This window comes from Artemia sp. Qi Xiang Cuo, chromosome 1 (assembly GCF_049724085.1).
Source record: "Artemia sp. Qi Xiang Cuo chromosome 1, ASM4972408v1, whole genome shotgun sequence".
Classification (NCBI taxonomy): Eukaryota; Metazoa; Arthropoda; class Branchiopoda; order Anostraca; family Artemiidae; genus Artemia; species Artemia sp. Qi Xiang Cuo.
This window is the reverse complement of record NC_142794.1, coordinates 17,857,595-17,915,899: the sequence shown is the minus strand read 5'-3', so window position 1 is coordinate 17,915,899 and position 58,305 is coordinate 17,857,595. Positions and strand designations below refer to the sequence as shown.

Genomic DNA, 58,305 nt, shown 5'->3' with positions numbered 1-58,305 from the left:
AGTGCGGGAATCAGGTTTCTTAGTAATTTGAAATGTGACAGCGCAGAGATGCCAATAACAAAGGAACACGCTGAAATTACGTTTAGGGGTTATTTGGGCGAAACCGTTTTAGACATTTAATGGAATTATTTCGGCGAAACAGTTAGAGACATTTTAAAAGAGATTTTAGAAGAGGATTTGAGGGTGAAACTCTGTGGTCATTATAATACACAAGTTCCATTTGAACAGTGTTGTGAGGTCCTCTACCCCAACCCCAAAGGCCCCCGGTCCCCCTAATGCCCCTCGAGCCCCCAAAGACCCCCGGCACCCCTCCCCATCCCCATTTTTTTTAAATAATTTTTGAATTTTTTAACATGGCATTTTTTTTTAACTTTTTTACGTATCTTAAAATGACATGAATTATGCTTACGGCTCTATCAATCGTTCTTTATGCTTGTTCATAGACACGACGCGGCTTTCACATTGGTACTCTATGGCAAGTGATATATTGACACTACCCAGTTTATTGCGTGCATTAAATCAGTATGTTTTACGCAGTGGTAGGATAAGCACACAATTCATATCTGTAAAAAAAGTGAAAATGAATTATTCGATGAAAGTATGTGCACATGATAAAATCATCGTCGTGTTGAATGCTGACAAGGAGAAATACCTGAACTATGAAACGAGTGCAAGTGGTAACACTATTGGAAATGTATGCATGCCTTGTCATGACAGCGAGAAGTTAGATTTCTTTGGAGTACCCAAGAATTTCAATCGTGTAAACGGTGGATATGCGAGAGTAACATTACCAGAGAAATTAGTGCTCAAAGAGAATGCAAACTTAAAAATAATTGTCGATGATCGGAGACAACTTCTTGCTAGTGCTTCCGGTAACATGCTACCTGTTGATACATCCTATCATTAGCTTTCCGGTATTAGCATTTTAAAGAGAACAAGAAGAAGACAAGCATACCCCTACACTAATGTCATTAATCATATCTTGTCAATGTGCCAAAACTGTTATCTATGTAAAAATAATCTGACAATAGACAGTGAAATCGCAGGCAGAATAAAAAGGGCATTAGCAGACAATATCATCAATGAATATAAAGATGAATTGACGGAAAGTGAAGCGCAAGTGTACTAATAATGTATAATAATGTATTTAACATATTTTTATATTAATATTCTACATGTCGTTATTTCATTAAAAATATCTTATGCATTATTTTGTTAAGTGTTCATTATTTTTAGGATATGCTAGAACGTCAAACGTTCAGAATATCAATTAAAAAGGTCAGAGATGTAAGAAAAAGAATTTTAGAGATAAAACTACTACTAGCAGGCTCAATTTTTCATAGAATGGGCATTTCACAACAAGTTCTTTTCTTAATGTCCTTCCTAAACCCCATTTTACAAGTTGAAGTATCCATCCTTTTCATCCACAACTTTACTTTACAGCTTTTTGAATGCTCCAATACCAAGCAATACTTTTCAAAAGACATTTCACAACAAGTTCTTTTCATAATGTCATTCCTAACCCATTTTACAAGTTGAAGCATCCATCCTTTTCACCACAACTTTACTTTACAGCTTTTGAATGCCCCAACACCAAGCAATACTTTTCAAAAGGCATTTCAGAACAAGTTCCTTTCTTAATACCCTTCCTAAACCCATTTTACCAATTGAAGTACCCATACTTTTCATCCAAAACTTTACTTTACAGCTTTTTTGAATGCCTCATCACCAAGCAATACCTTTCAAAAGGCATTTCACAACAAGTTCTTTTCTTAATGTCCTTCCTAAACTCTTTTTACAAGTTGAAGCATCCATCCTTTTCATCCAAAACTTTACTTTACAGCTTTTGAATGCCCCAACACCAAGCAATACTTTTCAAAAGGCATTTCAGAACAAGTTCTTTTCTTAATGTCATTCCTAAACCCATTTTACAAATTGAAGTACCCGTCCTTTTCACCCACAACTTTACTATACTGCCTTTTTTGAATGCCTCATCACCAAGCAATACCTTTCAAAAGGCATTTCACAACACGTTCCTTTCTTAATGTCCTTCCTAAACTCATTTTACATATTGAAGTACCCATCCTTTTCATCCAAAACTTTACTTTACAGCTTTTTTGAATGCTCCAACACCAAGCAATACTTTTCAAAAGACATTTCAGAACAAGTTCTTTTCTTAATGTCCTTCCTAAAACCATTTTACAAGGGAAGTACCCTTCCTTTTCACCCACAACTGTACTTTACAGCTTTTTTGAATGCCTCATCACCAAGCAATACCTTTCAAAAGGCATTTCACAACAAGTTCTTTTCTTAATTTCCTTCCTAAACCCTTTTACAAGTTGAAGTACCCATCCTTTTCATCCAAAACTTTACAGCTTTTTTGAATGCTCCAACACCAAGTAATACTTTTCAAAGGACATTTCAGAACAATTTCTTTTCTTAATGTCCTTCCTAAACCCATTTTCCAACTTGAAGTAGCCATCCTTTTCATCCACAACTTTACTTTACAGCTTTTTGAATGCTCCAACACCAAAGCAATACTTTTCTAAGGGCATTTCACAACAAGTTCTTTTCTTAATGTCCTTCCTAAACCCATTTTACAAATTGAAGTATACATCCTTTTCAAACACAACTTTACTATACTGCCTTTTTGAATGCCTCAACACCAAGCAATACTTTTCAAAGGGCATTTCATAACAAGTTCTTTTCATAATGTCCTTCCTAAACCCATTTTACAAGTTGAAGTACCCATCTATTTCACCCACAACTTTACTTTACAGCTTTTTTGAATGCTCCAACACCAAGCAATACTTTTCAAAAGGAATTTCAAAACAATTTATTTTCTTAATTTCCTTCCTAAACCCATTTTACAAGTTGAAGTACTCATCCTTTTCACCCACAACTTTACTATACTGCCTTTTTTGAATGCTCCAACACCAAGCAATACTTTTCTAAGGGCATTTCACAACAAGTTCTTTTCTTAATATCCTTCCTAAACCCATTTTACAGTATTTTTTTACATATCTTAAAATGGCATGAAATATGCTTACGGCTCTACCAATCGTACTCTGTGCTTGTTCATAGACACGACGCGGCTTTCCCACTGGTACTCCATGGAAGGTTATCGACACTACCTAGTTTATTGCGTGCATTAGATCAGTATTTTTTACGCAGTGGTAGGATAAACACACAATTCATATCTGTAAAAAGTTAAGATAAATTATTCGACGAAAGTATGTGCACATGATAAAATCATCGTCGTGTTGAATGCTGACAAGGAGAAATACCTGAACTATGAAACGAGTGCAAGTGGTAACACTATTGGAAATGTATGCATGCGTTGTCACGACAGCGAGAAGTTAGATTTCTTTAGAGTACCCAAGAATTTCAATCGTGTAAACGGTGGATATGCGAGAGTAACATTACCAGAGAAATTAGTACTCAAAGAGAATGCAAACTTAAAAATAATTGTCGATGATCGGGGACAACTTCTAGCTAATGGTTCTGGTAGCATGTTAGCCGTTGATAGATCGTACCGCTATCTTTCCGGTGTTAGCATTCGAATGAAAGCAAAAGGAAAAAGAAGACATGCATACAGCTGCACCAACATCATAAATCAGATCTTGTCAATGTGCCAAAACTGCTATCTATGTAAAAATAATGTGACAATAGACAGTGAAATCGCAGGCAGAATAAAAAGGACATTAGCAGACAATATCATCAATGAATATAAAGATGAATTGATGGAAAGTGAAGCGCAAGTGTACTAATAATGAATAATGGTGTATTTAACATATTTTTATATTAATATTCTACATGTCGTTATGTCATTAAAAATATCTTATGCATTATTTTGTTAAGTGTTCATTATTTTTAGCGTATGCTAGAACGTCAAACGTTCAGAGTATCTATTAAAAAGGTCAGGGATGTAAGAAAAAGAATTTTAGAGATAAAGATACTACTAGCAGGCTCAATTTTTCATAGAAGATAGAAAAGTTCAAGTTCTCTTCTGAATTTTACCAAAGAACACAATTCAATTCTAATTTCACCAGAGAAAATAAAAAGCTTCCACTTCAGTTTTAAGTTCACACAGACATAAAAAATTTAAAGTTCACTTCTAAATTTTTCCATAGAAGATAGGAAAAGTTATACTATGATTGTGATTATTTTCTATGAAGATAAAAAGTTTCGCTTTAATTCTAAATTTTCTTAAATTCACTTCCGACTTTTCTCAAAGAGATGAAAAAATTTAAAGTTCTGTTCCAAATATTTTTCCGAAAGAAGAAAAGTTCAACTTCGATTCTGAATTTTTCTCAATGAAAATGAAATAAGTTATTGATCAATTCTATTTCCCTAAAATAATATAAAAAGTTTCCACTTCAGTTCAGATTTTTCTCTCAGAGATGAAAAAATTTTAAATACTGTTCCAAATTTTTCATAGAAGATAGAAAAGTTCAAGTTCTCTTCTGAATTTTAACAAAGAACACAATTCAATTTTAATTTCTCCAGAGAAAATAAAAATCTTCCACTTCAGTTCTCTATTTCAAAAAGACATAAAGAAATTTAAAGTTCAATTCTAAATTTTTCGGTGGAACATAGAAAAAGTAATACCATACTTGTGAATATTTTCACGGAAGATAAAAAGTTCTAGTTCAATTTTTAATTTTCTCAACGAAGTGAAGAAAAGTTCAAGTTCTCTTCTGAATTTTCTCTATGAAAAAGAAATAAGTTATTGATAATTTCTATTTTTCCAAATAATATAAAAATTTTCCACTTCAGTTCAGATCTGTCTCGAATGGATGAAAAAATTTAAAATACTGTTCCAAATTTTTCACAGAATATAAAAAAGTTCAAGTTCTCTTCTGAATTTTACCAAAGAACACAGTTCAATTCTAATTTCTCCAGAGAAAATAAAAATCTTACAGTTCAGTTCTTTATTTCACAAAGACATAAAGAAATTTAAAGTTCAATTCTAATTTTTCGATGGAGGATAGAAAAAGTAATACTATACTTGTGAATATTTTCCCGGAAGATAAAAAGTTCTAGTTCAATTTAAAATTTTCTCAACGAAGTGAAGAAAAAATCAAGTTCTCTTCTGAATTTTACCAAAGAACACAGTTCAATTCTAATTTCTCCAGAGAAAATAAAAATCTTCCACTTCAGTTCTTTATTTCACAAAGACATAATGAAATTTAAAGTTCAATTCTAAATTTTTCGATGGAAGATAGATAAAGTAATACCATACTTGTGAATATTTTCACGGAAGATAAAAAGTTCTATTTCAATTTAAAATTTTCTCAATGAAATGAAGAAAAGTTCAAGTTCTCTTCTGAATTTCAACAAAGAACACAATTCAATTCTAATTTCTCCAGAGAAAATAAAAAGCTTCCAAGTCCGTTTTAAGTTCCCCAAAGAAATAAAGAAATTTAAAGTTCTATTCTAAATTTTTAGATGGAAGATAAAAAAAGTAATACTATGATTGTGACTATTTTCCATGAAGATCAAAAGTTTCACTTTATTTATAATTTTTATTAAATTCAGTTCTGATTTTTCTCAAAGAGATGAAAAATTTAAAATTCTGTTCAAAATTTTTCATAGAAGATAGAAAAAGTTATACATTGATTGTGAATATTCGACATGAAGATAAGGAACTCCACTTTAACTCTGAGTTTTCTCGAAGAAGTGCAAAATGTTCAAGTTCTCTTCTGAATTTTCTTAACGAAGAGAAAAAAGTTAGCTCAATTCTGAATTTTACCAAAGAAAATGAAAAAACATTCCACTTCAGTTTTTAATTTCTCAAAGACATAAAAAATTTAAAGTTCAGTTCTAAATTTTTTTATAGCAGATAGGAAAAGTTATACTATAAGTGCGATTATTTTCCAGTGAAGATAAAAAGTTTCACTTTAATTCTAATTTTCTTAAATTCAGTTCCGATTTTTTGCAAAGAGATGAAAAATTTAAAGTTCTGTTCCAAATTTTCATAGAAGATAGAAAAAGTAATACATTGATTGTGAATATTCGACATGAAGATAAGGAGCACCACTTACAGATATGAATTGTGTGTTTATCCTTCCACTGCGTAAAAAATACTGATTTAATGCATGCAATAAACTAGGTAGTGTCGATAACCTGCCATAGAGTACCAGTGGGAAAGCCGCATCGTGTCTATGAACAAGCACAGAGTACGATTGGTAGAGCCGTAAGCATATTTCATGCCATTTTAAGATATGTAAAAAAATACTGTAAAATGGGTTTAGGAATGACATTAAGAAAAGATCTTGTTCTGAAATGTCCTTAGAAAAGTATTGCTTGGTGTTGGAGCATTCAAAAAGGCAGTATAGTAAATTTGTGGGTGAAAAGGACGAGTACTTCAACTTGTAAAATGGGTTTAGGAAGGACACTAAGAAAAGAAATTGTTCTGAAATGCCTTTTGAAATGTATTGCTTGGTGTTGGAGCATTCAAAAAAGCTGTAAAGTAAAGTTGTGGGCGAAATAGATGGGTACTTCAACTTGTAAAATGGGTTTAGGAAGGACATTATGAAAAGAACTTGTTATGAAATGCCCTTTGAAAAGTATTGCTTGGTGTTGAGGCATTCAAAAAGGCAGTATAGTAAAGTTGTGTTTGAAAAGGATGTATACTTCAATTTGTAAAATGGGTTTAGGAAGGACATTAAGAAAAGAACTTGTTGTGAAATGCCCTTAGAAAAGTATTGCTTTGGTGTTGGAGCATTCAAAAAGCTGTAAAGTAAAGTTGTGGGTGAAAAGGATGGCTACTTCAAGTTGGAAAATGGGTTTAGGAAGGACATTAAGAAAAGAAATTGTTCTGAAATGTCCTTTGAAAAGTATTACTTGGTGTTGGAGCATTCAAAAAAGCTGTAAAGTAAAGTTTTGGATGAAAAGGATGGGTACTTCAACTTGTAAAAGGGTTTAGGAAGGACATTAAGAAAAGAACTTGTTGTGAAATGCCTTTTGAAAGGTATTGCTTGGTGATGAGGCATTCAAAAAAGCTCTAAAGTAAAGTTGTGGGTGAAAAGGATGGGTACTTCACTTGTAAAATGGTTTTAGGAAGGACATTAAGAAAAGAACTTGTTCTGAAAGGTCTTTTGAAAAGTATTGCTTGGTGTTGGAGCATTCAAAAAAGCTGAAAAGTAAAGTTTTGGATGAAAAGGATGGGTACTTCAACATGTAAAATGAGTTTAGGAAGGACATTAAGAAAGGAACGTGTTGTGAAATGCCTTTTGAAAGGTATTGCTTGGTGATGAGGCATTCAAAAAAGGCAGTATAGTAAAGTTGTGGGTGAAAAGGACGGGTACTTCAATTTGTAAAATGGGTTTAGGAAGGACATTAAGAAAAGAACTTGTTCTGAAATGCCTTTTGAAAAGTATTGCTTGGTGTTGGGGCATTCAAAAGCTGTAAAGTAAAGTTTTGGATGAAAAGGATGGATGCTTCAACTTGTAAAAAGGGTTTAGGAAGGACATTAAGAAAAGAACTTGTTGTGAAATGCCTTTTGAAAGGTATTGCTTGGTGATGAGGCATTCAAAAAAGCTGTAAAGTAAAGTTTTGGATGAAAAGTATGGGTACTTCAATTGGTAAAATGGGTTTAGGAAGGGTATTAAGAAAGGAACTTGTTCTGAAATGCCTTTTGAAAAGTATTGCTTGGTGTTGGGGCATTCAAAAGCTGTAAAGTAAAGTTGTGGTGAAAAGGATGGATGCTTCAACTTGTAAAATGGGTTAGGAAGGACATTATGAAAAGAACTTGTTGTGAAATGTCTTTTGAAAAGTATTGCTTGGTATTGGAGCATTAAAAAAGCTGTACATTAAAATTGTGGATGAAAATGATGGATACTTCAAATTGTAAAATGGGTTTAGGAAGGACATTAAGAAAAGAAATTGTTGTGAAATGCCCATTCTATGAAAAATTGAGCCTGCTAGTAGTATATTTATCTCTAAAATTCTTTTTCTTACATCTCTGACCTTTTTAATTGATATTCTGAACTTTTGACGTTCTAGCATACCCTAAAAATAATGAACACTTAACAAAATAATGCATAAGATATTTTTAATGAAATAACGACATGTAGAATATTAATATAAAAATATGTTAAATACATTATTATACATTATTAGTACACTTGCGCTTCACTTTCCGTCAATTCATCTTTATATTCATTGATGATATTGTCTGCTAATGTCCTTTTTATTCTGCCTGCGATTTCACTGTCTATTATCACATTATTTTTACACAGACAGCAGTTTTGGCACATTGACGAGATATGATTTATGACATTAGTGCAGGAGTATGCTTGTCTTCTTCTTGTTCTCTTTAAAATGCTAATACCGGAAAGATGATGATAGGATGTATCAACAGGTAGCATGCTACCGGAAGCACTAGCAAGGAGTTGTCCCCGATCATCGACAATTATTTTTAAGTTTGCATTCTCTTTGAGCACTAATTTCTCTGGTAATGTTACTCTCGCATATCCACCGTTTACACGATTGAAATTCTTGGGTACTCCAAAGAAATCTAACTTCTCGCTGTCATGACAAGGCATGCATACATTTCCAATAGTGTTACCACTTGCACTCGTTTCATAGTTCAGGTATTTCTCCTTGTCAGCATTCATCACGACGATGATTTTATCATGTGCACATACTTTCATCGAATAATTCATCTTCACTTTTTTTACAGATATGAATTGTGTGCTTATCCTTCCACTGTGTAAAACATACTGATTTAATGCATGCAATAAACTAGGTAGTGTCAATAACCTGTCATAGAGTACCAATGTGAAAGCCGTGTCGTGTCTATGAACAAGCATAGAGAATGATTGATAGAGCCGTAAGCATATTTCATGTCATTTTAAGATACGTAAAAAAGAAAAAAAAAATACCATGTTAAAAAAATTCAAAAATTATTAAAAAAAAATGGGGATGGGGAGGGGTTCCGGGGGTCTTTGGGGGCTCGAGGGGCATTAGGGGGACCGGGGGCCTTTGGGGTTGGGGTAAAGGACCTCACAACACTGTTCAAATGGAACTTGTGTATTATAATGACCACAGAGTTTCACCCTCAAATCCTCTTCTAAAATCTCTTTTAAAATGTCTCTAACTGTTTCACCGAAATAATTCCATGAAATGTCTAAAACGGTTTCGCCCAAATAACCCCTAAACGTAATTTCAGCGTGTTCCTTTGTTATTGGCATCTCTGTGCTGTCACATTTCAAATTACTAAGAAACCTGATTCCCGCACTAAAACAATTCATCTCTAAGATGTTTCTTGGAGAATTGTTTCCATGGCGTTTGGTTATTAATATCTTTGGAGTTCGACCAGTAGAATTGTTTCCAGGGCAAGGAACATTAGTGACTTGGATCTATTCCTGGAGAAATGTTGACAGTACCTGTCAGACAATATTAAACTTTGCCCGGAAACAATTTGATTAATGACTGACAGCACAGGTGTTCCAAATTCCCAATCGCTTTAATTAACCACGTGTTCTCCCTAATGACTCTATGCACATGACCAAAACAACAACAACAGCAAATAAATCTACCTTGGAAATTTAGGTCATTGACCCCATTAACCACGTGTTCTCCCTAATGACTCTATGCCCAAATAAGGAGCCCTGTCACGACCTTTACCCCCCTTTCTACTCATTTTGTTCAATATAGTAGAAAGTTCTGGAAATTAGGTCTTTGAGAATGACAACCCTCCCCCCCCCCACAGGGCAAGGGTTTTAAGTTGTCCTACGGTCATATAAGGTTGTTTTTGAAAGCGCTGTCGTAGAAACTTCAATATGGCTCATTTGATTGAAAATTGAAAGGGCTAGTGCTTTTTTTAACAGTTGAAAGTGATTAGAGAGGGACTAACGCCCCTCTCACGCTCACCATTTCCCCAAAGACATCCAATCAAAATTTTGAGATAGCCATTTTGTTTAACGTAGTTGAAAGTTCTGGAAATTAGGTCTTAAAGGATGAAAACCACCCTAACAGCCCTTAGGGTAAGGGTTGTAATTTATGTCCTGGGGGTATATAAGGTGTTTTTAAAAAGCGTTGTCGTAGAAACTCAAAAAGGTCTCATTCGATTGGAAATCGAAAGGCCTAGTGTCCTTTTTAATAGTCGAAAGTGATTGGAAGACTTGAGATTTTTATAGTAAAGATCGATGTGGATAGAATTTACTATTTTTTTTGTTGTTGTTTAGACCGCGCCCCCCTCCCTCTAGTCCCCCTCCCACGCCCACCCTGCCATTTTCCCATTATGTTTAAAAACTAAATGTTGCCTTAAGATTAAACCAAAATTGCCTGTGTTAATGCTAATTCCCAACAAGGGATCTCAGCAGTATCCCAAGAACGACTGAGGGTATTATGTACAAACTTTTTGGGCTACTTCTACTCTTAAAATTAAACCAAATCAAAATATTGTAAGTGTATTGCAGCTATCAAAGAAAGTAAACAATTTTTTTGCGAATGGTATCAAGTTTTCCATTTCAGGTCATCTAGAGGAGGTATTTAAACATTAATATTTGTGTCCAAATTTTTAAAAGGGTGTATGTTGTTAAAAATTGCTGAAAATTTTTCTCCAACATACAAATAGCAGGCCAAACTATAAAATCTTAAAAAAAACGAACAGATTTAAGGTATTATTTTCTTTTTCCCTGAAAAGACTATCTCAAAACAAAACGAACAGAAATTGATTACAAAAACTTTTCCACAAAATACGTTTTTCAAAGAAAAGTAAAGAACTCCATTAAACAAAAAATAAGCAAAATAAAACAAAATAATCTACGAAACGTAAAACTAGTACAAATCAGCATCGATAAATAAAATAAACCAAAAACGAACAGAAATTACAATAAAAAACCGAGTCAAACTCAAAACAAGCAGAAATTAACATAAGTTTGGTTCAAAACTACTATCCCTTCCCAAGGCCAGAATATAGTTTGTACCTTACTGAAAAATACAAATGAATGTGCATTGTCAGTTTAATATACATACTGATATTTATTTGGCTCCTGTGTTATTTATTGAGATCTGATGAAACTTTTCTATAGCCTCGTCAATTTTTACCTCTGTTTTGACTAGTATTATAGCCTGCTCTAAATTTTCATGTTTTCGCGATAATATTAGTCTTAATAACTTTTTTGGTAGCCCTTGGGTGAAAGTATGTAGTTGTACTTTCTGTACTGTCTTGTCATTTCCGCCTTTCTCTAATTGTAAGCATACAGATCTACAAATTTTGTCGGCATATTCCCTGATACTAGTTGAGGTATTGAATGTCACTACCTCTGTTCTTAGCCTCTCGGAGATGCTTGTCTCAATAAATCTTGTTTTAAAAGATTCATTTAGAGTACTGATGTCCTTGGGCTCTTTTTCCTTAATTGCCTCAAAATGTTTAAAGGCGCTTCCCTTTAATCTGGCTGCAACGCATTGCTCTTTGACCTTATCCTGAAACGATTCAGTTAGTTCGTCGAAAATTTTCAATTTTTCGATAAACTCATCTACATCTGAAGTCCCTGCCTATTCGGTTATAATTTTTGCAATTTAAAGTGCCACTGATAGGGAAGTCATTTTTTCCTCTGGTAAAGCCATTTTATTTCAGTTAACTATTTTTATCTAGCCCTCTCACCCCAGTTTTTCCAACGGCCACCAGTTGTGGTAATGTGGTTCTTACTGTATTTAAGTGGTGTAGTAGTAGATGCCTTTATTCTCCCTTTATAAGGGAAATTAACTATGGCCCTAAGGTAATTAAACTTTGGTAGCGTGCTTTAGGCTATGACCGAACTAGTGAGGGGTACCAACTGGGTATATTCGAGGGACTAAATGTAGATTGTAGAGAGGTTGGCTCTAATACAATACTTTTATTTAGTTAACATATTATAATGCCAGATATATCTTTTCTACTGGGACTGGCTGTCCCAAGTAGACGACAAGTCTCGAAAAACTACAATAATATATAATAAGATACTTAGACACTTGCAATGATCCGACAAGATTCCAAGGTATTTCTAAAAACAACGGACCAGAGGTGGGCCCGGCATAAAGTTTGTGTCCGTCTCTCCCTTCCGATAAAATGTATTGTTTATATATTTTTATCATCCACACCTTCCTTTACCCAACCGACGCAATAGCTAGGAAGTGGTGATTTCTCAATTTCCCGTGAAGCAGAAACTTGGCAGGATATATTCCTTATCGTAATAAAAAGTGGTATTTCTAAACTTTGTATTTGCGCCTTAATATGTTTTTACTAAATTCCAAATTGACTAAATTAGAAGCTTTACCACAACTGCTATTACTACTGCTACTTCTACTATTACTACCTTTACTTCTACTGCTGCTTCTACTGCTACTTTTGAGCTAAATTAAAAGAGTCTAAGTGCATTCTGGTTGTCAAAATGGCACAGATGCAATATCTCAGGAATAGAATAGGGTATAAAGTTGAAACTTTTAGGGTAATTTGATGGGAATGTAAAACTAAATCAAAATAAAGTAAGTGCTTTTAGATTGTCAAAGGGATGCTCTACGATATCCCATGGACAACTAGGGATATTACATTGGACCTTCGGAATATGCTGTTGAGGATGTTAAACTAAATCAAAACACACTGTGTGCATCCAGTGTCGTCGATAGGACATATCAGTAGAAAGGCATCAATTGATCCGGACCCCACCACGTGGTTTATGGTTTTCTCACTGAGAATGAAAAAACAGGAATTTTCTCACTTGGAAAAACAGAAATTTTCTCACATTTATGTCTGTTTTCATGGATGGTTATGTGTGTTGGTCGATTTATTTGATGTTTTTCATGGATGGTTATGGATGATTTATGGTTTTTGTCAGGGAGAATTTGAATAACAGGAACTTTCTCACATTTATGTCTGTTTTTATGGTTTTTGTCAGTGAGAATGGAAAAACAGGAATTTTCTTACATTTATGGATGTCAACAGCAATTTATGTTCATGTTTTATGTCTGTTCGTTGTCAGTGAGAATGAACATGCTCGACGCGAATGTTAAGATATTGTTTGGCTAACCTAACCTGAGAACTTGATTTACATAATCGGCGGGAAAATTATTGATTCACGAGGGGGAATTAAGAAACATTATGGTTTCTTTGATCTTTAGGCGAACCTAACCTGAGAACTTGATTTACATAATCGGCGGGAAAATTATTGATTCACGAAGGGGGAATTAAGAAACATTATGGTTTCTTTGATCTTTAGGCGAACCTAACCTGAGAACTTGATTTACATAATCGGCGGGGAAATTATTGATTCACGAAGGGGAATTAAGAAACATTATGGTTTCTTTGATCTTTAGGCGAACCTAACCTGAGAACTTGATTTACATAATCGGCGGGGAAATTATTGATTCATGAAGGGGGAATTAAGAAACATTATGGTTTCTTTAATCTTAGGTCTGAGGGATAAACGTTCTTTAGGTCAGAGAGAAAAATTAATATTCTATTTTTAAATAGGGCTTCATTGATCTTTACTGTCAGGAGTTAGAAATGACATCACTTGTTATCATGGAATTATGCGGGAGGCTAAAGAGATAGAAATTCTATTTTAAATACGGCTTCACTGAGCTTTAAGTCGGAGAGATAAATTAATATTCTAACGAAACCTTAATAGTGTAGCTAGGAAAATTTATGAGATGAAGAGATTAACTTAGGAAAAGGGTTCCTAGAAATTTGAAATGTGAATGCACAGAGATGCCGAAAACAAAAGGAACACGCTGAGATTACTTTTAAGGGATTATTTGGGTGAAAAGGTTTTAGACATTTTAGGGAATTATTTCGGCGAAACAGTTAGAGACATTTTAAAAGATGATTTTAGAAAAGGTTTTAGAAGAGGTTTTGAGTGTGGCCGTTATAGTAAACAAGTTCTATTTGAAGAGTGTCGTGAGGTCCTCTTCCCCAACCCCAAAGGGCCCCGATCGCCCTACCCCGATCCAAAGGGTTCCAATCCCCAAACCCCAATCCAGATGGAGCCCCCCCGTCCCCAAAGGTTCCCAGGGCTCCCACCCGGCCCCCCAGACCCCCAAAGGCCCTCCCCGGGCCCCGTCTTTCGGTGATGTATGTATTCTGAAACCGATGATTTGGGGTGTATGGGTTGCTATTTTTGACTTTTCTGAGTTGGATTTCTTAGTCTTTCATACGTATGTGTTGTCTGAAACCTATGATTTGGGATGGGTGGTTTGCTATTTTTGACTTTTCTGAGCTGGATTTAATAGCCTTTCATAGGTGTGTGTTGTCAGAAAATTATGATTTGGGAAGTGTAGTTTGATATTTGGACTTTTCAGAGCTAGAATTCTTAGTCTCTCATAGGTGTTTGTTGTCTGAAACTTCTAGTTTGGGATGAGTAGTTTGCTATTTCGGACTCTTATGAGCTAGGCTTTCCTAGTATATTGTAGGTGAATGTTGTCAGAAAATTATGATTTGGGATATGTAAATTACTATTTAGGGCTTTTCTGAGCTAGATTTCTTAGTCCCTCATAGGTGTTTGTTGTCTGAAACTTCTAGTTTGGGATGAGTAGTTTGCTATTTCAGACTTTTCTGAGCTAGGTTTCTTAGCCTTTCATAGGTGTGTGTTGTCAGAAACTTATGATTTGGGATATGTAAATTACTATTTCGGGCTTTTCTGAGCTAGATTTCTTAGTCCCTCATAGGTGTTTGTTGTCTGAAACCTATAGTTTGGGATGAGTAGTTTACTATTTTTGACTTTTCTGAGCTAGGTTTCTTAGCCTTTCATAGGTGTGTGTTGTCAGAAACTTATGATTTGGGATATGTAAATTACTATTTTTGAGGTTTCTGAGCTAGATTTCTTAGCCTTTCATATGTGTTTGTTGTCTGAAACCTATAGGTTGGGATGAATAGTTTGCTTTTGGAATTTTCAGAGCTGGATTTCTTAACATTTCGTGGGTGTGTGTTGACTGAAACTTATGATTTGTGATATGTAAATTACTATTTCTGGCTTTTATAAGCTAGATTTCTTATTCTTTCGTTGGTGTGTGTTGTCTGAAACCTATGATTTGGGATTTGTAGTTTGCTTTTTGGACTTTTCTGAGCTAAGGTTTCCTAGTATTTCGTAGGTGTGTGTTGTCTGAAACTTATAGTTTGAGGTGTGTAATTTGCTATTTCAGACTTTTCTGAGCTAAGGTTTCATAGTATTTCATAGGTGTGTGTTGTCTGAAACTTATGATTTGAGGTGTCTAATTTGCTATTTCAGGCTTTTCTGAGCTAAGGTTTCATAGTATTTCGTAGGTGAATGTTGTCTGAAACTTATGATTTGGGATATGTAAATTACCATTTCGGGCTTTTCTAAGTTAGATTTCTTAGTCTTTTGTTGGTGTGTGTTGACTGAAACCTATGATTTGGGATATAAGATTCTTAGTCTTTCGTTGGTGTGTGTTGTCTGAAACCTATGATTTGGGATTTGTAGTTTGCTTTTTGGACTTTTCAGAGCTAGGATTCATAGTCCCTCATAGATGTTTGTTGTCTGAAACCTATAGTTTGGGATGAGTAGATTGCTATTTCAGGCTTTTCTGAGCTAAGGTTTCCTAGTATTTCATAGGTGTGTGTTGTCTGAAACTTATGATTTGAGGTGTGTAATTTGCTATTTTAGGCTTTTCTGAGCTAAGGTTTCATAGTATTTCGTAGGTGAATGTTGTCTGAAACTTATGATTTGTGATATGTAAATTACTATTTCGGGCTTTTCTAAGCTAGATTTCTTAGTCTTTTGTTGATGTGTGTTGTCTGAAACCAATGATTTGGGATAGATGGGTTGCTATTTTTGACTTTTCTGAGCTGGATTTCTTAGCCTTTCATAGGTATGTGTTGTCTGAAACCTATGATTTGGGATGGTTAATTTGCTATTTTTGACTTTTCTGAGCTAGGTTTCTTAGCCTTTCATAGGTGTGTGCTGTCAGAAAATTATGACTTGGGATTTGTAGTTTGCTTTTTAGACTTTTCAGAGCTAGGATTCTTAGTCCCTCACAGGTGTTTGTTGTCTGAAACCTATAGTTTGGGATGAATAGTTTGCTATTTCAAATACCATACTTGTGAATATTTTCCTGGAAGATAAAAAGTTCTAGTTCAATTTAAAATTTTCTCAACGAAGTGAAGAAAAATTCAAGTTCTCTTCTGAATTTTACCAAAGAACACAATTCAATTCTAATTTCACCGGAGAAAATCAAAATCTTCCACTTAAGTTCTTCCACTTAGGCTAGATTAAGGAAGGTTAAGTTAGGTTAGGCTAGGTTAGCCTACGTACGCGCGCGTACGTAGGCTAACCTAGCCTAACCTAACTTAACCTAACCTATCTTAATATAACATAACCTAATAAAACACATAAATGTTTGCCTGTCTCTCACCTAACCTAAGCTAACCTAAGTGAAGCGTACGCAGGCTAACCTAACCTAACTTAACCTAACCTAATCTAACCTAACTTAATCTAGCCTAAACTAACCTAACCATACTCACCAGAAAAGGTTAGGTTAACTTATCATGATTGCTCATGATAAGATAACATAAAATAAAATACATTAAAAATTTATAAAAGTTTCTATTTATTTATTGATATTTATTTATAAATAAACTAACCAAGTGTTTTGGAGGTTAGATGAAAGAGTTTGAACGATTGTCTTTAATAATAGAACGAGTCACTAATTTTTTAATTTTAAAATTTGAGGGGTAAATCCATAAGACAAAGTAGCTAAAATTTAATTTAAAATTAGGATAGAACTTTAAATTTTTCATCTCTTTGAGAAAAAACCTGAACTGAAGTGGAACCTTTTTATTTTCTTGGAAAAATTAGAAGAGAACTTTGAATTTTTTATTTCTTTGAGAAATTCAGAACTGAAGTGGTAACTTTTTTTATTTTTATTGGTAAAATTCAGAATTGAGCTGACTTTTTTATCTTCTTTAAGAAAAGTCAGAAGAGAACTTGAACATTGTGCACTTCTTCGAGAAAACTCAGAATTAAAGTGATGCACCTTATCTTCATCTCGAAGATTCAAAATCAATGTATAACTTTTTCTATCTTCTATGAAAAATTTGGAACAGAACTTTAAATTTTTCATCTCGTTGCAAAAAATCGGAACAGAATTTAAGAAAATTAGAATTAAAGTGAAACTTTTTATCTTCACTGGAAAATAATCACAATCATAGTATAACTTTTCCTATCATTTACAGAAAAACTTAGAACTGAACTTTAAATTTCTTATGACTTTGAGAAATTATGAACTGAAGTGGAAGGTTTTTTCATTTTCATTGGTAAAATTCAGAATTGAGCTAACTATTTTCTCTTCTTTAAGAAAATTCAGAAGAGAACTTGAACATTTTGCTCTTCTTCGAGAAAGCTCTGAATTAAAGTGGAGTTCCTTATCATCATGTTGAATATTCACAATCAATGTATAACTTTTTCTATCTTCTATGAAAAATTTGGAACAGAACTTTAAATTTTTCATCTCTTTGAGAAAAATCAGAACTGAATTTAAGAAAAATTATAAATAACGTGAAACTTTTGATCTTCATGGAAAATAATCACAATCATAGTATTACTTTTTCTATCTTTCATCTAAAAATTTAGAATAGAACTTTAAATTTCTTTATTTCATTGTGGAACTTAAAACTGAAGTGGATGATTTTTATTTTCTCTGGAGAAATTAGAATTGAAGTGTGTTCTTTGGCAAAGTTTAGAAGAGAACTTGAACTTTTCTTCACTTCGTTGAGAAAATTTTAAATTGAACTAGAACTTTTTATCTTCCGTGAAAATATTCACAAGTATGGTATTACTTTTTCTATCTTCCACCGAAAAATTCAGAATTGAACTTTAAATTTCTTTATGTCCTTGTGAAATAAAGAACTGAAGTGGAAGATTTTTATTTTCTCTGGTGAAATTAGAATTGAATTGTGTTCTTTAGTAAAATTCAGAAGAGAACTTGAACTCTTCTTCACTTCGTTGAGAAAATTGTAAATTGAACTAGAACTTTTTTTCTTCCGGGAAAATATTCACAAGTATAGTATTTCTTTTTCTATCTTCCACCGACAAATTTAGAATTAAACTTTAAATTTCTTTATGTCCTTGTGTAATAAAGAACTTAAGTGGAAGATTTTTATTTTCTCTGGAGAAATTAGAATTGAATTGTGTTCTTTGGTAAAATTCCGAAGAGAACTTGAACTTTTTTATCATCTGTGAAAAATTTGGAACAGTATTTTAAATTTTTCATCTCTTCGAGAAAAGATTCACAGGTATGGTATTACTTTTTCTATCTTCCACTGAAAAATTTAGAATTGAACTTTAAATTTCTTTATGTCTTTGTGAAATATAGAACTGAAGTGGAAGATTTTTATTTTCTCTGGTGAAATTAGAATTGAATTGTGTTCTCTGGTAAAATTCAGAAGAGAACTTGAATTTTTCTTCACTTCGTTGAGAAAAATTTAAATTGAACTAGAACTTCTTCGCATCCGGGAAAATATTCACAAGTATGGTATTACTTTTTCTTTGTTCCACCGAAAAATTTTGAATTGAACTTTAAATGTCTTTATGTCTTTATGAAATAAATAACTTAAGCGTTAATTTTGATTTTCTCTGGTGAAATTAGAATTGAATTGTGTTCTTTGGTAAAATTCAGACGAGAACTTGAATTTTTCTTCACTTCGTTGAGAAAATTTTAAATTGAACTAGAACTTTTTATCTTCCGGGAAAATATTCACAAGTATGGTATTACTTTTTCTATCTTCCATCGAAAAATTTAGAATTGAACTCAAAATTTCTTTATGTCTTTGTGAAATAAAGAACTGAAGTGTAAGATTTTGGTTTTTTCTGGAGAAATTAGAATTGAATTGTGTTCTTTGGTAAAATTCCGAAGAGAACTTCAACTTTTTTATCTTCTGTGAAAAACTTGGAACAGTATTTAAAATTTTTATCTCTTCGAGAAAATATTCACAAGTATGGTATTACTTTTTATATCTTCCACCTAAAAATTTAGAATTGAACTTTAAATTTCTTTGTCTTTGTGAAATAAAGAACTTAAGTGGAAGATTTTTATTTTCTCTAGTGAAATTAGAATTTAATTGTGTTCTTTGGTAAAATTCAGAAGAGAACTTGAATTCTTCTTCACTTCGTTGAGAAAATTTTGAATTGAACTTGAACTTTTTATCTTCCGGGAAAATATTCACAAGTATGGTATTACTTTTTCTATCTTCCATCGAAAAATTTAGAATTGAACTCTAAATTTCTTTATGTCTTTGTAAAATAAAGAACTTAAGTGGAAGATTTTTGTTTTCTCTGGAGAAATTAGAATTGAATTGTTTTCTTTGGTAAAATTCAGTAGAGAACTTGAACTTTTCTTCACTTCGTTGAGAAAATTTTAAATTGAACTAGAACTTTTTATCTTCCGTGAAAATATTCACAAGTGTGGTATTACTTTTTCTATCTTCAACCGAAAAATTTAGAATTGATCTTTAAATTTCTTTATGTCTTTGTGAAATAAAGCACTGAAGTGGAAGATTTTTATTTTCTCTGGTGAAATTGGGATTGAATTGTGTTCTTTGGTAAAATTCAGAAAAGAACTTGAATTCTTCTTCACTTCGTTGAGAAAGTTTTAAATTGAACTAGAACTTTTTATCTTCCGGGAAAATATTCACAAGTATGGTATTACTTTTTCTATCTTCCACAGAAAAATTTATAATTGAACTTTAAATTTCTTTATGTGTTTGTGAAAGAAAGAAGTTATGTGTAAGATTTTTATCTTCTCTGTATAAATTAGAATTGAATAGTGTTCTTTGAAAAAATTCAGTAGAAAACTTAAACTATTCTTCACCTCTTCGAGAAAATTTAAAATTGAAATGGAACCTTTTATCTTCCGTGAAAATATTCAAAAGTATATTATTACTTTTTCTATCTTCCACCGAAAAATTTAGAATTGAACTCTAAATTTCTTTATGTGTTTGTGAAATAAAGAACTGAAGTGGAAGATTTTTGTTTTCTCTGGAGAAATTAGAATTGAATTGTGTTCTTTGGTAAAATTCCGAAGAGAACTTGAACTTTTTTATCTTCTGTGAAAAATTTGGAACAGTATTTTAAATTTTTCATCTCTTCGAGACAGATCTGAACTAAAGTGGAAAATTTTTATATTATTTGGAAAAATAGAAATGATCAATGACTAATTTCTTTTTCATTGAGAAAATTCAGATGAGAACTTGAACTCCCTTGACTTCGTTGTGAATATTTTAAATTGAAGTTTAAATTTTTTCATCTCTTTGAGAAAAGTCGGAACTGAATTTAAGAAAATTTAGAATTAAAGTGAAACTTTCTATCTTCATAGAAAAGAATCACAATCATAGTATAACTTTTCCTATCTTCTATGGAAAAATTAGAACTGAACTTTAAATTTTTTATGTCTTGGTGAACTTAAAACTGACGTGGAAGCTTCACCTACGAAATACTAAGAAACCTTAGCTCAAAAAACCCTGAAATATCCAACTACTCATCCCAAACTAGAAGTTTCAGACAACAAACACCTATGAGGGACTAAGAATCCTAGCTCTGAAAAGTCCAAAATGCAAACTACACCTCCCAAATCATAATTTTCTGAATGCAAACACCTATGAAATGCTAAGAAATCTAGCTCAGAAAAGTCAAAAATAGCAAACCACTCATTCCCAAATCATAGGTTTCAGTCAACACACCTACGAAAGACTATGAAATCCAGCTCAGAAAAGTAAAAAAATAGCAACCCACACATCCCAAATCATAGGTTTCAGACACCACATACCTACGAAAGACTAAGAAATCTGGTTATGAAAAGTCGGAAATATCAAATTGCATACCTCAAATCATAAGTTTCAGCCAACACACACCTATGAAATACTAAGAAACCATAGCTCAGAAAAGCTTGAAATAGCAAACTATTCATCCCAAACCATAGGTTTCAGACAACAAACACCCATGAGGGACTAAGAATCCTAGCTCTGAAAAGTCTAAAAAGCAAACTACAAATCCCAAGTCATAATTTTCTGACAGCACACACCTATGAAAGGCTAAAAACCTAGCTCAGAAAATTCAAAAATAGCAAATTAACCATCCCAAATTATAGGTTTCAGACAACACATAACTATGAAAGGTTAAGAAATCCAGCTCAGAAAAGTCAAAAATAGCAACCCACCCATCCCAAATCATTGGTTTCAGACAACACACATCAACAAAAGACTAAGAAATCTAGCTTAGAAAAGCCCGAAATAGGAATTTACATATCCCAAACCATTAGTTTCAGAAAACATTCAAATAATAAATAATATTAAAACTTAGCTCAGAAAATACTTAAATATCAAATTACACAACTTAAAAAAGAATTTTCAGACAACACACACCTACGAAATACTAGGAAACATTAGCTCAGAAAAGCCTGAAATAGTAATCTACTCATCCCAAACTATAGGTTTCAGACAACAAACACCTATGAGGGACTATGAATCCTAGCTCCGAAAAGTCCAAAAAGCAAACTAGAAATCCCAAATAATAGGTTTCAGACAACACACACCAACCAAAGTCTAAGAACCTTATATCCCAAATCATAGGTTTCAGTCAACACACACACATAAAAGACTAATAAATCTAGCTTAGAACAGCCCGAAATAGTAATTTACATATCCCAAATCATAAGTTTCAGTCAACATTCACCTACAAAATACTATGAAACCTTAGCTCAGAAAAGCCGCAAATAGCAAATTACACACCTCAAATCATAAGTTTCAGACAACACACACCTACGAAATACTAGGAAACCTTAGCTCAGAAAAGCCTGAAATAGCAAACTACTCATCCCAAACTATAGGTTTCAGACAACAAACACCTATGAGGGACTATGAATCCTAGCTCTGAAAAGTCCAAAAAGCAAACTACAAATCCCAAATCATAGGTTTGAGACAACACACACCAACGAAAGAATAAGAAATCTAGCTTAGAAAAGCCTGAAACAGTAATTTAGATATCCCAAATCATAAGTTTCACTCAACACACATCAACGAAAGGCTAAGAAATCCAGCTCTGAAAAGTCCAAAAGCAAACTACTCATCCCAACCTATAGGTTTCAGACAACAAACACCTATGAAAGGCTAAGAAATCTAGCTCAGAAAAGTCAAAAATAGTAATTTACATATCCCAAATCATAAGTTTCTGACAGCACACACCTATGAAAGGCTAAGAAACCTAGCTCAGAAAAGTCAAAAATAGCAAACTACTCATCCCAAACTATAGCTTTCAGACAACAAACACTTATGAGGGACTAAGAAATCTAGCTCAGAAAAGCCCGAAATAGTAATTTACATATCCCAAATCATAAGTTTCTGACAACCCACACCTATGAAAGGCTAAGAAACCTAGCTCAGAAAAGTCTGAAATAGCAAACTACTCATCCCAAACTAGAAGTTTCAGACAACAAACACCTATGAGAGACTAAGAAATCTAGCTCAGAAAAGCCCGAAATAGTAATTTACATATCTCAAATCATAATTTTCTGACAACATTCACCTACGATATACTAGGAAAGCCTAGCTCATAAAAGTCTGAAATAGCAAACTACTCATCCCAAACTAGAAGTTTCAGACAACAAACACCTATGAGAGACTAAGAATCCTAGCTCTGAAAAGTCCAAATATCAAACTACACATCCCAAATCATAATCTTCTGACAACACACACCTATGAAAGGCTATGAAATCCAGCTCAGAAAAGTCAAAATAGCAAACCACCCATCCCAAATCATAGGTTTCAGACAACACATACCTATGAAAGACTAACAAAGCCAACTCAGAAAAGAAAAAAATACAAACCAATCCCCCCAGACTCATAGTTTTCAGAAAACATACATCACCCAACGCGGGGGCCGGGGGCGGGCTTTGGGGGTTGGGGGGGGCGGGGGGGGAGCCCGGGGAACCTTTGGGGACCGGGGGGTTCCTTCTGGATTGGGGTATGGGGATTGGAACCCTTTGGATCGGGGTAGGGTGATCGGGGCCCTTTGGGGTTGGGGAAGAGGACCTCACGACACTGTTCAAATAGAACTTGTTTACTATAACGGCCACACTCAAAACCTCTTCTAAAACCTATTCTAAAATCATCTTTTAAAATGTCTCTAACTGTTTCGCCGAAATAATTCCCTAAAATGTCTAAAACCGTTTCACCCAAATAATCCCCTAAAAGTAATCTCAGCGTGTTCCTTTTGTTTTTGGCATCTCTGTGCATTCACATTTCAAATTTCTAGGAAACCTTTTCCTAAGTTAATCTCTTCATCTCATAAATTTTCCTAGCTACACTATTAAGGTTTCGTTAGAATATCAATTTATCTCTCCGACTTAAAGCTCAGTGAAGCCGTATTTAAAATAGAATTTCTATCTCTTTAGCCTCCCGCATAATTCCATGATAACAAGTGATGTCATTTCTAACTCCTGACAGTAAAGATCAATGAAGCCCTATTTAAAAATAGAATATTAATTTTTCTCCCTGACCTAAAGAACGTTTATCCCTCAGACCTAAGATTAAAGAAACCATAATGTTTCTTAATTCCCCCTTCGTGAATCAATAATTTCCCCGCCGATTATGTAAATCAAGTTCTCAGGTTAGGTTCGCCTAAAGATCAAAGAAACCATAATGTTTCTTAATTCCCCTTCGTGAATCAATAATTTCCCCACCGATTATGTAAATCAAGTTCTCAGGTTAGGTTCACCTCAAGATTAATGAAACCAAAATGTTTATTAATTCCCCCTTCGTGAATCAATAATTTCCCCGCCGTTTATGTAAATCAAGTTCACAGGTTAGGTTAACCTAAATATCAAAGAGAACAAAAAGTTTATTAATTCCCCCTTCGTGTATAAATAATTTCCCCGCCGATTATGTTAATCAAGTTCTCAGGTTAGGTTAGCCAAACAATCTCATAACATTCGTGTCGAGCATGTACATTCTCACTGACAACGAACAGACATAAAACATGAACATAAATTGCTGTTGACATCCATAAATGTGAGAAAGTTCCTGTTTTTCCATTCTCACTGACAAAAACCATAAAAACAGACATAAATGTGAGAAAGTTCCTGTTATTCAAATTCTCCCTGACAAAAACCATAAATCATCCATAACCATCCATGAAAAACATCAAATAAATCGACCAACACACATAACCATCCATGAAAACAGACATAAATGTGAGAAAATTCGTGTTTTTCCAAGTGAGAAAATTTCTGTTTTTTCATTCTCAGTTAGAAAACCATAAACCACGTGTTGGGGTCCGGATCAATTGAGGCCTTTCTACTCATATCTGCAATGTCTCAGGAGGATATGGGGACTGTTCTGTTTTACTGAAGAAACAGAAAAAAATAAACAGGGCTTGAATAAAACAGAACAGAAACAGAACAGCTCAACAAACAAACAGAAGACCTGTTTCTGTTTCTGTTCTGTTTTTGGTAAAAACAGCTGTTTTTGGTAAAACAGCTGTTTTTGTTCAAAAGACAGCTGTTTAAACAGCTTTTTTTGAAAACTTAAAGGTTAAGGAAAAAAAAAATTGTAAATGATAAGTTTTGGCTTATTATCAGAAAGTTAATTATAGCATCAGTTGTTCAAGCCTTAAAGCTTATCATTAAAAATAGTGCTTTCCCCTTGTTTGGACATAGTCCGGGCATGCTGCTTTTGGACGAAATAATCAGATCAAAAATGCCTGTTCGATCAACATTAGTAGTAGTATGCTAAGATGCCTTAGAGCGGTTTCTGGCAGCTCCGAAAAGATCTCCTCGTTTTTAGTCACGAAAATGAATGGGTTTCCAATATAAGACTTTAACTTTTTAATATCTCATTAACTTCTCGTCAGGATTGCCACTTGTCACGGGAAGTGCTTTTCTATGGCAGTAACACTTCTGAGAAAACCCAGTAGCTTTTTTTTCCCACAAAATAGTGCAGTGTATCAAATAAAAGGGCAAAAAATTGTCTGTGCACACAAATATTTCCCGTCCCTTTTTTTCCAATTATGTTCTTTTATGTTATACAGCATCTTCTCGAACTTCCCGGATATTTCCGGACATTTCGAAAATAAAACAAGTTTCGGCATGAAATTATGCAGTCAGCTCAAAGTCATTAGTGTTTAAGAATAGCCCATAGTTGATTTGGGAGGGGGTGGTTTCTCCCTCCAGACCATGCTTTCCGCTCCTAACATCCTGTTGTTTGGACTTCGGAAGCCATCTTAAACAAAAGTACGGTATGAAAGAAGAAAGAAGGTTAATTATTTATTAGCCAATGTCTGTGAAAATTTTTCAAAGGGAAAATTAATGGTTCAAGGGTACTTTGCATATTTTTACGGCACTTCGCGCTAGAAAATTTTGTTCTAAACCCTCCACCAGATTCAGTCTTAAGTAAGTAAATAAAGTGAAATTTCTCAAATTCAAAGAAACTTAGACTCTTTGCTACATAATACTTTAAGTATTCTCTTCTCTTAAATAGGTTTTCAAAGGGACGCAAATATAAGAACAATTGCACTTTTTGATAATTTATTTCGAAAATTTCTGTGACTTCGCGGCAGAAAATACTTTCTCAGACGCATACACTTGCTCTATCGTATAAATTGACAATACGCTCCAAAACATCACTTGTGTATTATATAGTACACTATCATCCCATCTCCTCCAAATCGCAAATCCCCCCCCCCCCGTTCAAATGTACTACTTCAAACTTTTATTTTAAGAATAGGAGCGGGCATGCTTTTGAGTACGTAGGTACGTTTTCGTAGCCCATTCCAAAAGGAAAAGGGGCAGTGACACCTTCGACTATAATTATCTATAATTACACAATCCAAGAATACTAATTTTATTTCTTAGCCGACCCCCCCCCCTCCCCCGCCTCCAGAATTTTCGGATCTGCCAATATTTCAAAGGTATAGTATAAGAAAAAATGCACTTTTTGCTCCCCTCCTCCGGATTTATATAAATTCCTACCACTGTATTTACGAAAATTAATATAAAAAGAAAAAGCTTACCGGAAAGCTCTGCGTCACTCTGATAGATAGACTACCAGTTTCTCCTCAAAAGATTTTTAAGGCATTTACGGCAGAGTTGCTAACGCTGCAGGAGTGTCTTATGATTTTGAAACCTTTCAAACAGTTCGTAGTAACGAACTGTAAGTAAGGAGCGACCCGGCTCAATGGTAACCGAAACTCTAAAAAACGTAATTTTGATACCAATAGACACATCAAAAGAATCAAATCTTAATTCTGATTTCAAATATATAACTTTCATCAAGTTTCATCTTACCCATCAAAAGTTACGCGTCTGAGAAAATCTGGCTGATTTTCACAAAAAGGGGGAAAGACCCCCAAAAGTTATAGAACCTTAATGAAAATCGCACCATTATATTCACCGTATCATAGAACCCAATTGTAGAGATTTCAAGCTCCTATCTACAAAAATGTGGAATTTTCCATTTTTTGCCAGAAGAAAGATTACGGATGCGTGTTTATTGTTTTTTTTTTTTCTTTTTCCCAGGGGTGATCGTATCGACCCAGTTGTCCTAGAATATCGTGAGAGGGCTCATTGGAACGGAAATTAAAAGTTCTAGTGCGCTTTTTAAGTGACCAAAAAAAATGGAGGGCAACTAGGCCCCCTCCCAGGCTCATTTTTTTCCCAAAGTCACCCAATAAAAATTTTGAGATAGCCATTTTGTTCAGCCTGGTCGAAAATATTGTAATTATGTCTTTAAGGATGACTTAATCGCTCAAAGCCTCCAGGGGAAGGGCTGAAAGTTATGAACTTTACCCAATGTTAACATATAGTATTGGTTATTGGGAAGTATACAGACGTTTTCAGGGGGAATTTTTTCTGGTAGTGGGGGCGGGGGTGGGTCGGGGTTTATATGGGAGGATCTTTTCATGAAGGAAGTTTTCATGTAGGAAGGGACATTGCTATGAAGAGGGCACCGGATTTCCCATTTTTATTAAAAAAAAAAATCAGAAATTAAATATTAAAAAAAACAAGTTTTTCAATTGAAAGTAAGGAGCAACATCAAAACTTAAAACGAACAAAAAAATATTAGCCATATGATTGGGTTCACCTTCTAGTCAATGCCTCGCTCTCTAAGCCAAAGATTTTTTAGTACTTTCATAAGACATATTTATTCTAATTAACGGCCTGTGGGATTAAGCGGTCATTTTTAAAGAATTGGAACAAAATTTGAACTTTAGCATAAAGAGCGAGGTATTGACTAGGAGGCAAACCCACTAATATAGGTATTAAAAATATATGCATATAGAAGTTCGTTAGGCTACGTAAGTTAATTCGTAAGTTACGTATATTTATTACTAATAAAAAAGTTCGTAAATAAAATTCAGCGAGTTTCGAAAAAGCCATTTAACCAAATAAAAGTAAAATTAATATGCAAATTTCGTTTTAATTATTCATGCACGGTGAGCCAAAATCAAAACCTGCATTAATTCAAAAACGTTCACAAATGAAATACAAAAAAAAACAAGTTTTTTTTAATTGAAAGTAAGGAAAGACGTTAACACTTAAAACGAACAGAAATTATTCCGTATATGAAAAGGGCTGTCCCCTCCTCAACGCCTCGCTCTTTACGCTCAAGTTTGACTTTCTCACAACTCAATTTTTTTCAAACAATAAAATTTTGTTTTAATTGCGATTTTTTTTAATTAACTGTAACGAAAATCCCACCATCAGATTCAGCTTATCAAAGAACACTATTAAAGAAGTTTCAAACTCCTATCTGCAAAAATGTGGAGTTTTGCATTTTTAATTAACTTTAACGAAAATTACACCATCTTATTCCGTTTATCAGAAAATGCTATTTAAGAAGTTTCCCGCTCTTGCCTGCAAAAATTGAGAAATTTGCATTTTTTGCTCGAAGAAGCATGACGATGCTTGTTTTTTTAAAAGGTGATCGTTTCGACCCAGTGGTCATAGAATATTGTGAGAGGGCTCATTCAAACGGAACTTAAAAGTTCTAGTGCCCTTTTTAAGTGACCTTAGAAATCAGAAATTATATATAAAATAAACAAGTTTTCAACTGAAAGTAAGGAGCAAATCAAAACTTAAAACGACAGAAATCATTACGTATATGAGTGGGTTCACCCCCTAGTCAATACCTCGCTCTTTAAGCCAAAGATTATCTAGTACTTTCATAAGAGCTATTTATTCTAATTAACGGCATTTGTGATTAAGGGGTAATTTTTCAAGAATTGGAACAAAATTCGAACTTTAGCTTAAATAGCAAGGTATTGACTAGGGGGAGGGAAAATTAGTCCCCCTCCACACGCCCACCCTCCCATTTGCCCATTCTGTTTAGAAACTAAATGTTGCCTTAAGATTAAATCAAAATGCACTGTGTTAATGGTAATTTTCAATAAGGCATCTCAGCAGTATCCCAAATTCAACTGAGGTTATTATGATCAAACTTTTGGGGCTACTTCTGCTCTTAAAGGTTAACCAAATCAAAATAATGTAAGTGTATCCAAGCTATCAAAGAAAGTAAACAGATTTTTTCGCCAATGGTATCAAGTTTTCTATTTCAGGCCAACTAAAGGAGGTATGAAACTAAATAAAACACTACTATTTGTGTCCAGATTTTTAAAAGGGTCTATGTTGTTAAAAAGTATCGTAATGAAATTTTTCCTCCAGGATACAAATAGCAGGCCAAACTATAAAGTCTTTTAAAAACAAAAAGATTTTAAAGTATTATTTTCTTTTTACCTGAAAAGACTATGTCAATATAAAACGAACAGAAATTAAATAAAAAAACTTTTTCCAAAAAATAAGTTTTTCAAAGAAAAGTAAAGAACTCAATTAAACCAAAAATGAACAAAAATAGAATCAAATAATGTACCAAGCGTAAAACTACCACAAATCAGCATCGATAAATAAATGAAACCCGAAACGGACAGAAATTACCATAAATAACCGGGTCAAACTCAAAACGAGCAGAAATTAACATGAGCAGGGCTCAAAACCCCTGTGACTTCCCAAGGCCAGAACTTTCCACCTGAAAACTTTTCAACATCAAAACTTTAAACGAACAGAAACTATTATGTACATGATTGGGTTCACCCCCTAGTCAATATCACGTTCTTTACGCTAAAGTTAATGTAAAATATGCGTATTTTAAAATATACGAATATAGAAGTTCCTTACGTAAGTTAATTCGTAAGCTACTTATATTTATTATTAGTATAAACGTTCGTAAAATAAAATTAAAATAAAACTTTCGAGTTAGCCATTTAGCCAAAAAAAGTAAAATTAATATGAAAATTTTCTTTGAATTATTTATGTACAGTGAGCCAAAATCATAACCTGCATTAATTCAAAAACTGTTCAGAAACTAAATAAAAAAAAACTAGTTTTTTTTATCTGAAGGTAAGAAGCAACATTAAAACTTAAAACGAACAGAAATTATTCCGTATATGAAAGGGGCTTTCTCTTCCCCAACGCCTTGCTCTTTACGCTAAAGTTTGATTCTGTCTCACAACTTTATTTTTTAAAACAATAAGAAACTTTAGCGTAAAGAGCGAGGCGTTTAAAAGGGGACAGCCCCTTTCATATACGGAACAATTTGTGTTCGTTTAAAGTTTTAATGTCACTCCTTACTTTCAGCTAAAAAACCTTGTTTTTTTATTTAATTGCAGATAGAACCTTGAAACTTCTACAGTCGGATTTTCTCATATGCTGAATCTGTTAGCCATAGAATCATTTAAAGAATCATTATGATTCTATTTATTTTAGGGGGTGTTTTCCCCTTTTTCGAAAATTGGGCAAATTTTCCCTGGCTCTTAGTTTTTGATGGGTAAGACTAAACATAATGAAACTTTTGAATTTGAAATCAGTATAATAAGCAAATTCTTTTGATATATCTATTGATATTCCGTGTTTTAGAGTTTCGGTTACTATTGAGCTGGGTCGTTACCACGTATAAACATTCGTTTCCACGGATTGTATGATAGCCTATTTAAAATCAATGGTGATAATACACATCATATTTTGACATAGAGTAATTTCGATTATATTTGAAATGACTTAATTCGATGGATTGATTTCAAAACACGTCTCTTTACTTCTTTCTGGTTTTTAGATATTAGGTGAGTTCAAGGCTGATGAATCAAATTCCACCTAGAAACCTCTATGACCTCTCAGGACTCTATACCTCTCTGCATGGAGACCTCTAAGAACTCGCCACTTGATATACAGGGGCGGTAGTAATATAATGCACACAAACATCATAACTTTCATAAATATATATAAAGTGTCTTGATTTTGAATTTGATGGTGCTGCTTTTGAAAATTCCACATTTACATGCAGAACAATTATTAGAAAGTCTTAGAAAGAATTGCAAATGCTGGAAATAAAGCCTTGGTGTAATACGAGATGATTCTTTTGATGTTTATTTGAAAAAATTTAAATGTATGACTGCATAATGAGCAAAAACTAAGGACATGATTTGACTTCCATTTCTTTTAGAGAGTAAATCCGAACAAAAGAAAATTATCTTTTTCTTCATGAAAAAATCTTTGCATCTTTTGATGGGAATCTATTACTTTTTTGTTTAAATATACTGATATTTGCTAGGACTGAAGTTGAATAAATTAACTTTGGAGACAAATCATAGGTGGAAATGTCTTCTTTTTCTAATAATTTTCGACAATTATCTGCTGCTCAAAATGTGACATTTTCCTGGAATCAAGTTTCTATAGGAATTTATTTTATTATTTCTTATCGTTTTTCTTGTTATGTATCTACGGGAGATACAGAATTATGTTAATAGAATAGATGAGTTACGGCTTCATTTCATAGAGAACTTACTCTTGACAAAACATCAATTCAGTCCATTATTGTGGTCTCCAGCGTGTAGTCAACTTGTCACCAAGTGTGGGTTTATCCGATTGTGAATCCTTGGGGAAGTTGATGAGCTATTCAAAATAAAAGCATCTATGGGTGAGACAAAAATCAAATTAAACCGAGCCGTCCAATTTTAGGCTAAGGTAATAAGATAAGATAAGTTTTATTCTTCATTAAATACACAGACAATATTACATGTTATTATTCCCCCAAAGGCTCATTGGCCTGTACAAAGAGGGAAGACATATGAATTGCTTACTCAGAGATAAAAAACAAAAGAAAATTTAAAATGACCACTTCCTCACATATGAAGGAGAAGAAAAGAAAATATATATATAAAATGGAAACTATAGAAAAAATAGAATAAATAAACTAAGACTCAAAAAGAAAAATATAATTATTACTATAAGCGATTTCCTATCGTCGAAACAGAATTGTATGTGTATTGTCAGGTAGAACCAACATCATAATAGCTGTTACGATGTTGTTCATAACTCTTATCCAAGATATTAAGAATATCATAACTTAAGGCTAATCGTCTTTATTAGTGGCTAATGCTATTTTCCCTATGCTAGGAAATCGGGAATAACTGCTGCGATATAAGTGATTTTGCGCTGATTTTTTTTTTTGACGACTCCCGAGTTAAAAAGTAAAATAATGTAGGTTTCACTTTTTCTATATATTTGTTTACTTTTGTCGAAAAAAAGAAAACAAGTTATTTTAGTTTGTTGAATAAAAATTTAGTAGCTGGGAAATGAAAGTAGATATTTTTGCAGTTGATTCTACTGGTATTTAAAAAAAAAATGTTGGTTACAGAATTATTAATTTTTATTTTTTTTTGGTGCAAAAAATTATTTTTAGTTTTCATTATTTTCTTTCTATAAGGCATGAAATCTGCTCCAAAGACTAGAATTTTGGACAGTATGCAGATTTTATAATCTACAATGATTACAGAAAGTGTCTGATGTCTATCACAATTTAAAATAAATACAAAAGCAAAAAAATTCAAATAAAAAAATTGCTCGAGTTTTACTTTATTTTCCCACTGTTTCCCGCTTGGTAGCGTTATTTCGTCAGCCAATAGGAAGAAAGCCCGCAATTTTGATTGGACTCTGTTCTGTATATCATTGACCTTTGAGCCATGAGGAAGAAAAATATAAACAGAAGGTGGCTGAATTTAAAATACCGGTAAGTAAATATTACATATACTATGTTCATTCCATCCAGTCCAGAAGCTTTTAAAATTACTTCCGTTGGGTTCTGGTTTTACATCCCCTTCAATCTAAAATCTATGGAAAAAAACTTTTTTTTATATGTACAATGGTTAGGAGACAAGTTCACATTAGGCTTCCCAGACACGTACAATGTAATTTTCTGGAGGAGGATGCAGAAAAATCTTACCAGCTCTATACAAACAATAAAAATTTCTGTTTCAGGTGAAAGGATGTTTTATGATTTGGAGGAAGATTAACTACTTGCCTCCAGGATATCCAATAGAGGAAGCAAACTTGCTTGAAAGTTTTTTAGCTTTGTTTTTTGGGCGAGGAAGGGGAGTAGGGGGCCTTTCTAGCACCTGGTTTCCAGCTATCAGACTTGTGAAGCTATGAAGAAGACATCCCAGGGCCTTGACACTGGAGTTCTGGTATATAATGATATGCAATAAGCTTTACTTCGGCTTTTTTTTTATAGTAGTTTCTAAAGGGAAAAAACATTAATCTATCCCTGAGCTATTCCTGAGATTTGTAAAGTTATGTCTATCCTTATGAGCTGTATAAAACAGAGCACTTCCAATGGATCATATGAAAATAAAAATGTAATGAAAGTGGAGAAAGCATAAAATATGAACTCAGGAGGTGTGAAGTGGAGACCTTGGCTAAAATTGCGAGGATCTGGAAGATGCAGCTAGACGGCATGATAATAAAATGTTGTATTGACATGTTAATAAATTAAGAGGGAGTAGTCAATCCGGATTTGTCCCAGTGTGGTCCAATCCCCCTTTCTAAGACTATAATGAGAGAAAGTTTGAGATGGCTAGGGCACGTTCTGCGGATGAGAGATGACAGACTGCTGAAGATTTTTTCTTTTCGGCCAACCACCTAGGGCTAAACGGAAAGCAGGTCGTCTGTGGTTGGAGCGGAATGATGTCATAAAGAAAGATTCAAGGGAAATGGGAACTTCCAAGGAGGGTGTAAAAAGGGGGCTTTGAATATAATAAGATGGGTTGGGGGCGTGTGTAGCTGTGTTGGCCTCAGGTGACTTAGTGCTGCGGTGAGTTGTTAGTAGTAGTAGTGTTTCCAATACATCAATAATTACTTCCCTTATGTGTATATATGTTGTGAATGATGGGTTTATCAACCAGCATTCCTTTTTATGTTTCATTTTTTATTTTTAGAAAGGTACAGCTTGGAGAACAAAAAGATGATTTTTCAGCCTCATCTGAAATTACAGAAGAACTTTCAGTAAATCCTAAACTAAACGAAGCACAGAATTTGGGAAGCGGTGGAGGTTCTTCTGGTATAGATGGGTCAATCAACATTTACCGATATTGACTTATCTGGAATTTCAGATGGAAATTGCATTGTAAATCTAAGACATTTCCTCAGTGAAGTAGCTTCTGTATTCACACACAAGATTAGTTGTAGACTATCATATGAAAATTTGATAATAAAACAATTAGAAAAGACAGGCCTGCAAACTGAACTGAAAGTTAAATGTAAAAAGTGTAACTGGGAAAAGAGGATTAAAAATGAACCAGAATGTCCAGTAACAAGTGTAAAATAATGTCTTTCAAGCTTTACTACAGAAAGTAAACAGGTTACTTTCTCAAAAAAAGACTCAATTTTAAAAAGTTGCTTGAATTTGAAGGCCGTTTGGGGAGCCATGGGCACTGGAGGTGGATATTCTACACCGTGTGAGCTCTTCGGAGTGCTTGGAGTGAAGCCAATGTCGCAAATAGTTTATTCCCGTATTGAAAGACAGCTGGGTAGTGCTTGGATGAATAGTTTGTCGGAAATTTTGCGAGAAAATGGACGAGAGGCCTTACAATTAGCCATTCATGAAGATAGGTATAAAGAGGACTCATACTGGACAAACGTGATATGTGATGGAGTGTGGAATAAGCGTAGCAAAGGGCATGATTATTCAGCCAAAGGATGTGTTGCAGTTATCATAGATGCATTTACGAAAAAACTGTTATATGTTGGCATAAAAAATATATACTGTTATATATGTTTTTCTTCTGCAAACTCTAAAGTAAGTCCTAAAGACCATTTCTGTTTTCTGAACTATAACGGAAATTCGAAGAGTATGGAAACAGACATTCTAGTTGAAGGCTTTCGTTCCAGTGAAGAGATGCATGGATTACAGTTTTTAGAGTTTATTGGTGACGGTGATTCAAGTGTTTTTTATAAGCTAAAACAGTGTGTCTCTTACGGTTCAAACATACGGAAAGATGAATGTGCCAATCACGTCACAAAGAACTATACAACGCATCTATATAACTTGTGCAAAATAAGAAAGGTTTGTAGACCAAATTTCTTCCCAGAGGAATTATCCTACAACTGACAAAAAATTTAAGGGGTTCGATCAAAATGAATTTCAAAAATAATGGAACAGCGCAAGAATTAAAGAACCTGTTAAAAAGAGGTTCGTATGCCTACAATGTTTTTGGAAACCACAAAAAATGCGATTCCGGTTGCCCTAAATTCATTAATGACAAAATAGAAAGTCGGTGGAATACTCTGCCCATGCACGTGTTTGAGGATGTTATGACAGGGGTAGAGGTTGTGTGTCGAAAATCAGAGCAGCTCCGAAATGACGTAACTACAAACTTAGCTGAAAGCTACATGTCAGTTGTTGCAAAGTTCATCGGGGGAAAGCAAATAAGCCGGTCTAAGGGAGGTTCATACCATGCAAGAGTAAATGGAGCCAAGCCTTGCTTATAATTCAGGTCCAAAATGGCATCAATTAGCTTGGAAAAATATTTTTAGGTCCAGTCCTTCTTGCTTGACGAAAAAGTATTGCAAAAAAACAGCAGAACATCGCTTAAGATCTAAACGTAATTTGACCAGTTATTATAGTTCTCTTGGAGGAAAACATTTTGCTAAGTTAAAAAACAGAAATAACAACTTTGGCGATCGGGAATATGGACCAAACTGCAATAAGCCAGATATGACTTCTGATGAAATAAGCTCAGCCAGACAAATATATACTAAGCAAAATTTAAAATTGGATATTGCCAGTATTAGCCGTTTGTTTATAATACCAAGGGGCAATAAAAAAATGAGAACTGGGTTGAAGAGAGATCTAGAAAAATAACAAGCAGTTATTTTCATAAAATTGCAACGAGAAAAAATAGCATTAGAACTGCTCCAATTGTTAAGCACATTCGAAATTTGGGACCTAGATGCTGCTCTGCCCTTACGAAAAAGGGTTTGGATTTAGAAGTAGTTGCTCTAGAAGAGTATGAAAAGAAATTCAACTTAAATGTCATAAAGGGAGATGAAATAGGACTTAGTGTGCATCCACAGCATCAATATCTTGGTGCATCTGTAGATGGATTGCTCTCTGATGGCACACCTATAGAGATAAAAACTGTACATAATATACCAGAATTCAAAACCATTTATGATGCTGCTCAGTCCAAAAATCTAGTCAAAGGATTTTTTATTGAATTATCCAGTGAAGGTCTTCAGTTAAAAAAAAAATCGTGGGTATTTTTCCCAGATACAAGGCCAACTCGAGATACTAGATAGAAAGATATGCCATTTAATAGTTTTTAACTCCATTGATGACTGGGAAATAGTTACAGTTCACCTGTCAAAAGAATACTGGGCGAAAGTATTTTCAAAGTTTGAAACTTTCTAGAATGAATCCTTCTACCTGAAATCTTAGACTAGAGGTTGGTAAGGAATATGGAAATCAGAGAGCCTATGGTCTCAGAGAATATGAACATCAGAGAGCCAAGCTCGTCTCAAGAAACCAAAAGAGGGAAGAAAAGAAGGTCAAGTCTGGTTGACGTGGACAACAAGAAAAATACACAGAAGGAATCGGGAGACAACGAAGAATCCACCAGTCATTCAGCGCATGAAAACAGCGGTTTTGAAGAAATATTTTGGTCTGATTTGGAATAAATGAATCTTTGTGTTTGATGTATTTTATGTGATGCATTTTGATGTACTTGTATTTTGGATGTGATGTGACAGTGATGTGATTATTACGGTTCTTTAATTTTAATTAGTAAGTGTATAATGTACAATCCCAGCTTGCTGTGATGATCAAAGTCGCGTCCTTTTACCAGGCTTGTCCCATATCCACCGTGCTTGACATAGTTCCAACACTCTTGGTATAGCTCTCCCAGGTCCGCCGTTCTTTGCACACTCCCACCACGCTTGGTAAGCACTGCCTGGTGTACATGATTTCAGAGAGTGGAAAGCCACTTGATATTCCATCTTTTTCTTCCCACCATTTTCATCGTCACTTGTCTCATATCCGATGCTGTTGCTACAGTGAAGCAGGAGGTTGATTTACATCATCCTTGACTTTTTGCATGTGTTTAACAATTTTTTATTTGTGATGTGATAAACAGGCTTTTATATATATCGATTTTCATTGTCACTTGTCTCGTATCCATGGCTGTTGCTCCATTGAAGCAGCAAGCTGATTTACATTATCCTGGACATTTTCATGTAACCCTTGGCATAGTTTTTTGTCTCTCGCAATATTTCTTCCAATATCTCCACTGTTACATATCTTTTAGCCACATATTTCTTTGTTCTTCACTTTAATTTTTGATTCGTCCTGATTTCCATTGTAGTGTGTCTTGTAACCGCATTTTTTGTACTTCTCTTTTTTCCCTTGCTGTAAGTCTCGCTGCCGCTTATCTTTTAAACTCATATGTCTTTGTTCTTCAATTTCGTTCATCATTACTTTAGAATTTTTTTTCAGTGACCGCATCGCTTTCGCTATTGACTCGTTTCAATTAGCCCTGCTGCTTATCTTTTAACCATGCATTTCTGTATATTTCAGTTTCGTTTTTTAGAGAGTGTTAATTTAGATGCCGGTTAACTATGCGTAAGGTCTACGATGGTTCGACTTTGTCAGCAATGAGAAGTTGCTGCAGCTCACCAAGCAGTCTCGGTTTTCGACCCAAGCAGCCGAGCGAACACTACGATGGTTCGGACACCTACTTCGAATGCCTCCACATATACCTGCGAAAACGATCCATGACTTCGACCCTGTCAAAGCCGGTTGGAAGCGACCTCGCGGCCGACCGAAGAAACGATGGTCTGACAGCCTGTCCAAGTTCCTGGCGATGGCAAATATCAGGTTGAGCGATGTGCAAACGCTTGCCATGGACCGAAGTGGATGGAGGAGGCAGACGTCACTCTCTACGCCGAGCAGCGCCCGGCAGGAGACATAAGTAAGTAAAGTAAGCATTTTCTTTATCATCAGATATTTTTTTCAATACCCTTTGCCTTAGCTGCTTGGATTAGTCATGTCACATTTGATGGTCTAGAATGTTCATTTTCACAGATTGCGGATTTACGTTTTTGAATGTCGTCCTCTTGATCTTGTCTCATTTGATGCTCTAGTTTGTTCATTTTGAGCAATAGTTAATTTATGTTTATGTCCTTGAGATATTATCAAACTGCTGGAAATATCTTTTGTAAATAGAATCATTACATTTGATATTTTATGCTTAGCCATGTTTTTGTGTATTTTTACATGCGCCATAGATACTAAAAATGAAAGAACAGCTTCTGGCGCGGAAATGACGTATTTGTGCTTTTGAAATATGTTCATAGATATGACGTTACTCATATGAATTCTTTTTGAAATTAGGGCTCTTAAAAAATTTATCAAAATTGTGACCCAACTAGATCTTTTTTTTTTTCAGTCAAAATATCCCAGGGTGACAATTTTAAAATAAAAACATGGAGCCGTTGTGGGGGAAAAATTTTAAAATACATACATGCATAAACAAATAAATAAATGAATATTTATTTTTTTACTTAATTTCTGATCATTTTTTAAATAATGCCAGAAAATCTGGCTAAATCTACACGGAAAAATCCCCTCCCCACAAAAATATCCTATAGATAATTAAATCCCAGTGAAAATTTAACCAGGACAATTACCCTCAACATCTCCGTGGGTAAAATTGAGTCGGTAAAGCTAAAACAAGACATACAAAAATAATTTCGTACATGATTTACGGGAAAGTCCCCCATGATAAAATTTCCCCTTTAAAGTTCACCCCCCCCCCCCCGAACTTCCTTCCACATGGAAAATTCTACCCTTGGAAAGTTATCCCAGCAAAAAATTCTCCCCTCCCCCATCCTAAAAATGTAGGCACAATTCCCAGAAACAAATACTATACATAAAAAATGGGCAAAATTTATAACTCAAAGACCTTTCCCCAGGGGCTGCGGGGGTTATGTTAACTGCAAAGGATATTTATTGGGCCTTTCAACTATGCTGAACAAAATGGCGCTCTCAAATATTGAATTGCCGGTTTTAGAAGAAAAGGGGCATGGGAGGGGTCTTGTTGCTCTCCAATCTTCTTGGTAACTTAAAAAGGGCACTAGAACTTTTAATTTCTGTTCGAGTGACCTCTCTCCCGACATTCTAGAATCACTGGGTAGATACGATCACCCCTGGAAAAAAAAACAACAGGCATCTGTGATCATTCTTCTGGTAAAAAAATACGGAATTCCACATTTTTTCAGACAGGAGTTTGAAACGGAAAGGCGTAATAACATCCAACCGTCAGGACATCCAACGCCATAACATCCACAAAATCCATCATAACATCGACAAAATAATCCGTCAGAACCACCAACCGTCACAACATCCAAAATTTAAAACTATACTTTTTGGGGGTTTAAGGGGGAAAAGGTACCTAGGTTAGGTTAGGTTAAGTATTTAATATATGCTATGCTTTATCCTTACCCCCCTGATGTGAAAATATATATACGAATTTTGCTTATAAACTGATATATACTTATTGCTCTGATATACTTACTGTTTTTTTGTCATGTTGTTACTGTTGGTGGTTCTGACGGATTTTGCTTTTGGATGTTATGACTTTTGATGCTTATGACGGTTATTCGAAGTGGTAACACCCTGCCTGAAACCTTTACAGTAGGATCCTCTAATACGCTGAATCTGGTGATGTGATTTTTAATAGAGTTCTTTAACTTTTAGGGGGTATTTTCCCTCTTTTCCAAAAATCAGGCAATTTTTCTCAGGCTTGTAACCTTTGGTAGGTAACACAAAACTTAATAAAACTTTATATTTGTAATCAGCATAATAAGCCGATTCTTTTGATATCAAACGGTTCGTGGTAACAAACTGTAAGTAAGGAGCGACCTGGTTCAATAGTAACTAAAACTCTAAAAACCGGAGTTTTGATGCCCATAGATGCATCAACAGAATCAAATTTTTATGCTGATTTCAAATATATAAGTTTTATTAAGTTTAGTTATATTCATCAAAAGTTACGCGCCTGAGAAAATTTGCCTTATTTTCGAAAAAAGAGGGGAAAACCCCCAAAAAGTCATTGAACTTTAATAAAAATCACATCATCGGATTCAGCGTATCAGAAAACCCTTTTGCGGAAGTTTCAAGCTCCTATCTGCAAAAATGCGGAATTTTGTATTTTTGTCAGAAGAAAGATCACGGATGAGTGTTTATTTGTTTTTTTTTCTTTTTTTTTTTATTTCCCCAGGGATAATCGTATTGATCAAGTATACCTAAAATAAGGTAAGAGAACTCATCCGAATAGAAACTAAAAGTTCTAATAACCTTTTTAAGTGACCAAAAAATTGGAGGGAAACTAGGCCCCCACCCACGCTCAATCTTTTCCCGAAGTCACCCTATTGAAATTTTGAGATAGCAATTTTGTTTAGCATAGTCAAAAATCTAATAAATATTTCTTTTAGGATGACTTAATCCCCCACAGTTCCCGTGGGAAGGGCTGGAAGTTATGAACTTTACCCATTGTCAGACAGTTCGTGGTAACGAACTGTAAATAAGGAGTGACCCGGCTCAATAGTAATCGAAACTCTAAAAAACAGAGTTTTTATACCAATAGATGCCTCAGAAGAATCAGATTTTTATGCTGATTTCAAATATATATCATAAGTTACGCGTCTGATAAAATATGACTTATTTTAGAAAAAAGGGGGAAAAACCCTTATAAGTCATAGAACTCTAATGAAAATCACATAATCAGATGCAGCGTATTAGAAAAACCTAATAATGAGGTTTCAAGGTCCTAGCTAAAAAAATGTGAACTTTTGTAGTTTTTTTTTCAGAAGAGAGATCACCACGGATGGGTGTTTTTTTGTTTTTGTTTTTTTCCAGGTGAGATCATACCTATACAGTGTTCCTATAATATCGTGATAGGGCTCATTCGAGCGGAAATTAAAAGTTCTAGTGCTCTTTTTAAGTGACCAAAAAATTGAAGGGCAACTTGGCCCCCTCCCACGCTCATTTTTTCCCAAAGTCACCCAATCAAGATTAATTTCATATGCAAAAAAATACAATTTTTAGTTCAGAAGTGGTTATATTTTCTTCTACATATCCTAACCTGCTCATCTACTTTGATCTTCATAGAATCTAACGTGCTTTTACTTTTGTTTTTTTCTCCTGCGTTAAACTGGATTAACAAAAAAGAACCCAGGTGTCGAAGACTAATTATGTTTCTGTTAATAGTCTCATACAGGGTTTGCTATCGACGAGATACCAGCAGTGGCGTTACCAAGATCTGTAAGATCAGTTTTGAAAATTGAGCGGGAACAATAAAGACAATTACCCTTAAGGGACAATTACCCTTAAGACAATGATGTCAAGGATGATGTAAATCAACCTCCTGCTTCACTGTAGCAACGGCATCGGATATGAGACAAGTGACGATGAAAATGGTGGAAAGAAAACAATGGAAAATCGAGTGGCTTTCCACTCTCTGAAATCATGTACACCAGGCAGTGCTTACCAAGCGTGGTGGGAGTGTGCAAAGAACGGCGGACCTCTGAGAGCTATACCAAGAGTGTTGGAACTATGCCAAGCATGGTGGATATGGGACAAGCCTGGTAAAAGGACGCGACTTTGATCATCACAGCTAGCTGGGAATGTACATTACACACTTACTAATTAAAATTAAAGAGCCGTAATAATCACATCACTGTCACATCACATCAAAAATACAAGTACATCAAAATGCATCACATAAAATACATCAAACACAAAGATTCATTTATTCCAAATCAGACCAAAATATTTCTTCAAAACCGCTGTTTTCATGCGCTGAATGACTGGTGGATTCTTCGTATTCTCCCGATCCCTTCTGTGTATTTTTCTTGTTGTCCACGTCAACCAGACTTGACCTTCTTTTCTTCCCTCTTTTGGTTTCTTGAGACGAGCTTGGCCCTCTGATGTTCATATCCTCTGAGACCATAGGCTCTCTGATTTCCATATTCCTTACCAACCTCGATTCTTAAATTTCAGGTAGTAAGGATTCATTCCAGAAAGCTACAAGCTTTGGAAATATTTTCTCCCAGTATTCTTTTGACCGGTGAACTGTAATTGTTTCCCAGTCATCAATGGAGTTAAAAACTATTAAGTGGAATATATTCCTATCTAGTAACTCGAATTGGCCTTGTATCTGGGCAAAATACCTATGATTTTTTTTTTAACTGAAGACCTTCACTGGATAATTCAATAAAAAATCCTTTGACTAGATTTTTGGACTGAGCAGCATCAAAAATGGTTTTGAATTCTGGTATGTTATGTAGAGTTTTTATCTCTATAGGTGTGCCATCAGGGAGCTATCCATCTACAGATGCACCAAGATATTGATGCTGTGGATGCACATTAAGTCCTATTTTATCTTCCTTTATAACATTTAAGTTGAATTTCTTTTCATATGCTTCTAGAGCAACTACTTCTAAATCCAAACCCTTTTTCATAAGGGCAGAGCAGAATTTAGGTCCCTAATTTCGAATTTGCTTAACAATTGGAACTCTAATGCTATTTTTTCTAGTTGCAATTTTATGAAAATAACTGCTCGTTATTCTCCTAGATCTCTCTTCAACCCAGTTCTCATTTTTTGATTGCCCCTTGGTATTATAAAACAAACGGCTAATACTGGCACTATCCAATTTTAAATGTTGCTTAGTATATTTTCGTCTGGCTGAGCTTATTTAATCAGAAGTCATATCTGGCTTATTGCAGTTTGGTCCATATTCCCGATCGCCAAAGTTGTTATTTCTGTTTTTTAACTTAGCAAAATGTTTTCCTCCAAGAGAACTATAATAACTGGTCAAATTACGTTTAGATCTTAAGCGATGTTCTGCTGTTTTTTTGCAATACTTTTTCGTCAAGCAAGAAGGAGTGGACCTAAAAATATTTTTCCAAGCTAATTGATGCCATTTTGGACCTGAATTATAAGCAAGGCTGGCTCCATTTACTCTTGCATGGTATGAACCTCCCTTAGACCGGCTTATTCGCTTTCCCCCGATGAACTTTGCAACAACTGACATGTAGCTTTCAGCTAAGTTTTTAGTTACGTCATTTCGGAGCTGCTCTGATTTTCGACACACAACCTCTACCCCTGTCATAACATCCTCAAACACGTGCATGGGCAGAGTATTCCACCGACTTTTACGGACCTCTTTTTAACAGGTTCTTCAATTCTTCCGCTGTTCCATTATTTTCGGAATTTATTTTGATCGAACCCCTTAAATTTTTGGTCAATTGCTGGATAATTCCTCTGGGAAGAAATTTGGTGCACAAAGCTTTCTTATTTTGCACAAGTTATACAGATGCGTTGTATAGTTCTTTGTGACGTGATTTGCACATTCATCTTTCCGTATGTTTGAACTGTAAGAGACACACTGTTTTAGCTTATAAAAAACGCTTGAATCACCGTCACCAATAAACTCTAAAAACTGTAATCCATGCATCTCTTCACTGGAACGAAAGCCTTCAGCTAGAATGTTTGTTTCCATACTCTTCGAATTTCCGTTATAGTTCAGAAAACAGAAATGGTCTTTAGGACTTACTTTAGAGTTTGCAGAAGAAAAACACATATAACAGTATTTATTTTTTATGCCAACATATAACAGTTTTTTCGTAAATGCATCTATGATAACTGCAACACATCCTTTGGCTGAATAATCATGCCCTTTGCTACGCTTATTCCACCCTCCATCACATATCACTTTCGTCCAGTATGAGTCCTCTTTATACCTGTCTTCATGAATGGCTAATTGTAAGGCCTCTCGTCCATTTTCTCGCAAAATCTCCGACAAACTATTCATCCAAGCACTACCCATCTGTCTCTCAATACGTGAATAAACTATTTGCGACATTGACTTCACTTCAAGCACTCCGAAGAGTTCCCACAATGTAGAATATCCACCTCCAGTCCTCATGGCTCCCCACATGGCCTTCAAATTCAAGCACCCTTTTAAAATTGAGTCTTTTTTGAGAAAGTAACTTGTTTACTTTCTGTAGTAAAGCTTGAAAGATATTCTTTTACACTTGTTACTGGACATTCTGGTTCATTTTTAATCCTCTTTTCCCAGTTACACTTTTTACATTTAACTTTCAGTTCAGTTTGCAGGCCTTTCTTTTCTAATTGTTTTATTATCAAATTTTCATATGATAGTCTACAACTAATCTTGTGTGTGAATACAGAAGCTCATTCACTGAGGAAACATCTTCGATTTACAATGCAGTTTCCATCTGGAATTCCAGATAAGTCAATATCGGTAAATGTTGCCGATCTATCGAAACCAGAAGAACCTCCACCGCTTCCCAAATGCTTTACTTCGTTTAGTTTAGGATTTACTGAAAGTTCTTCTGTAATTTCAGATGAGGTTGAAAAATACTCTTTTTGTTCTCCAAGGTGTTTCTTCCTAAAAATAAAAAATGAAACATAAAAAGGAATGCTGGTTGATAAACCCATCATTCACAACATATATACACACAAGGGAAGTAATTATTGATGTATTGGAAACACTACTACTGCTAACAACTCACCGCAGCACTAAGTCACCTGAGGCCAAAACAGCTACACACGCCCCCAACCCAGCTTACTATATTCAAAGCCCCCTTTTTACACCCTCCTTGGAAGTTCCCCGTTCCCTTGAATCTTTCTGTATGACATCATTCCGCTCCAACCACAGACGACCTGGTTTCCGTTTAGCCCTAGGTGGTTGGCCGAAAAGAAAAAATCTTCAGCAGTCTGTCATCTCTCATCCGCAGAACGTGCCCTAGCCATCTCAAACTTTCTCTCATTATAGTCTTAGAAAGGGGGATTGGACCACACTGGGACAAATCCGGATTGACTACTCCCTCTTAATTTATTAACATGTCAATACAACATTTTATTATCATGCCGTCTAGCTGCATCTTCCAGATCCTCGGCAATTTCAGCCAAGGTCTCCACTTCACACCTCCTGAGTTAATATTTTTTGCTTTCTCCACTTTCATTACATTTTTATTTTCATATGATCCATTGGAAGTGCTCTGTTTTATACAGCTCATAAGGATAGACATAACTTTACAAATCTCAGGAATAGCTCAGGGATAGATTATTGTTTTTTCCCTTTAGAAACTACTATAAAAAAAAAGCCGAAGTAAAGCTTATTGCATATCATTATATACCAGAACTCCAGTGTCAAGGCCCTGGGATGTCTTCTTCATAGCTTCACAAGTCTGATAGCTGGAAACCAGGGGCTAAAAAGGCCCCCTACTCCCCTTCCTCGCCCAAAAAACAAAGCTAAAAAACTTTCAAGCAAGTTTGCTTCCTCTATTGGATATCCTGGAGGCAAGTAGTTAATCTTCCTCCAAATCATAAAACATCCTTTCACCTGAAACAGAAATTTTTATTGTGTGTTTAGAGCTGGTAAGATTTTTCTGCATCCTCCTCCAGAAAATTACATTGTACGTGTCTGGGAAGCCTAATGTGAATTTTTCTCCTAACCATTGTACATATAAAAAAAGTTTTTTTCCATAAATTTTAGATTGAAGGGGATGTAAACCCAGAACCCATCGGAAGCAATTTTAAAAGCTTCTGGACTGGATGGAATGAACATTAGTATATGTAATATTTACTTACCGGTATTTTAAATTCAGCCACCTTCTGTTTATATTTTTCTTCCTCATGGCTCAAAGGTCAATGATATACAGAACAGAGTCCAATCAAAATTGCGGGCTTTCTTCCTATTGGCTGACGAAATAACGCTACCAAGCGGGAAACAGTGGGAAAATAAAGTAAAAATCGAGCAATTTTTTTATTTGTATTTTTTTGCTTTTGTATTTAATTTAAATTGTGGTAGACATCAGACACTTTCTGTAATCATTGTAGATTATAAAATCTGCATACTGTCCAAAATTCTAGCCTTTGGAGCAGATTTCATGCCTTATAGCAAGAAAATAATGAAAACTAAAAATAATTTTTTGCACCAAAAAAAAATAAAAATTATTAATTCTGTAACCAACATTTTTTTTTTAAATACCAGTAGAATAAACCGAAAAACTATATACTTTCATTTCCCATCTACTAAATTTTTATTCAACAAACTAAAATAAATTGTTTACTTTTTTTCGACAAAAGTAAACAAATATATAGAACAAGTGAATCCAACATTATTTTACTTTCTAACTCGGGAGTCGTCAAAAAAAAAATCAGCGCAAAATCACTTATATCGCAGCAGTTATTCCCGATTTCCTAGCATAGGGAAAATAGCATTAGCCACTAATAAAGACGATTAGCCTTAAGCCATGTACAGCCCTTTTAAACATGTATTTAAAGCTATATAAATCCCAATTCAATCAGCTCTGCTTACTTCTTAGGCTAGGTAGAAAAATTGACACTTATGGGTTATTTCAGTCGTAAGGCTTATAGTTATTGGACTATAATAAAATGGTACGAAAGCAATAAAATTTAACCCTTCTTCATGGATGCTACTCATTAGTGAACTATACAAAATTCAGCAATAAATATTGATAGTCATACCTGAGGCCTGGGAGTCATAGCGCAGAGAAGATCACCATAAAACAGAACTAAACCTTCAGGGGACATTAACACAACAAAAAAAAAAAAAAAAAATTATTCTGTTTGATTCTTAACTAAATGGTCCTTAAGAATCCTCTTGAAAGTGCCAAACGAGTGGCATTTATTTAATGAATAAGGCAGGGAGTTCCAAACCTGATAACAAGCGATGAGGGGATTGAAATCTGACCGCATAGTGGGAGTAGGAGGAATGCAGATATTATGTGACGAACGAAGGTTATATGGAGCTGAATCAAAAATAAACTGAGGAGTTTTTTGAAGAGATTTTGAAGATTGCCATGAAGCTGATTAAAAACAAAAGAAGCACAAGAAAGATTGTTGATAGACTGTAGATTTAGATGGGTTCTTGGTGAAGAAGGGTTGGTGTCAATAACCGGACGCGTTTTTTTATAATACATTAAATAAAGCGACCGCAGTGTAGAAGGAAAAGTAGACATCCATACTATGGGGCAATTAGAGACATGTGACTGGACAAAGGCAGAAAAAAAGAAGCTTCAGAATAGATCCAGGAAAGGTGTGTTTGAGTTTTTAAATGACACCCAAAATCCGTGACACCTTAACCCTAATCATATCTATATTGTGTCTAAACGAAAGGTTTTCATCAAGCAGGGTACCTGGATACCAGACCAACCAATTATCCGGTCTACATAAGGATCCTTGTGACCCATGAAGCTGTGTCAGTTGAGGGACAGATATGCCAATTCAATAAAAAATTAGAAAATGTGACTTGGTAAAATTCAAGGCGAAGTAATTTACCTTAAACTGTGAAATTCCTTTCGCAAATATTGCCACCAGATTAGACCAGACATCACATTCCGTCTTCCCTAGAGTCCCAAAAGTGCTGTCGTCAGCAAAAGCAACGAGGCAATCTTCATTAGAAGTAGCATTGGGACACGAAGGAACATCCGGATGACACAGATTGAAGCATACCAGAGGACTGGTGTTCTTGACTGCTGAAATCAGATCATTGAAATAAATCAGAAATAAAACGGGGCCAAGAACAGATCCCTGGGGGACACCATATTCTACTTCAGAAGGGCTCCGGAAAAGCGGATCAATTGAAATAAGTCTACCAGAAAGATATGATTCAAACCAAGAGAAAACAATGTTTCTTATACCAATATGCGATAGTTTCCAAAGAAGAATCTGATGAGTCAAAGAATCAAAAGCTTTACGAACATCCAAAAATAAAGCTGCCGGGATAAGACCAAAATCTATTGCCGAATGACTGAAATTCAAGAGAGATGCGCAAGCATGCTCTGTAGAGTGATTTGCTCGGAATCCAAACTGGAAATCATGAAAAAAAAATTTTGACATCCAGAAAACTAAGAAGCCTGGATAGCATAGCCTTCTCAAAAATTTTGCTGAAAACAGATAGAAGAGAAATTGGCCTATAATTAGCAGGATCACTCCGGGACCCACCTTTATACAGCACTATAAACTTAGCTCGCTTGAGTGATTCAGGGAAAATTCATTTCACGAAAGACAGATTGACAAGCTTAGTCAATGGTGACAGAATAGCAGGAAGAACGGCACGGATAACCCTTGTAGGAATTCTGTCTGGCCCTGAAGACGATGAACCTTTAAGTGCATTTACGATCCGAGCTACCTCAAACTCAGAAACAGGGTTCAAGACCACTGAATGTAAACATGGGGGTCCAAGATAGGCTCTGAAGTTGCAAAGAGGAGTACTAGAGCTCACAGATGTAGCAGTCACGTTTCATATATTATCAAAATAATCCCACAAATCGTATTTTACACAAATGCATCTGATAAAGATTTTGAGATAGCCATTTGTTAAAAAAATAGTCCAAAGATCACATAACAAGTCTTTTAAGGTTGACACAACCCCCCAGAGTCTGAGGACAAGGGTTTCAAGCTGTGCCCTGGGAGAATACGGTTTTTATGAAAGAAGTGGTCGTGCGAGCTTTAGAGGAGGTTTATTTAATTGGATCTATATAGTTCTAGTTTTCTTTTAGAAGTCAAAAGTGATGGACGGCAACTAGCCGCCTCCCCCTCCCTGATGTCCTCTTTTCCCCAAATGCATCCGATAAAAATTGAAAGATAGCCATTTTGTTTACAAGAGTCCAAAGAGCATACAACAATGTCTGCAGGGTGGACACAATCCCCTACAGCCTAGGGGCAAGGGTTTTAAGTTTTGCTCCGGGGCACACAAGGTTCTTATGGAACGGATGGTCGCATAAACTTCGGTTTGGAGGGGCCTTATTTGAATGGAAGTCCGAGGTTCTAATACCCTTGTACAGAGACAGAAGTAAATGGAGGGCAACCATTATCCCCAAGCTAACCATTCCCCAGAACACATTCAATCAAAACTTAAGAGAGCTATTTTGTTCGGAATTGGTAAAAGATCCAGTAGTTATGTCTTTGGGTATGTCAACCTCGCCACAGTGCTCAGGGCAGTTCGTTCGTTGTTTACGTATAGCATATGCTATTAAGAAAGGTATGTATTGGGAGCTTTTCGAAAAGACGAAAGGCATTAAGGTGAATCATTCAGAGAATGTTAAGTAGAGTGTTGAGCTAAATCAAAACACGTTATGTGCATACGGATTTTCCAGAAAGCGTAACTCAGGAATGACAAAGTATAGGAATTTGGAACTCTCACGAATGATAAGGGAGATAATCAAAAAGGCAATATTTGCAAGCTATCACTACTACAACAACTACCACCACTAATACTGCTACCACTACTACTTCATTTCTAATGCTAAGGGAAATTTGAACTAAATCAAAAGACGCTATGTGCATGTACATTTCCAAAAGAGTGTATTAAATTGATTTGGGATTTCAGTTGGAACTTTCACAGAATGCTTAAAAGGGAAGATCATCTTACCAAAAGGCAATATGTGCACGCTACTACTAATGCTACTATCACTGCTACATTTAGTACTAATATTACTACTACTACTACTGATACTGCTTCAATTTATATTTCTCTTGCAACTACTTGTGAGCTTAAGAGCATTGAGAATGAACATGCAAGTTAATCAAAAGGAATGTTAGCAATGTCCTAGCAATGGATAATGGTTAAGTTAAAGCTTCCAGGACTTGATGAGAGGGATGTTCAACTGACGAAAAGGCAATAGGTTAATACTACTGCCGCTAGGTTTACTGGTATTATTATTAATACTGCTACTAGTAATACCAATACTTCTACTATGATTACTATCACAACTATACCTAATGGTATGATGGAGAAATTTCCAAGGATTTTTTAGGGGGATACGATGATAATGAATCACAGCACACCATCTGTATGCAGGTTTTCAAATGGGCAAAATAACAATATTTTAGGAACAGCGTTGTGGGTGAAGTTGAATCAAACAGGGCTTGTTGTGGGGGATGTTTTAATAACCAAAAGGAAATATTTGCATCCTAATGCTACTGCTTCTATTCATGCTACTACTACTCATATTATTATTGCTACTTCTACTACTAATACTACTGCTGCCAAAGCTAAAATTACTACCATTTATTCTACTACTCCTACCCCTACTACTGCTATAAAAACTATGGGTATTAAGGCGAAAAATTATGAATGTATTGAAACTATGAAAAACTACATTGAGACACACTATGCCCACCTTGGTTGTCAAGAGGACGTATCACAAATCCTTCAAGAACGGTTGATGGTATTAAGTTGAAGTTTTCACCGTATCTTGAAGAAGATGTTAAAGAAACCATATATGGTAAGCACATACTGCTACTATTGCTGCTAAAACTATTGCTACTACGCAAACTAAGAGTATGAAGCTTTTAACGAATATATAGAAGGATGTTGAAGTAGACCAAAACAAAGTATGAGCATGTAGATTTTCCAAAAGGTAACAAGGCAGTATTGCAAGAACGGCTTAAATTATAAAGTTAGACCTTTAAGGGTAAGTTTTGAAGGATTTTGAACAAGCCCAAAGGCACTATGTGTATGCTATTAATACTACCATTATAGTTCCTGTAACTCATGACGCTAACGGTATGAAGGTGAAACTTTTAGGGAACGTTTCAGAAGAGTTTCAATTAAAAAAAAAATATATGCATGCAGGTTTTCAAAAGTATATATGAGCAAAATCAGAGCCAGCGCTACTCTATAATAGCCAGAAATATCATTTAAACTTCTACAAGATCTATTTTGATTCAAAATTGAAATTTCCAGTGCCCCTTTTAAGAGTAAAAAGAGATTGAAGGCCAAGCAGCCCTTCTCACAAGCCCATTAATTTTCCAATCAAATCCAGTCAAAATTTTGAGACAGATATTTTGTTCAGCATAGTAGGACGGTCCAGCAACTATGTCTCTAGGGATGATGGGTATATCAATCCCGCACATTTATGCAATTGACCCATTATGCTTTAAAACTAAACGTTGCTTTAAAATTAATCAAAAGGCAATGTGTGTATAGTTGCCAATAAGACACATCAGCAATATTTCTAGAATGACTGGGGGTATGTGTTTGAAACATTCAGGGCTACTACTAATACTACTTCTGATCTTACAATTTAAATAAATTAAAAGAGTGTAAGTGTATTTAGGTTGTCAATGATTATATACATAATGTTTTGGGAATGATATAACTTGTCTTGTGGAAAAATGTTTTTTAAATTAGGCTAATTTTATTCAAAAAATTGGGCATATTTACTTGGACTCATTACTTATTGATTAGTAATTTTAAACTTGGTGAATTTGAATGTTTGGGATAACCATAAAAAGAAGAAATTCTTTTGAAGTAGGCTATGTAATTCATCATCTTCTAATCAATTTTTTGTAATTTGATAATTTTTTTGTCAGACATTCATTTACTATTAGACCATGTTACTCCTTACTTACAACGGTTCGTTACCAAGGACTGTTTCAAAATAGCTTATATATGATTTGATACTTCTCAAACAAGAGAGGAAAAAATTAGCCCAATAAGAGTTTAGTCACTTTACAGAAAAAAAAACAAAAAACAAATGAATGTGCATTGTCAGTTTAAAATTAATATGCTCATACTTAGTCTTTAAAATCTTAATAACTTTTGATTTATTAAAATTATAAAAGTGAATAATTTAAAAAGCTTTTTCCACTAAAGTACATATTATGTTCCGGCCTTGAGAAAGCACAGGGGTTGTGAGCCCAAATCATGTTAATTTCTACTCGTTTTGAGTTTGTCTCCGTTACTTATTGTAATTTCTGTTCGTTTTTTTTTACTTATTTTCTGGAAAAAGTTTTTTCATTAATTTATGTTCGTTTTTTTTGACAGAGTATTTCTCGAGGAAACAGAAATGGAAAGCTGATTGCCCTCCAATCACCTTTGACTCTTAAAAAGAGTACTAAAACTTTTGATTTCTAATCAAATTAGCTCATTTGAAATATCAACGATATTACTAGTTGTGTGTTTTAATACCGGCATGCATATAGTTTCTTCGCTTAATTGAAATTTCCTCTAAACGTTCCCTAAGAGTTTCAGCTTATTGCCCTTAGTATCATCAGTTACAATCGCTATAGAAGTAGTATTAAAAGTATACACATAGTTTCTTCTGGAAAGTTAAAAATCCTCCACAACTTACCCAGAAAGGTCTAACTTAATAATGTAAGCCGTTATTGTGAAATGGCTTCGTCGCCCTTCTGACAATCTACATGATCATAGTCGTTTTAATTTAGTTCAACATCTGACTAATTATTTCTTGAAAGTTTCACCGGTACTGTTTTACTTAATGGTACACACTGCTATGGACTCTATCAAGGAATCTAATCAAACGGGAGAGACAGATATCCGGTTATATTGGTTTATGAAACAAATTTGGGCTATATATTTGCACATTGGGGGGGTGGGGGTAAAGCATAGTATATATTAAATACGTAACCTGACCTAACCTACAATCTAGGTACCTCCCCCCCCCCTAAACCCCAAAAAACAACAGTTTAAATATTGTAAATTCAATGAGAAACCACTCTTTACGATCAATTTGGATAGAAATTTCTCGCTTTACGGGTCTCCGTGCTAAATTGATATAGAGTCTATAGCGTGTGTGCCATTATGTAAAACCGTACCGCTTCACCTTAATACCCTTAGCTTGTGTAGTAGTAGCAATGATTGTAGTAGCGGTAGTAGCATTAGTGGCAGTATGCACATATCACCGTTGTTGTTTTTTTTTCAGCATACCCTTCAACTCCCGATGTTCCAACTTAATACACAAATCAATTCTTAAGATACGCTCTTTTGACAATCTAAATTCGTATAGTGTCATTTCTTAGTTCAAATATTCCTAGAAGACATAGCCTTAACAGTGCTAGTATAACAGTAATTGTGGTGGAAGCAGAAGTAGTTGCAGTGCTATTGTTGTATGAGTTAGCAACAGTAATAGAAGTAGTATTAATACTTTAGATATTAAGCAGATATTAATAGATCTTGATACTGCTTAATACTTTAGATCTTGCCTTCATCCCTTTCATGATGCCTCGGAAGTTTCACCTTGGCACGGTAATCTGTTCAAAAAATTTTGCCGATTTGCGCTTCTGAGCCCCTTTTGAAGCCCTTTTCATCTTAATACTCTAAAGATTAAAAGTTGTTGCAATTGAAGTAGTAGCTGGAGAAGTTTAGTAGCCGTAGTAGTATCAGTAAAAGTACCAGCGGTAGTAGTGTTACTAGTGAAAGGCATATATTACCTTTTTGTCAAATGATCTTCTCCTTTTAGAAAGTCCCAGTTAATACCCAAATCCATTCTTGAGATCCGCCCCTTTGACAATCTGCATACACATAGCGTGTTTTGATTTAGTCCAGACTCCCCTCAATATTCTGTCGAATTTTCAGCTTCATACGCTTAGCCTTAATTTTACCAGTATTGTAATAGTAGTGGTAGTAGTAGGAACAGTAGTAGCAGTAATAGTGTATTATAATTAGCAGTAGCAGCAGTAGTAGTAGCAGTATTAAAAGTAGTAGCAGGTGCATTTTGTATTTGGTCAACTGATTATACCACTCATGATATCCCCTGAAGTTTCCTCTTGATACGATAATCCGTTCTAAAAATAAAACTGATACGCCCTAGTCGGAGGGCTATTTTGAAATTTGATGGACATGCGGAGGGGGGATTGACCTCCATCATTTTCAGCTATTAAAAAGGGCAAAAGTTTGAGGTCTTCAATTTCCAACCGAATTAGCTCTTTTTGAGGTTCCTACGACAACTCCTTCTATACGAAGTGCCCTGGTCTAGAACAAAAAACAAAATAAATAATACACTATGCCAACATCGTTCTTTACCTAGGCAGCGCTATTGCGATGCCTATGATAACCTGTGTATCCATATTGTGTTTTAATTTAGTTCAATTTTCTCCTAAACACTTCCTGTGATTTTCATCTAAATGCTCTTATCGTTAGTGGTAGTTGGAATAGTCGTAGTAGTTCGAGTAGTTGTAGTAGCAATAGTAGCCCTCTTTAAGTCTTCCCTGTTCAAGCATTTTATAGAGTAGTAGTCTTCCCTCTTTAAGCATTTTAAAGGTTCGAACTCATTCCTGAAAAACTGACTTTTGGCAATCTGCACGCATATAGTGGGTTTTGATCTAGCTCAAATTGTCCATCGATTTTCTTCAAATTTTCACCTTATCACTCTTAGTCTTAACAGTAATAGTATTAGATTAGTAGTTGTCAGGGGCGTCCCGAGGGGAGGGGGATGGATAGGGCCCCCCGACTGTTTTGGGATTCGGTAAAAAATTTTGCCGAAGGCAAAAATTTCGGCAGAAATTTTGCAAAATCGGCAGAAATTTAGCAAAATTATTGATTTCTGCAGAAAATTTGGCATAAATCAGATAGCGATTCGGTAAAATTTACGAATATCACCCCCTCCCTAATGAACTAAGGCTCGGGACGCTCCTGGTAGTAGTAGTAGTATGAGTAGTAGTAGCAGTAACTTTGTAGCAGCAGTATTGTTAGTAGCAGTATAATATTAATAGTAGGCTATGTACATGTTGCCTTTTGACCAGTTGAACCTCCTTCTACTGATTCTCTGGAGTTTCAGCTTTATACGTATGCTGTTCCAAATCCGTCCAAAGATATTACTAGTAGCTAGTAGAATATGGTAGTAGAAGTAGTGGTAGTAGAAGTAGTAGTTGTAGTAATGGTAATAGCAGTAGTAGTAGCAGTAGTGGCTTGCAAATATTCTGTTTTGGTAAATTGATATTTCCGTTTAAGCATTCCCTGAAAGTTCCAACTTGTAGCGATGAAAAAATTTGGTATTTGTAGCGATGAAAAATAGGCTGGGTATACTAAATGTGGTACTAAAAACTGACCGCGTCAATGGCAATATTATGCACAAAGGTCTTGAACTTAATAGGAGAAAATAGAAAAGGTAGACATATAAATGTTGACTCTTTTTTCTTGAGCTATATCGAGATCTGACTCCATGGGAGTGTGTATCTTGGAGACATGCGAACTAATCTCCTATTATTAGACTAGATGCAGACATATAAAATGAAATAAACACAGATAAAAAAGGCAATAGATTTATTGAACTTACATGCTTAGGTGCACAGCAATGGGTCACTTCAATCGACAATAAAGGTGACAACGATGGAAGAATATAAGTATTTTGTCCGAGTGGTTTTGACTCTGATTTACCAATAATCTTAAAAAGCACTTCTACCCCACTATCAAACATAGCTCTTCAGTCCTGCGCTGTAAGAACTGGCTCACCATTGGCCCGAGTGGACCAAGGATGTGTACCCTTCGTCCAATGAATTGTTTTAATTATTTCTGCTGATTCAAACGTTCACACGGCTCTTATAGTTTAAACTTCCTTAGAAATATTGTGCTTGGCACCTTTCTTATTACCACTATCTTAGTGAAATCTAAAGCTTGATTAGCGCCGTCCTGAGACTGACTGTAATTTTTTCTCTTTGCTGATTAAAGACTTTTCATTTTTGAAACTAGATTTAGCTTAATTGGAGGAAGTCGGAATTATCTTTAGAAAGAAGGAACTTTATTTTGGTATTTTAAATATATCGCATTTTACTCATGGTACATATTGCCCTTCCCATCAATTAATGACGCCCCGTCATTAGTAACTGCTTGCCTTTGGGCTTTTAAAATGTTCGCGATTTATTAACTATTTCCTCTACATAATTATTTTATATTTGTGTTATGGCTTAATCAGGAGTGCTAAAAATTTTCTCTATTACTTTTCTTATTTTATTCTACATCCCTATCTAAAATTCATCTACCGGACTAAGATTATTCATGGTTCTAGGCTAACTGCTATACTAAAGATTTTTTTTTTAATTCACTTTTTACAAGGCTTTTTTTGTTGCTGCCTATATGGTATACTACATTCTATCTACACTACATTAAACGAATAACATGATAATGCTACACCTAATTCTACTTGAACATCTAGCGGTATACACAGGAATGATTCATAACAAACAATATTGGGTTTACCATATTTACTGATAACACTAAAACACTTTCACTATTGGGATTTTTGAGTTATCAAAGTTATTAAGAAATAACATATGTAAATTCACATCTATTTTATCACCTTCGTGTCCTTAGTGTACTCAATCCTCCTGTTGTAAATAATTGTTCTTCACTCTTTTCGTCTTGGCAAAATTCTTTAAAGCACTTACGCTGTGGTTTCTTCATGGGACAGTTCAAGCACGATTGTGTTCACACGATAGGCTTTCTCTAATTTTCAACTGGGAAATGATGCTTCCAACTACAGGTGTGGGAATATGTCATCAGAGTTCATTCTCACCTGCTTTTTGATAGTTCATAGGGTGCCTTATCTTTTGGGATATTTTGAGGCACATAGAGAATGTATTCTCGTATAAAATTGTTCTTTTGTGTCTCTTATAAACTTGTTAGCTAATGGCTTGCGTCTATTAACCTTTGCGGTGATTTCTAGGTTAATCACCGGGGAATTGAAGTTCCTTAAATTGGACATTGAAGTTGGACGGGTTGACATCAAACTATAGTGGCTCCTTCGACATATTGTCTTTTACTTCAACTTCAAATCTCTTCAAATATCTTCAAATATCATTTAACTTCAAATATCGTTAAATATCATTTAACTTCATCCTTCCACATGTTTGATGGGGTTCTCAGAATTAAATTTCAAATTGTCTTTAACTTTAACTTCAAATATCTTCAAATATCTTTAAATATCCTTTAACTTCAAATATCGTTAAATATCATTTAACTTCATCCTTACACCTGATCTATGGGGCTCTCAGAATTAAACTTCGAATTGTCTTTAATTTCAGCTTCGAATATCTTCAAATGTCTTTAAATATCATTTAACTTCAAATATCGTTAAATATCATTTAACTTCAAATATCATCACTATACAGTCAAATGATTCTGAGGTCCATAATGAGTATCGAAAGCGATATCTATGTATTTATATCTTGTACTGATCGATTGGGTTCTCAACATTTATGTGATTATATAGTTCGATATACCATTGGCTACTGAGATTCAAATATAGTTTTACCTGATACGTAATATGGTTCATGGTCGAAGAAACAACGATCAAAGGTAACTGTTGTTTTCGTAGACGAAGCTGGGATGAAAAATGCCTGGAGTGTATGGTTGAGTACTCTTCGTTGGTTGAGGTATGATGAACATAGATGCTACTAGGTTGTATCTGCACTGGGCAGCTTATTGTAATGCTCAATATCCAATGTGTCCATCCACTTCCTGTAATAAAAATAACGAGAAAGAATCACACCTTCTTTAAAGTAAACACTCATCGTACAAATAAGTCACGTATTAATTGGGTACATTAATTTCTACGCTATGAGACAGAATTGAATAAATACACTAATATTAGTACTCACAACGAAAATCTAAAAATCTAAAACAGAGATGTCTTCAAATTTGTTTTGAGAACGGAAACATCGATAAAGGGCTTATATAATTCTTCAATACTTATAAAATAAACATAAAGGGCTTATATAATTCTTCAATACTTATTAAATAAACATAATTTACCCTACATTATTAAGTTTGAGGTCTAGTTTTACAACATATTTCATGCCTGCATTGTTCACGCACGTCCCGGCTGTTTAAGAAACGCATGTTGCAGCGTCATAACCACACAGTTTTATGTAAACAATACTACAATGAGGGAACAAGACATAAAAAGGACGAGTGGAGACCTCTATACCCACTCGTTTTCTAATGTCTTCCCTATTTCTTGGCTTAGACGTTCTCATTGGGTTCCGGGTTTAACTTCTGCATTTCAGCTGTTTCGCCGTGTTCTTCTTTTGGTTTTCGTCTACTTAGTCTTAGGATTTTTCCGTAATTAAAAGTCAACATTGGTGCCTCATATTCGCCTTTCGAATAAGGTAATTAGATGCAGGATTTCCAAGCTTGCCCGCGTAGATTCCAGGTGATGCTTGGCAAAGAATATAAGCGTAATGAAGAACTGACATCAATATCTTTTTAGAAGGCTATTGTTTGAGCAAACCCTTCAGCGCGAAATAAATAAATATGATATTAAAGTCTTATTAGAATCCGTTAAGCGAAAAAAACCTTCACATTAATAGGAAATTCCTTGTGGGTTTTACTTAGTCGCCATTGGACATACACAGGGTTTCAATCCATGTATCTTAACTGATCAAATGGTCTTAAAATTTTACATATTATTATTGAGATATAATTCCACATCTCCCGTCAAATTCTACATATAAACGTACCAATAGCCAACTATAGCTAAAACTCAGATCGGTTTTTTTGTATCCCTCTATTTCAAAGTTTTTCTTTTTGCCCCTAATATTGACTGATGGCCCAATTATTAGGACTGCCTCTATACATTCTCCAGCTTATAATTTGTAACCCTAATGAGTCATACTTAGTTACCATTTGATGTATACAGGGTTTTCTTCCGCAAACTTCAATCAATCAAATGATTTCAAAATTTAAGCATCACTTTTGAGCTTTATTCTGGTCGTAATATACCTCTATGACTGGTTGAGATATAACTTTAAAGCTTAACTAGTAATCGCTATACAATTTAATTTTTACATTATATTTCTCGAGTAAGAAACACATGAATAAGCAAACTTGCAGCAAATAATTACACTGGTATCCAATTTTATGTGTAGGCCTAAAATAATTATAATCTGCACTAGGACAAAATATTTCATATGATTAGACGCTTCTGTACTGATAATTTCTTGTTTTGGATAATATCCATCTTAGTTAGGACATGGGTCGATTTTTCATAGAAAATCCGAGGGCAAGCACGCCCACAACAAATTAAAAGCTGCATGGGCTTTGAGTTCCTCCCCAGGCTTCCCACAAAACATGGTCCAGCGCCAGATGTCGTTTTCAGTCGACCACGGGCTTCCTACCTTTGGTTTTTTT

General features: G+C 34.8%; 2 pseudogenes; one reads left to right on the top strand and one right to left on the bottom strand.

Annotated features, from left to right (window-relative positions):
* Nucleotides 1-33,745: 33,745 nt before the first annotated feature.
* Nucleotides 33,746-35,636, top strand: LOC148956065 (uncharacterized; annotated as a pseudogene).
* Nucleotides 35,637-41,488: 5,852 nt separating this feature from the next.
* Nucleotides 41,489-43,305, bottom strand: LOC148956064 (uncharacterized; annotated as a pseudogene).
* Between the last annotated feature and the right edge of the window lie 15,000 nt (nt 43,306-58,305).